This window comes from Triticum aestivum, chromosome 3A, assembly GCF_018294505.1.
Source record: "Triticum aestivum cultivar Chinese Spring chromosome 3A, IWGSC CS RefSeq v2.1, whole genome shotgun sequence".
Lineage (NCBI taxonomy): Eukaryota > Viridiplantae > Streptophyta > Magnoliopsida > Poales > Poaceae > Triticum > Triticum aestivum.
The window spans coordinates 410,269,221-410,341,309 of NC_057800.1; positions in this window are offsets into that span (position 1 = coordinate 410,269,221).

The following is a 72,089-nucleotide window of genomic DNA, read 5'->3' on the forward strand; positions in this document are numbered from 1 at the left end:
ACTGTGGGCGGAAAACACCCTCTCCTCGCCCGAAATAGTTACCAGCAAATATTTGGGAGATACGAGATTACCGTCCTATCCCCAACCGACGAGACGTCCAAATTTGAAATGGGGGATAAGTTCATAACTTTCCCATATTTCAGACAGGTGCGTCCCAAAAACATGGTTCCCCGTACCTCTCCCTCCATTTTCCCATTCATACACCGTCCGTGCTAGAACACCCCATTCCCACACCAGCCTCCGTCCGCCACCCCATCCATCGCCGCCGTCCTCCACCACATCCATCGCCACCGTCCTCCACCATGCTGGAGCGCCTACCAAGACCGCGCCGTCCATTGCTAGAGATGGACGTTTCTCATCCACGGCGACAGACCAATAGCCTTGCATTGCGTCCTTTGGCTTCATCGGCGTCGTCGTCCTCTTTGCCGGGGCCACTCACACGACCTTCTCTTCCACCGCAACGGGACTTATCCCCCGATGCACCCGTCTACCGTCGCAGATCTGCTTCAACGCCACCGACAGCCATCGCACCCCCGATGCCTACACGCCGCCGCAAGAGAGGTGGTACTTCATATCTCCTCAAGTTTCTGATCTCAACCAAAAAATAGATCTTAACTTGGTTACTCTACTTTCTTTTCAGCTCTTAGAATTTAGTTCTTAGTTCGAAGCAAACAATGGATGCTAAATATCATTTCTCTGATTTGCAGCTTCAAATCTGCCATGGCACAACCATAATACAGTTTAATTGATCATGCTTAGGGTTTAATTGATCATGTTGGTTCCGTGGTGGTTTCTTTAATAGAAATCAGAGGGGAAACCCTCTTTTGCTAAAAAAATATATGCTTAGAGTTTCCCCCTTTTATGATCACTATACGACCAGAATACATGCTTCGTGTCATAATAACACTGCTCCACCCATCAAGCTAAACAAGCTTAGTTGTCAAATACGAATATGATATTATTAAAATAGAGTTGTTTAATTGGTCAGCTAAATGTTCCTAAATTAGTTTTGAAAATGCATGTTCGCCGCTCGGGTGTGTATCTCTGTGTGTGGTCTGGTCAGCACGGTTGGGGAGGTGAACTTTGCATATGCATGGGTTTATAGGGAGACACTCTCCGAGTTGAAACCGCGATGCATTCCATAGATAATCTGACTACTTTTTATGTTTCCATGAATCTCAGATTTTGAACAGCATCATAATGATTATGAGCTTGCGCGCATGAAAAGAATAAAGCAGAACAATGCCATGGCTATCAAACTTGGCATTAAGGGACTGAAATCAAGTCTGGATGCAATGCAATGAAAACACTCTCCACCTACAGATTCATGCTCAGAATATGATCCTAACAGTGATTCTGAGCTAGAGGGAGACCTAAGTCAATGTAGCTCCCTAGTGGAGGAGTCAGAGGACTTATTCACCCATCAAGGTACTTGCTCTAACTTTCCAAGGTTACATTGCTCGCACATATCTTGCAACTGATGCTTTGCATTGCTTCTACTTTGTTGAACAGCCATTAGCTTAGTTTACACATCGTGTATGTGAATACGCCCTGCCTATCCATATTCAGTACATATTCCATCTGTCATCATACCATATTTATCCATTCAAATGTTGTTCTTGTGTATCAGACGTTCAAAAGGAAGAGGGCAATTGCTGATCATGGAGGAGCACAAGCAAAGTATTTGGAAAAGGTAGTGGCACCTGATAAATCAAATAGCCCATTAGGTGTAGTTACAATATCACCTGACCCACAAAATACCCCAACTCTAGCAGACTCTAACCCTACTACACTGGTCATTTCTGATGCCCCAACTCAGCAGACCCCAACTGCAGCAAACAGTATGATTATGCCAGTTGACATAGCACCAGTTGTACGACGCAAAACCCCCATTACAGCAAAGAGTACACATTATCCAGTTGCCAAATCCCTTTTCGAACCAGAGAGAGCCCCAATTGCGGCAAATAGGACCCCTGTTCCATTTCTTCCCAGTTTAGAAGACGAAGCTTATGTTGTTGTCAGGAACTTTGTGCGCATCTTTCCTTCATGGAAAGATTATACCGCAGACACAGAACAATTTCCAGTCTTCCTCTACAACTTACGTGTAAGTAATGTACTAATGTTATTCATGGTCATTACTGCATATGTTTCTGCTCAAGAAGACACAAGATTTCATTATTTTAAATAGGCGAGGCGCAAACTGGATTGTGATGACGAGCAAGGGTTGGTTGTGCTTTTCAAGCACTCGTTGATGAAGTATCGTTCCTACCTGAGGCAAGCGCACTTCGATGGCAAGCCTCTGAACGAAATTTCTGTAAAGTCTCCGGTGCTACATTTATCCGACGGTGACTAGAATAATCTTGTTACATATTGGTCTCGGCTGCAGCGTAAGGTACTATCTATGATATCACATCACAATTTGAACTACATTTCTGCATTTTCCTTAATGTCTCACTTGTATGAAAACTGTTAGTAGAAGAACATTCGTTCTCAAGGGACCACAGAATCTCGCAACTATACTGCACACTGCATTGCTCTTGTGAGTACCCTCTTGCCCTGTATGACCATACTTACTTTCATAGCTGTGTGATTATGTAGCATCACTACACATGTTAGCCTCGTAATCGTCCATTTGGTGGACATTATAAGATCCGTATGGACTCTTACATAAATTTAGAATCAACCCAATGCTTTTGAAGAGGTTTAGCTCTGCAGTCCTCTTGTAAGGACTGAACATGGTCTATCACTGTACTTACATTAATAGCTACTCCCTCCGTCCCATAATATAAGAACGTTTTGTACAGTACACCAGTGTTCAAAACACTCTTGTATTATGGGAAGAGGGATTAGTTCATTTTGTAGCATTCTGCATCTTATCTCCCTCACCCACCATTTACTAAAAAAGATCAGATCTATATTTAATCTTACCAACAAGTAGAATACACAGACAATGCCAGTGCAGAAGTGTAGCCCATTGCTCTTGTCAGTACATTTTGTCCTGTAATGCTTGTACTTCCAGGGATTGGTAGTTGATTATGTAGCATCAATCTGCATCTTATCTTCATTATCCTCTATCCCTTCCAGTATTATCATATCTATAATTACTCTCTACAAAATGTAGAGTACATGCAATGCTTATGAAGAAGATTCTGTGCTAAAATTCTTGAGTTATCCTTCCCTTGCCATGGAGAAGGGCATTATAAAGCCGGTGTTAACTGTTAATGTAAGTCAGTCCTTCTAAAGCCTTTATCCTCAACTACTGTTTAATTTGCTCATACTCCCTATCGTTTACTGCTGTTTAGTTTACGGTTTCTACCAAAATGCATGTTCATAAGAACCATAAGTTCTATGTTTTACTTGTAAAACCAAATTCCTTATTCATACCATGCACATTACTTAATACTCCCTATATGTATGCTTGTTTTTGTGGATCTATAATCCAGTGTGTGGTGAAGCAGCCCATGTTTGCACCTTATCATCTCCTGTTTTATCTTACTGATGTGGCTGATGATATGAACAACATGCCATGCACATTATCCAAAATAGATACAATGATTTTCTTTGCCCTTCATCTATGCTTGTTATGTTGACATGGTAATCCAGTAGTGTGGTGAAGCTCCCCGCATTATGAACAATGCCAAATTATGCTATTGATATTTTGAACATAATCGTTATTTTCTAATTTGAAATTGGATAGAATTGACAGACCAGTTATCATCTTTGTTTATACACGTGCAAAACATGTCATCTCTCTGCTTTGTTTCAGGGTGATATGCCTGATGGCATGCACAAGTCTGTTGAAGGCTGTGAGACAAACCCAACATATATTGCAACAAAGAAGGCAAAACATCTTGAAGATAGCGAGACAACCCCAAAGTCTTGTCTTGATGTAGTGTTCAAGTTACTTGAGACTAACAGTCAGACAAGCTCATAGAATTCGTTGTCTGAATCAGTTCGACTTCTTCAGTCCCAAGTTCTAGCAGAAAGGCATTCTGCAACTCAACTTCGACTTGAAGTCCTATCTCTAAGAAAGATTGCGGAGAACACCAATGAGAACCTCATCGCTAAACAGCTACACCTAGAAGCTATGACCGACATGCTAGGCCGGTCTCACAGCCTTGCTCAACAGCTTGCGCAGCAGTTCCCCCGCAAGGCTAACCTTTCTTGAACTGTCTTGGAAGTGGTCTCAGTTCAGTATTATTTTGTTACGCTGCAATGGTGCCCTGTTTTTGTAATTCGCTTCTTCGTTGCGCTTTATGATCACTGGTGGCGAACTTTGATGCCCAGTGGATGTAATATACCTTAAATCGTTTATTGTGTAGTGTAGGTTTATTCTTAGTTACTATGTCGTAATTTCTTTATTGTATAGAGTAGGTTAGTTCTTAATTCCTACTAGTTACGCAGCAGCCCGAAATGAACCCCGGCCCATGATTGTGCGAATCAAATCACGGGCTTTTAACAAGCCAAAATTGTATGGGTCCTTGTTTGGCCCAATCAGATATCGGCTGTGAGCAGGCCGGATGCAAACCGGGTCGTAGTTAGGCCCAACTATATGACAGGCTTTTAACAGGCCAAATTTAATATAGGGCCGAAATGTTAAACGGGCCCTTAACAGGCCAAAACTAATATCAGGCCGAATTACTAAGTGGGCCTTTAGCAAGTGGCCCCAAAAGCATAGTGTCCAGTTGACGGGCCGAATCTGATATGGGCCATAATTGAGCCCAAAGCCTCTTAAAGGGCCAGACCTGATCTGGACTGTAATTTGGCCCAGAACGTGGTAGGCTTTTAATAGGCCGGATCTCATATGGGCCACTATTAGGCCCAGAGCGTGGCAGGCCATTAATGGACCGGATCAAATATGGGCTGACATTTGGCCCAAAACATGGCAGCCAGTTAATGGGCCGGCCTACTAGGGTCCTCAAAATCTTGTGGGCCTACAGCTAGGCCGGCCCATTAATGTCGGTGAATTCTCGTGGGCCTTTAGCTGGGCCGGCCCATTATGACCCGCAAGAATCTTGTGGGCCTTTACCTCGGCCGACCCATTATGGCACAAAAAAATCTCGTGGGCCTTTACCTGGGCTGGCCCATTATGGCCCGCAAAATCTTGTGGTCCTTTAGCTGGGCCAGCCCATTATGGTCCACAAAATTTCGTGGGCCTTTAGCTGGGCCGGCCCATTATGGTCCGCAAAATCTTGTGGGCCTCTAGTTGGGCCGACCCATTTAAACATGTTGGGCCGTGTCACGTGTCGACGTATCATAGGCGCCTTCTATCCAGTGAGTGGATGACATTTGTCCCGAGGATGAGCCGACACGTGTTTCCTCTAGCCAATGATGATTTTACACGTGGAAAATCCCCATTGGTCGAGGCTGTTAACGGGTTATCGGATCCAAAACCCGACCCAATAGCTTAACGACATTCTGTTACGGTGGATGCCACGTGTCGGTCACGCTTGACGAAAGCACTTATGTGACGCGCGATTTATCATCATGGAAGTGGACACTTCCGTGATGATAATTTTGGTAATGTCTTGGAACACTTCTACGACAACACAGGTATGACTATCTTGATTCTGTCATAAATTTTTCATGGATGTACATGCATGACAAAAAAAGCGACCTACTGTGACAAACACGTATCATCACGGAAGTGTATTTTTTTGTAGTGCAAGGAGAGGATAGAGAATTCCTAGTAGTGGGGGCGAGCTATTACTAGTAGATATAAGTCTTTGTAGAGATTCCACTACATACGGAACAAAATGAATGAATCTACACTTAAAATGCACCTATATACATCCGCATGTGGTTCATGGTGAAATCTCTACAAAGACTTATATTTAGGAACGGAGGAAGTACTAGTATAGTACGTATAGTAATTTATCAGTGAGATAAATTTGTACAATTCTATGAAGCTTCCAGCTTCTATTACATGTATCTTGCGTCCAAGGTTGCCCATTGCAACATTTCATCAAATACAAAGGAGACTAACATGCATGCTATTGCATCTCAATGATTGACAGATCATAGCAAATATGTACTCCCTCCGTTCCAAAATAAGTTTCTCAACTTTGTGCAAACTATAGTACAAAGTTGTACTACTACTAAAGTTGACACTTATTTTGGAACAGATGCAGCTAAAGAAAAAAACGATCCATGCAGTCCCTAGCCCTTGAACCGTGAACCCTGACCAGGCTTCAATTTGCTGGCAACGTTCGAGCTTCCTAACAAATGATGTTTGCAACCTTTTAACCATCGGATCATTTTGTGCAGTTTCAGCAAAATCGAGATGAGCATCCAAGTGGCAAAGAAATTGAACAAGCGATTAGAATAAGATTACTGGGACTAGCTGATGAGTCATAAACTCATCACAAATACAATATGTAGAAGCCTGTAGAGGTATGTGCGGGGCAAAGATGTAGAGAAATATCCACAGGGAGTGATGTGGGCAGCTGGAGCAGTGGTGCAAGCTGGCTGTAAAGGGAGTTGTACCTGAGGGACATAGCTCAACCTTGAGGAGGGCAGCGGAGGCGGCAACTGCCCACATCGCGGCAGTGAGCAAGGGACAAAGGCAACCTCACCGGCTTTGTGAGAGAGAATGGCGGGGACCCCTGATCGGGACGTGCCGACAGTGGATTTTCAACGTCGGCGACGGCCACCGCATCTACACTAAGCATCCACCCCTTCCCCAAGCGGACGTGATCCGCCGGGATGTTAGAGATGTGGCCACAGTCGTTTTGTGCAAGAGAGTGTGAAGAGAGCAACCCCAGCAAGCAACCATGCAGGCTGGCCTGTCCTGACTATGTACTCCTTTTCTCTACATTTGAACCTATCATATTGCGTACGTGCCACTGAAGAAAAAAAACTTTATTTATAAATGACGCGGCACCTACTACTCGTTCTCCTATAACCTTGCGCTTGGCATCTCCAAAATATTGACCTTGCGATTGGCTCTTCGTCTCTTCGGGAAGTCGAGCAATAATGGTAGTGCAGTATATATCGTTTTGGCTATATGAGACCAAATGAATTTCTGCACGTCCACCACGTGGGCGAGGGTCGAGGGGCGAGGGATAATGCTACATACGGAGCAAAATGAGTGAATCTACACTCTAAAATACGTCTATATACATCAGTGTTTGGAGTATGTACTAGTAGTTCATATTGATATCTACTAAAGGACATACATATTCCAAACAATATGATATAATCTCTATAACCAAGGTAGTAGGGACGAGGAGTAAACGGAGGGAGTAGGAAATTTTTCTCCTCGTCCTGCGAGCCACCGCGCGCATGGGTGAGGGAGCGGGCGTAAGGCATAGTAAGCAAGCTTCACCTCATCCTGCGAGCCACCGCGCCTGTGGGCGGGGGAGACGGCGTACTAAGAAAGCTTCTCCTCGTTCCGCGAGTTGATGGGACACATCAAAAGTACTCCAGTGTATAGAGCCTTGCCTCTAAGGTAGGCCCCACATGGTTTACCTCTTTTTTTCACATAACACATCAAGTCGCAATTTGTTTGTTCACCCGTGGTAGACGATCCTCCCTCCACCAAGTGGACAACCAGTACACGTGCCAAATTACCACGTGGGCTGCCTTTTTTGTACGGAAATGAGCTCCAGCGTGTACCCGCACGGGTGTGGTTGGGAAAGAGACGGGAGTACGTGCATCGTGCATGCACCTCTTCTCTTCATGCACGTTCCCACCTACGTGGGTGTGTGTGAGAGATACAAACCGCGTTGGTGAGTGTTTTTTGTTTTGGGGTGGGGGTGGGGTGGGGGTTGATTTCATGAATTATTTGTGGGAATATGTGTCGATGACATCTCAAACAAAATTTTGCATGCAATGTGTGTGAAATGGAGGCCTATCCATATCATACATAGAGGGTTGGGCAATCCATGAGAAGAGAGGGAGGGGTCATAGCTATCGATAGAGTCGAAGAGAGGATCAAGTGGGTGGGTGCGAGATCGATGAAGAGAGCCATCGAAATTGTGTGTGTGTACAAGTCAAAGATATAGGGCGACTGGCCTACTGGAACGTTAGAGGGCACACGTCAAGTTTGTGTGTGGCAGGGAGACATGACTAGAGCGCTCGATGTATCGGTGTGTGTGGGGGGAGGGGGTGGTGGGAGGGGTAGGCAGAGGCCTAACTATAGAGGTAGAATGACTCATATATGTGTTGAGAAGGAGAGACCCAGCTATGTCTTGAGGGAGATAGGTCGACATCCATACATAACTGAAGGACGGGAAATATGATGGGAGAGAGATAGAGGAGAGAGAGAGAGGGAGGGAGAGGGAGGGAGAGGGGTAGAGTGCTGGATGGGTGATGGAGTTGCTTCTCGAAGATGGTGGGAGAGGCCTACTAGACAAACTGAGGGTGGAACTGCAATGTTATCAATAAGAGTGGGGATGTGTTTCTGTGTGTGCCTGTGCGTGATAGATCTGTCGGGACGCATCCATGGATGATGAAGGGGAACCATGTGTTTGGTAAGCAAACCTAACTAGATCGGTAGATCAATTGTTGTTTGTCGGAGGAAGGGAGAGACACAACTAATGAGGTAGATCGATTGACGTGTGGGTAAAAATGAGTTATAAGGACCTAGCTAGCTATATGTATAGCGAGAGATCGGGCGATGTACGTCCATTTGTTAGAGGCTAATAAGGCCCAGCGAGACGGATAGACAGAGAGAATGGAGCTAGGAGGTGGTGTGAGAGGCCCAACTACTAGCTAGATAGGGGGAGGAGTGTGCGGTTGTGAGAGAGCGATGAAAAGAGGGGTGAGAGTTTACACGTGTGTCTGACTGTATGAGAGATACGAGGCAAGGACACATAAAGGAGGAGATTGAAGGTGTGTTTGTATGTTGTAGGCAGGCATCACTGGAGAGGTTTATCGATCGGTGTGTGTCGGAAAGGAGTTGTGGAGACTCTGGGAGAATGACCTAAAGAAACAAATGAATGTGCCCGGTGGATAGAATGCTGAGGGAGGGGGAGGGCGAGGAGGGCGTGTGCATGCACGAGAGAAAGTTAGTGGTAGCTACAAATGTTAGAGGATTGTGTGGGTGTCAGAGACTAACAAAGATCATAATTTGATATGAAAGCGGATTCATATATTTGAATAGGAGATCATAGTGTTTTAAACATTGCATGCATGAATATAGCGGTTATACATGTGCTGTGCACATGTTATACCATAATGTGATAATGCATGGTGTTTGCAACTCACAGCTAAATGCCGAACAATCTAAACCATACTATACATCAAACAATCTCACATTTTATTTGAATTTGTGATAATGTGTGGCGTTTGCAGCTTACAACTAAACATCGAACAATCTAAACAATACTATATATCGAACATTCTCACATTTTATTTGAATTTCTGGTAATGTGTGGTGTTTGCAACTCACATCTAAATACTTGTAGGCGTATGGGGCGGGGCACATACATAATGTGATAAACACATTATACATATGAGACATGGTTTAGATTATGAAGATCTAGCTAGATCTAGAAATGTAATGTGATTTGAAATCAAAATAAAGTGGATTCAAAAAATCTAGTTCGAGTTCATATAGTACACATAGTTCATATGTAACTCGAGACTAGGTGTGCTGTGAAGCTAATACACAAACGATGGTTTAACTTGACAATAATGATGATTGTAGATCTTATTAAAATAGAGAAATGAATTCAAATGCTTTGACTTCACAACAATCATTACCATAGATCTTATTCAAATAGAGAAACAAATTCAAATTTAGTTCATATTGAAGCAGTAGTATATACGTTTGGAATGCACTAAAACGTTCATTTGAGTAGTAGGTTGTATGCATTATACACGTAGCAAAATATTTTAATTGAACATAACATGAATTCAAAGTTTTGAATGACATTTGTAGGGCGCATTGATTTGGTACAATACATGTTAGGCTTGTCCGTAAATTTCAACCCACGCCTTGTTAGCCCGAAATATTTAAGATATATCTTCGTCTCGTTGTTCTCCAACAACTCCCTCCATCTCAACCCACGCCTTGCTATTCCGAAATTACAACGCGCGCGAAAACTCCCACCTCCTGTGAAATCCCGACACGTGAAATGCCCGTGGTACCCCTGAACCGAAAGAACCGCCTCAAATTGGTGGGGGTACTTTCGTAACTTACCCCACATTTCGTAAAAACGCGTCTCTAAGCCATGGTTCCCCACTACCATCCCATCCGCCCACCCATTCATACACCGAGGCCGCGAAAACCCGCGACGAAACCCGACACCCTGCTCCGTCCGCCACCCAACCGGAGCCTCTTCCCCAACGACGTCGTCCACAACAACACCTCGACGTCCCTCACCCACCGTACCGGATGAGGATCCGTCGTCGATCTCATCGTCCCGCCGGTTGCGCCACCCCGTCCTCCACCTCCAAGGAGCTGCCCTGACGTTCCCCTTATCTTTCACGCCACCTCCATTCCCACACCGCCGTCTTCACCTTCACCACCGGAAGAGCATCATCATCACCGTTTCCTCGGATGAAGCTGCGGCCTAATCGGCGCCACCAAAGAGGTTGTACACTAATCGCCGCATTTTCTTCTTGATTCGATCTCACGGTGCTACCGGCGCTCGGTCCCGAGCCGACACAGCGCGGCTCCATCCACGGCGGCGTCGCTGGCCACTTCCTCCACGGCGTCGCTCCCTCGACGGCGGTGTCCACATCAGTAGGACATGCTGCTGCTTTAGCTCTCGCTCGCGATGCTACTCTGCTCTTGCCCTCGGTCCCCTGCCTGGTCTACCCTTGCTATTGCTCTTGCTCGCGCTGCTGCTCTCGCTCTTGCTCTTGCTTGCGATGCTGCTCTGATTTAGCTACACTTCACTCCGATGCCGCCGGGGTGAAGGAAGAACCAGCCACAGCGGGGAGGGGGGCTCGCTGGAGAGGTACCGCACTATCTATCTTAGGGTTCAGGATGGGGGCGGTGGTCGCCGGTAGTGGCGGGGCATTGACGGGGCAGTGGCGTGGGGATCGCCGGAGAAAAAGCTCGGCATGAGGGGAGGGGGCTAGAGGGATGGCCGGGGCGGCGGCGGACCGGTGGTGGGGAGTGTTTTCGGGGCGGGCGGGGCGGCGCACCGGAGGCGGCGGGGGGCTGCTGTTTGGCCGGCTCAGGGGGGTGGAGGTTGAAGATGAACCGCAAGCCCTTGATTTTGTATCCAACGGCTGCAAAATCGACTGACCAGAGATGAAAAAGCCAGTCGACCGACGTGTAGCCTCACCTTGCTAGTGCGTCCAGTTTCGATAGCAAAATTCAATTTCGACAGCAAAATTCAGTTTCGACAGTTAAGTTCAGTATCGACAGTTAAGTTTAGTTTCGACAGTTAAATTCAGTTTCGACAGTTAAGTTCAGAGATGAGTGCTGATGTATTTTACATCTAGCACTTTGTGGTTATGTATTTTACGTCATGTATTGGAGATGCTATTAGAATTCCACTCAGGTTAACGTTGTTTGTTGTCTCTCTTGTCCTGCTTTAGCCTCAGCGTCGTACAACTCACCGGAGCTGCTCCAACGACGAAACCCTCCATCACAGCGGAGCAGTACCTTGGGCTCCATCTCCAGACGCCTAAGATCTTCTTCCCCTCCTCCGACAGCCAAGTCAGCCGGAGCATCCTCACCGGCCAACCCAATCACGCTGAGATCGACATGGCTTCGCCAAAGAGGTTGTACACTTGTTGCATCTCTTTTTTACTCTACATGTTATATATATATATATTGTCCACTGAGCACACGAATTTGTTCCTTTAGTGTCTCCTTGAAAGAAAAAACGTAGGAATTTTAATTTTCACTTGTCCTCCTTTTCAAATTCCTATTCATGAAGCACAAGGCTAAGAGATAGTAGCATAATAGCATTATAACCGTACATTTTCTTGTGGTTTGACTTAATCTCACCATGCTTCTTTGCATCCTGTGATCTTCCAATTGTTGTGAATCAAACACCCAGATTGGCAGAAATCCTGTGTTTTTAAATTCTCTGTTTTGCACGTGCGTTCCTATCCTATTCCTGTCTATTTTCTATCCCTGCATTGTTGTAATCCTCCAATTCAAACGAGCCCTTACAGAATTACTTCTCTTACAGATAGTTGTCAAAGAAAACCTTGCGTGGTTTGTCCCGCTCCTGCTGCGCCGTCGTCCACCGCAGCTCAGCTGCTCCAACGATAGAAGGGTCCAACATAGCAGGGATCCGGCCTCCAGACCGTATTTCGCCGCCTCAGATATTCCTCCCCGTCGCTGGCAGCCATGAAAACTGCACTACCATCATCAACCGAGCAGATGACCTCGAGGACTATACGGGTCCGCAAGAGAGGTTGCACTCTTTCGTGTCTGCTTACATTATGCATCGCTTAATATTACATGCTACTTTATCGTCCTGTTCACCGATTAGACTTTGAGTCAGCTCCAAACTAATGGTCAAACTTTAGTTTTTAAATGGTTGCGGGGTACATATCGGGGCTGCTATCAATAGTATCTATCTTGTATCTGGTTAATCTCCGGTGTCTACTATGAGTTTCATGTTGGGTGGGAAACAAACAGTAAAGAAGCCATTATCTGTATTTTTTAACTGAAGCCATTATCTGCCTGCTATTATTGGTTTTGGGTCTATCCACAGGTTGCTACCATCACTCTGGATTTCTGCATGCACTCCTTACATAATCTCACTATGTTTTATTCCTATGCATGACAGTTATTGTAAACAATGGAACTGAACATGTAGAGCAAAAGAGACGAGCCTTGTGTGGCAATAAAATTTCATGCAGACGTCGCTCCATGGTAGGTGCAAAGGCAGCCCCCCTCCACGCATTTTGGATTGTAATCGAGAGGAAGATATCTATTCTGAGGGGGATTCAGAAGGAGAAGACAACTCCTATTTACCCCCTGAGGTCTTCGCTCTAACTTGGCATGCTGATGTTGGTTATATCATGCATATGGTGTCTTGCATTGCTTACTTTATACATCAAATATGTCATCTGCTTAGTTTAGACATCCTTTGTGCGAATGCCATCTGTTTAGTTTATTCATCGTTTGTGTGAATTATGCAACGCCATCTTGTTTAGCCAGGCATCCTATATGTGAATTTTGCAATGCAATCCTGCTTAGCCAGTCATCTTATATGTAAATTATATCAGGCCATCCTTTTTTTCGTTACATATTACATTTGTCAACAATGTTATTACATTCAACTGCTCTTCGTGTGCATCGACCATTTGACACGGTGATGGCAAATTCTAGAGTGAAAACAAGGTCTTCAGAGCAGACTATGCTATTTGACAAAGCGCATATCTCGCTGGTTACGGATAGCTCCTCAGAGGAGGATTCAGAGACAGATGACCAGTCCTATTCCCCCCGAGGTGTATGCTCTAACTTGGCAGGGTTATGTTGCTCATATCATGCGTATGGTGTCTCGCATTGCTATGTCATTTGATTAGTTTAGACATGCTTTGTGTGAATGCCACCTGTTCAGTGTCTAATTACCATATATGTGAATTATGCATTGCCATCTTGTTGCAAGACATTATATATGTGAATTATACATTGTCATCTTGTTGCAAGACATTATATATGTGAATTATGCAATGCCATGCTGTTTAGCCAATCATCATGTATGTGAATTATATCATGCTATCATTTTTTGTATTACGTGTTCCATTTGGCGACAACATTTGTATATTCAACTACTCTTCCTGTGCATCAGCCATTTGAAGCGGTGATGGAAGTATCTGGAATGAAAACAAGGTATTCAAAGCAGACAATGCTACCTGCTGAAGCAGACATCTTGCTGGTTACAGAGAGCTCCTCAGAGGAGGATTCAGAGACTGATGACCAGTCCTATTTTCCCCCTGAGGTCTATGCTCAAACTTGGCAGGGTTATATTACCCATGTCATGCATGTTGTCTTGCATTGCTTAGTTTTTTACATCATATATGGATTGCCATCTGCTTACTTGCTTACTATATAGATCATATATTTGAATTATATCATGCCATCATGTTTACATAGTACATACACAACATCTATCTGAATTATGGCATGGCAACCCATTTAACAAAGACATCATATAGTTATATCATCTCATCCTGTTTAGTGTTTGCAGTCATCATATTTTGAATTATGGCATTCTATCCGTGAATGTATGTTAATTATGGCATGCCAACTTATTTAATAAACACATTATATAGTTATGTCATGTCATCCTGTTTACATAGTCTCATATTTTGAACTATGTATTTCCATCTTTTTTAGTTAGCCATCATAATGTGAAATTGTGTCATGCTATCCTGTTTAGTTAGCCATCATATATGTGAAATTGTGTCATGCTATCCTGTTTGGTTAGACAACATAAATATGAATTATTTCATGCCCTCTTTTATTCCCACTATCCATTGCACCTGTCTATCATACAATGTCTATACTTTCAATTACTTTTCTTGTTTATCAGCCATTTAAATTGGAGAGTGTGATGGCAGTATCTAAGGGAGTAACAACATGGTCTTCAGAAAAGATAGTGCTACCAGTTGATGCAGATAGAACCACGGTTGTACATGCCCAAGGACCAGATCCACCACACATAACCCAGACTCTCGCAGATTGTACCCCTACCCAGTTGGACAGAGAACCGGCTACACCCCTTCTAACCCCAACCCCGGCAGATAGTAACCCAGTTCCAGTTGACACAACACCGTCTCCACCACAGAGCACCCAAACACGAGCAATTAGTAAGGGAACTGAAGTGCCCAAAGCACGAGGACCACCACTCCGAATCCCAACTCAACGCTTAAAGGAGAAGAAGATTTGTTCTCAGGTCAGGTTCTATAGCTACGGTTCATACTCCTTTGCTCTTGCATGACTGTATTTACTCATACCAACTATTTTCAAATTTAAAGGATGGAACTGAAACTCCAATGGTGCAACAGGTATGTTTTAAACCTGTTTCTTTAACTGGTTTGCTGTTGTAACCTGCTCTATGTTGATTTCAGTTTCAGTTGAATAAACAGTTATGTTCTCATGTCATGCACATTACAAGTGTTGTTATTGCTCTATAGTTACCCACACTTATATTCTGTCTATTCTGCTTTGTCTTGAACAAATATTATTTGAACTGTGTCTCTATCTTGATTTGGCAACAAAAACTAGAATGGTATAGACCATAAAGTGACCACGGTACATAGATATATGTTTGTTTCATGCTGTTATCCTGTCCACTTTACTACTGAACTCATTTACCAAAATGAGTTTCATATACAACATGGTAAACATGTGTTGTGTCTGCTTGTTTCTCTTTTAGAATGCGGACAAAATAATGGAGAACAGTACCGCGTTATCCAATGGTAAAGGAAGTAATGCAGATAAAGTTCAAGATAGTGAGACATCCCTGTTGGTCTCCAAGAAAGCTGATAAAAACTATCTTGACGACAGTGAGGGAACCCAAAAGTCCTGTCTTAATGTAGTGTTCGAGTTACTGGCCACTACTGCTGGCACAAGCTCTTCGAACTTGCTGCCTGAATCAGTTCGTCTTCTTGAGTCTCAACTTCAAGTTGAAAGACATCGATCAGATGTGCTGCGACAGGAAGCTGAAGGACTGAGGAAGTCCCTGCTGAATTCAGATGCATATTTTCTGGTGCAACAGCAAGCGCTGGAGGATTTAAGCGCCAAACAAGAGAAAGTTAATAAGCTTGCTAAGCATCTTGCCAGCATTATGGGTACCCAGGATATTGTTTCTTGAGATCTTCTGAAGTAGTTTCAGTTCTGGATTTGTTTTGCTGCGGCGTTTATTTGCGCTGGTCGCCAACTTTGACAACAAGTGTATATGATATGCTGCTTTGTTCCCTATATTTGCACTGGTGGCGAACTTTGATGCCCAGTGGATGTAATATGTGTAATAGCCGTGATAGCCTAGCGTTAGTTGCTTGCTTATTTATTTCCTTGTTGTCTTGTTTATTTGTTTGCTTGTAGTCATTGTAGTTCTTTTTCCGCGGTTAGCTAGTGGATGCAATAACCTATTTTTAAAAACTAGGCCACAATAACCATGGGCTAATATTTACTGTAGTGACACTGGGCCTCCTACTGGCCGTAGAAACAGTGGGCCTTCTATGGGCCGTAGAAATAATGGGCCTTCTACGGGCCGTAGAAACAATGGGCCTTCTGCGGGCCGTATTATCAATGGGCCTTATACGGGCCGTATAATCAATTGACCAAACATGGGACAAACAGACCGCATTATGGCCGTAAACGAGCTAGAGTTGGAATCGTCCGTTCATGGGCCGACCATAACGGGCCATCGTTAATAGGCCGTATTTGATGACGCTACGAAATTGGCCCAATGTATTAACGGACCACAAACGGGCCGACTATAACCACGGGCTGAATTTGGCCCACAAGCAAAAAATGACAGTAACGGGCCATAAGTAAATGAATGCTGGAAATGAGACAAAGAATAAATGGGCTCTGAGAAGGCCGAAAGATAACATTGGCTGGAAACGGCCCAACGGAATAACGGGCCGTTAATGGGTACAAAGTGATACACTATTCATTATGGGCCAGTTTCACCACGGGTCGTTAATGGGTGTAAAGTGATACACTGTTCATTACGGCACAGTTTCACCACGGGCCGTTAGTAGGCCAAGAGTTACATAGGGCCTCATATTGGCCGAAAAACGTCATGGGCCATACATGGGCCAGAAGTGAAAATGGGCTGGAATCATATTGGATGGCCCAGATGACGCTACTTGGCCTAATTCGGATAGGGTGTAACAGGCCTTGGGTTAGCGGCTGTAAATGGGCTATATTCGAATAGGCCGTTAACAGGCTTTCCATGGGCCGGCCCGCCAGCTTTTGACCAAGTCAAACGGGTCGGCCTTTTCACAGGAATGGGCCTCTGTTGGGCCATGCCACGTGTCGACGTATCGTAGGCGCCTTCCGTCCAATGAGTGGTTGACATTTGTCCCAACGATGAGCCGGCATGTGTTTCCTCTAGCCAATGATGATTTTACATGTGGAAAATCCCCATTGGCCGAGGCTGTTAACGGGTTATCGGATCCAAAACCCGACCCGATAGCTTAACAACGTTCCGTTATGGTGAATGCCACATGTCGGCCACCCTTGACGAAAGCACTTCTGTGACGCGCGATTTATCGTCATGGAAGTGGACACTTCCGTGATGATAATTTTGGTAATGTCATGGAACCCTTCTATGAAAGCACAGGTATGACTATCTTGATTCTGTCATAAATTTGTCATGGATGTACATGCATGACAAAAAAGTGACCTACTGTGACAAACACGTATCTTCACAGAAGTGTATTTTTTTGTAGTGTAATTAAGCTCGTGAGCGCTCATTAACAGATTATAATGTGTTACATTCTCCATGATGAGTGTGTAGGTGTTGTTTTTAATATGAAATATGCTAACTACACTAATAAATGCACTAGTGTGTTGCCTTCTTTGTAGATTAGATTGAATAGATGGGATTAGGTGCTACAAAAAGTTTGTCACGTAAGATGAAAATATGTATTGTGTTGTTACTAACGAGCTTAATGAGCTACTCGTGAAACTCATTAGCTCGTTCATTAAGCTTGTTAAGCTTAGCGAGCAGAAACCAATGATTGGCTTTGTTCCTTAAGAAGCGAGCTATGAGCTTAACGAGCTGAACTATCGAGCGCTCATTAAGCTCGTGAGCTACGAGCTTTTGGTCCAGCCCTACCAAAAAGTATGCATCTGAATTCTCCAAGGACCTCCGTGGTCCTTTGGCTTCCTGTCGCAGCATAGCTGATCGATATCTTTCATGTTGTAGTTGAGACTGAAGAAATTCAACTGATTCAGACAATGAGTTTGAATAGCTTGTGCTAGCGGTAGTGGCCAGTAACTCCAACACTACACCAAGACAGGACTTTGGGGTTGTCTCACTGTCTTCAAGATAGTTTTCCTTAGCTATTTTATCAGCTTTGTTGGAGACCAACAAGGATGTCTCACTATCCTGAAACTTATCTACATTACTTCCTTTATCATTGCTTAATAAGGTACTCTTCCCCAATATTCTGCCAGCATTCTAAAATAAGAAACAAGAGGACACATAACAGGTTTAGCATGTACTAGTATATGAAACTCATTTCGGTGAACCAGTTCATTGGTAAGGTGGACAAGATTAAACTACCAAGTCTTCTATTGCCAAGTAGTACATAATAAAAGCATCAAAAAAACATATATCTATGTCCTATGGTCACTGCATTGTCTTGCCAAATCAAAATAGAGACACTGTTCAAATCATATCAGTTCAAGACAAAGCAGCACTGAAAGAATACAAAGCGTGGGAAACTACACAGCACAACAAGATTTCAGATGGGTACCACAGGTCTACATGTAGAAAAACACTATTGGATCTGTTGTGATGCTAGTAATGTGCATGATATGAGAAGTCAACTGTATACACAATTGAAATTGAAATCAACAAAGCTATTTATAAGAGAAAACCTGTTAAAGAAACATGTGTAAACATACCTATTGTGCCATTGGAGTTTTGATTGGATCCTTCAATTTAAAAATAAGTTTGTATGAGTAAATACAGTGATACAAGAGCAAAATAGTATGCATGATTGCAATGGAATCTTAAATGAGAACGGTTGTTCTCCAGGTTTACGCACTTGTTCTACCCAAATAGAGTACAGTAAGACGCAGGCATATAGTACATAAAAATAAAAAATGAGCTCATAGACCTTACCACATTCTTGGTTCGAGACCAATACAGAACAAGGCGTTCCCAGTCATCGTCCAGTAAATGTGTCTTAGGAGAACATAAGGGAATTTGATGAGTTTCTTTGCCGGTGAAGTACGTTTTCTTCAGTTAATTCCTATACTGCCGTCAAGCATTCTTGAATATAGCAAAGGTATTAGCGCAGGTTACCTCATCCTGAGTTTACAAATCAGTCCTTCTCTATAGAGAAAAACAGGAAAATTTATTGTATTATAACCATCATGGAGGTAGAATGTATGGGACAAAGCAAAGTAATTCCCATGAATAAAATTACTTACACATAACTCCTGGACGAACACCTGCAACTGTCATTTTCCTTCATCTTTAGTATAATATTTCCATGATGGGAAGATACACACATAGGATTTAGCAACATCAAATGCGATAGATGCTAAACTACGAATGGCTGGTTGTGCTTCCTCCACAGGAATAGGTGTACTAACTGGTTGAATTGGGGTTCGCGGTGTTAGTACAGGCGCTTTGGGCACCGGAGCTGCCTTACTAACTGCTCTTATTTGGGAGCTTTGTGGTGGAGATGGTGTTGTGTCAATAGGAACTGTGTTACTATCTGCCGGGACTGAGTTATATTGGGTGAAGCTGGTTCTCTGTCCATCGCAGTAGGGGTACAATCTGCGAGAGTCTGGGTTATGTGTGGTAGGGCTGGTTCTCGTGAATGTACAACCAATAATTTTAGGGTGCTATCTCCACCAAGAGGTAGCATTGTTTTATTTGAAGACCGTGTTTTTACTCCGCTAGATACTGCCATCACCTACTCCAATTCAAATGGCTGATAAACAGGAAACATAGTTGAATGTACAGACCTTGTATGAGAGACATATGCAATAGATAGTGTGGAAAAAGAGGGCATAAAATAGTTGACATGTATATTGTTTAACTAAAAAGGATAGCATGATATAATTTTACATATATGATTTCTATCTAAACTGGATAGCATAGCATGACATAATTCAAAGATATGATGACTAACTAAACAAGATGGCATTAGATAATTATATGATGTCTTTAGTAAACAAGTTCGCATGACATAATTCACATACATGTTATCTAAGTAATCAGGATCACATGATTTAATTCACAATGTCATTTATATGCTAAGTAGAGGGCATTCACATATATGATGTCTGAACTAAGAACATGATGTTGAATATTGTGTATATGATGTCTAAACTATGTAATGCAAGACACCATATGCATGATATGAGTAGTATAACCATGCCACGTTATAGCATTCACCTCAGTGGGGGAATAGGACTGGACATCTGTCTCTGAACCCATCTCTGAGGAGCTATCGGGGCCCAGCAAGAGATCTACTTTGACAGGTAGCACTATCTGCTATGAAGACCTTGTTTTCGCTCCAGATTTTTCCATCACTCACTCAAATGGCTGATTCAAAGGAAGAGTAGTTTAATGTACAAACATTATCGACAAATAGAAATGTAATAAAGAAAATGATGGGCAAGATATCATTCTTAAAATATATGATGCGTGGTTAAATAGGATGGCATTGCATGTTTCACATATATTATGGCTGGCTAAAAGAGATGAGACTGCAAAATTCCCATATATGATATATAAACTAAACAGGTGGCATTACAGGACATGTCTAAACTAAGCATATGACATATATAATGTCGAAAGTAGGCACTTCAAGGTAACATATGCATGATATGACCAACATCATCATGCCAAGTTAGAGCAAACACCTTGCTGGGTAAATAGGAGTGGTTAGATGCGTCTGAATCCGCCTCAGAACAGATATCTTCCTATGGATTACAATCTGGAGAGGGAGGAGGGTTTTCCATTGAATCCACCATGGAGCGATGTCTACATGACATTGTATTGCCGCGCAAAACTCTTCTCTTTTTCTCTACATGTTCAGCACGACTGTGTACAATATCGGACATGCATACGAAAAAAATATAGTTAGATTATGTAAGGAGAGCATGCAGAAATCTAGAGTGATGGTAACAACCAGTGGATGGATCCAAAAATAATGATAACAAGCTATTGATAGCTTTAATTTAATAAAAAAGACAGATAATGATTGCCTTACTATTTTTCCCCACCCAAGGTGAACAAGATAGGCATACCCTAGGTGAACCAAATAATAGACAAAGATACTATTCATTGCTGCCTCGATATCTGCCCCACAAGTAATTTTAAAACTCAAGTTTGAAAATTAATTTGGACCTGACTTGGAGTCTAAGAGGTGAACAAGATGATAAAGTAGTAGGTAATATTAAGCAATGCATAACATAAGTAGAAAGAAAAGAGTGTGACCTCTCTTGTGGACCCGTGTACTCCTCAGGTTCATCTGCTGAGTCAATGATAGTGATGCAGTTGCGGTGGGTGCCGGCGGCAGGGAAGGAATCTGAGGCGGCGAAAGATGGTCAGGAGTCATGATGTCTGGTTTGGTGGATGCTTCTGTTGATGGAGCATCTCAGGTGAGGTGGACAACGTCACGACAGGAGCGGGACAAACCACACAAATTTTTCTTCAACACCTACGTGTAACTGAAATAATTCTGTAAGGGCTCCTTTGGCTTGCAGGATTCTAAAAACGCTGGGATAGGAAAAATATCGGAATAGGATAGGAATGCATGTGGGAAACAGAGCATTTGTAAACACAGGATTTTTGTTAACTTGGGTGTTTGGTTCATAAGAATTGGAAGAGCAGAGGAATGCAAAGAAACATGGTCAAAGTAAAGTGAAACCATATGAAAGCATGTACAGTTAGAATGTTATTCTGCCACTAATGCACTTGGTCTTGTTTTCATGCATAGGATTTTGAAAAGTAGGTCCAGGTGGACGTTTTGCTCATTACTTTCAACAAAATGCATGAATAATTGAATAGTAGAGTGCCATAGGAAAATTTCCTATTGCTATGTTTTCCTTCACTTTTCCTTTGAACCAAAATAGCCATAATGGATCGACATGAATGTAGAGTAATGAGTGATGCGACAAGTGTACAAGCTCTTTGCCGTAGCCTTGTCGACCTCAGCATCATTGGGTTGGTCGCTGCAGAAGTTGCGGTAGAGGTGGCTATCGTAGGTGTGAAGGAAGATTTGAGGAATCTGTAGACGGCGTCCAGGGCACTGCTCTGTTGTGATGGATGGTTCCATCATTGGAGCAGCTCTGGCGAGCCGTAAGACGTCGAGGCTGAAGCAGTACAAGACAAACATCATTTAATCTCAAGTGAGATTCTAATAACATCTCCAATAGATGATGTAAAATACATTACCAAAAAGTGATAGATATAAAATTTACATCACCAAAACACCTGACTACAACAGATGAGGTAAAAACTGTTGACTCTGAACTTAACTGTCGAAACTGAAATTTTCTGTGAAATCTGAATGTTACTGTCGAAACTAAACACGTTGATAGCAGATAGGCACTTCACATGTAGTTTAGGCCGCTCGAGCACTAGTAGTAGAGAAACAATGATCTAATTAGCAAGCGGTCGACGGGGATCATAGTAGCAGATAGCAGCCGGAGCAGCAGTGCCTGGAGGAGCAGCACGAACTAGAGCCAGAGCAGCAACTCGTGTAGCTGCAACAGCCTGTGTACGAGCATCAGCAGCGCGAGCAAGAGCAAGAGCAGAGCAGCAGCACGAGCGAGGGGGAGAGCAGAGAAACAACGCGACCGAGTGAGAGACGGAGCAGCAGCAGTAGCGCGAACAAGCAAGAGCGGGAGCAGCACGAGCGAGAGCCGGAGCAGCAGCAGTAGATCCGGCTGGGCCTCGCACTGGGGGAGAGCCGCCGTGGAGATGTCGCCCGCAGCGCCGGCTTCGAGGTAGCCGCTCCATGGGGGTACGGATGGACCATCGTCGGTGCCGGGAGGTCGAGCTAAGGAGAAGGTGCGATGAGATTAGTGTACAACCTCTTTGGTGGCGCCGACTAGGCCTTGGCTTCACCTGAGGAGTCGGTGAGGATGCTGTAGTTCAGGTGGAGCAGGTTAAGGTGGTGTTGTGGGGATGGATGAGCCGCAATAGACGAGGCAATCACCGGAGCAACTCCTTGGAGGTGGAGGATGGGGCGGCTGAACAGGCGGGACGATGAGATTAGCGATGGATCCTCATCCGGGGAGGTGGATGAGGGACGTCGGTTGTTGCGGTGGATGACATCATCGGGGAAGAGGCTCTGGCTGGGCAGCGGTGGGGTGGCGGACGGAGGGGGTGGGGTTTCACTACTGGAGTAGAGAGGTTATGGCGGCCTGGGATTTTGAATGGGGATTTTGAATGGCAAAAAGGAGGTGATGGGAGGGGGGAACCATGACTTAGGGACGCGCTTGTCCAAAATGTAGGCTGCATTACAAAAGTACCCCCACCGATTTGAACTAGCGGCCCTTTCGGCTCAGGGTTAGAAGGGGGATTTCGTGTGTCAGGATTTGGCAGCTGGAGGGAGATTTCGCGTGCGTTGTAATTTCGGAATAGCAAGGTGTGGGTTGTGATGGCGCGAGTTTTGGGAGCACGATGTCTGAATTTTTGGGATATAACAAGGGCAAGTTGAATTTTAGGGACAAGCCTAACGTGTAATATCGTACATACCAAATCAATTCGCACTTCCCTCAATGAAAAAAACGAAAAAATAAAACTATCCGCACCACACAAAGAGAGAGTCTTGTCTCGGTTTACTGTACAAATGCTATTCAAAGCTGTGAATCCATGTTATGTCCAATTAAATTTTTTCACTGGCTATATAATGCATGTAACCTACTCATACCAACATTTTAGTGCATTCCAAATGTCTATACTACCACTGCAAATCAAAATAAATTTGAATTCATTTCTCTATTTGAGTAGGAATCTACAATCATGATTGTTGCCAACTTAAGCCATCACTCGTGTATTATCTTAACAGCACACCACATGATTACTATAGAGATAGATATGAACTATGTGTACTATATGAACTCGAATTCAAAATTTCGAATACACTTGATGTTGATTCCAAATAATAGTACATTTGCTATACTAACTAGATCTTCATAATCTAAACCATGTTCCATACGTACACCGTGTTTATCACACAAAGTATAGTGCCCCACCCCCTACATTATGATAAGTATTTAGCCCTGAGATGCAAAAGCCAGACATTATCACAAATTATAATCAATGTTCTATATATTATATCTAGTATAACATGTTCATAACCACACCATGCGTATCACCATTATATATATTTATGCATGCATGCGTCGGTTTTAAAACACTATGATATCTTATTCAAATATTCGAGTCCACTTTTTTATAATGAATTATGATCTCTGGTCGTCTTTTACACCCACACAATCCTCTTCTTTTTGTAGCTAGCGCTAACTTTCTATCATGCATGGACACGCCCGTCCCCCTCTCACCCTCCCTCAGCGTCCCCTCCATCGCGCACATTCGTTATTTCTCTTGAGGTCGTTCACCCATGGGGTGTGTAGGCCTCCCGGCTCCTTCTTTCCAGCACACACCGATCGATATACCTCTCTAGCCAAGTGTGCCTACCACAAACACACACTTTCCCTCTTCTCTTCTCACCGTCCATGCCCCCTATGTCCAATATGGTTCCATGCAGGTGCACACTCCCGCCCCTCTTTTCATTGATCTCATACTCGCACACTCCTCCCCCCTCGACATGGTAGGGCTTTTGCACCACCTCCTAGCCGCACCCCTCTCCCCATGTTCGTCTCTCCGGACCTTATTTGCTTCTAATACATGCATGCACGTATACCTACCGATCTCCCTACATATAGCTAGGTTGACTATAATTCTTTTTCCCCATGCACCGATCGACTTACCTCACTAGTTATGTCTCTCCCTTTCTCCGACGCACGATGATTGATCTTCCTATGTAGTTATGCCTGCTTACCACAACCATATCGCCCCTCATCATCCTTGCATACCTCCCGACCCATCTTCACACGCACGTGCATGGACAGACAGACATCCCCTCTCTTATTGATATTGCACTCGTACCTTCCGTTTGTCTAGCAGGCCACTTGCACCATTTGTGAGAAGCAACTCCACCACCAACCCTTCGACACTCTTCTTTGTCTCTCTCCCAACCTTATTCCTCTGCAACACATATGCATGGATGCCGACCGATCTCCCTCAATACATAGCTAGGTCTCTCTCCTTCTCCACACATATACCAGTCAATCTACCTCCCCTCCCCCCACACAGACAACGATAGTCGAGCATTATAGATAGGCATCCATGCCACAGAGACAAACTACACCTCTGCCCTCTCACATTCCAGTAGGCTAGCCGCCCTGTATCTTTGACGTGGGCAAACATAAATTCGATGGCACTCTTTATCGACCGCGCACCCACACACTTCGTCCCTGTTTTTGATTCTATCGATATCTCACGCCGATGATCCCACCACTCTCTTCTCATGGATCGCTCCCTCTATACATGACATATCCATGACTCTGTTTCACACACATTGCATATGTTACCTTTTTTGTTTGAGATATCATCGACACATTGCCACTGTTTCACACAAACTCTCTCTCTCTCTCACCCACCCACCCACATACGTACCTGCACATAAAGAAGAGGTACACGCATGATGCGCGTACTCACGTCTCGTTCCCGGCCACACCCGCGCGGGTACACGGTGGAGTTCATTTCTGTATGAAAAGGCAACCCATGTGGTAATTTGACGCGTGTAGTGGTTGTTTACTCGAAGGAGGGTCATGTACCACGCATAGAAAGAACAATGGTTGACTTGACACATTAGTATTAAATAAAGTTATATTCCTCAATGGCACATATAGAATATAAAACGATTGTTGTCGGGAAAAAAGAAATCTGCTCCACTATATACAATGGAGCCTGCCTGTCGGGGTTTGTCTCTCGTCACACTATCTCACACAAGGCGGCGGTGGCCTCTCTCTCTCTCTCACCATTGGTCACTGATCCGGCTGCATCCCATCCGCCGGTAGAAAGGGAGGATGTGCATCGTTTCTCCGTTCTAGGGCGTTCAGGCAGCACGTCCCGATCTATGGTACCCGTCGTTCTCTCTAACCAAGCTCCGACACGGTAGGGCCTTCATCACTTGCCCGCTGCCGTAGTATGGGCAGATCCCGGCCGCCGGTGCCCTCCTAGTTACATTTCGACGACCCTCGGGTATAGCTTCCTCCGGACTTGCTCCACTACCCATCTTCCCATGTTGCTGAATGTGGAAAATCCTGCATGTGGATCTTCTTTAGTTCTTTGCATAAAACGTATCTCGTCCGGCATACTTTCCATCTTTCAATCTCATCCTCAAACCGCTTTTGATAAACCACATGCTACTATCTTTCCCTTATGACATGGAATATGCTTCTTTTTGTTGGCATGTGTGTCTTCAACTCCTATTATTGGGCAGTTATTGTTTCCTTTCTACCTCTTTTTGCAAACAGGGCTATCCATTTCACCTCGTTGCTATTGCGACCTTTTGGTGAACTACACAAATCAATTTCTTCTTAAGAGTGTTTTGTGCAGTTCCGCCAAAATGTCACACGGACAATGTTTTTACATTTTTGCGGGACTACAAAAAGGTAGATTGGTTTTGCTATCCTCCTCATTCAACTCCGTACCTAATATTCTCCAACAAGTAGCTAGTCCTAAAGAGAGATCGCAGAGGTGATCGGCTTCTATTTGTGTGTGTTATGTTTCATTATCTAGTTCAACTATTATTGTAATGACACTGACTAAATATCTTTGCAAACAGGGATGATCATCTCAATTTTAGTGGAACTACACAAAATGATCGGATTGTGATGTCTTCCATACACCTCTTTCATGGCTACAGAGCTGCGTGAAACTAGCTACCAACCAATGAATACTGTGCCCAGGAAATGGAGCCATGCCAACGAACAACATTGATCAATTATATATTTCTTTATTTGTACACCTTCTCACAACTTTGTTTTCAGTTGTGATGTGAATATTGGCGCTGATCTGCGAACCATTGAGATGCATTAGCAGCCATGGTAGTTTCATTTGTATTTGATGGAATGTTGTAACGAGACAATCTTGAGGCAAGAGGACACATGAATCCTAAGTTGAAACCTTTTTTTCCTATGGGCACCAAAGTTGAAACCTTCATAGCATCACAGTACAATTTCATTATGCAGGAAAATTATGCGTACATATAAACAAATCCTGAAAGATTGATAGCAATGCCAGAAACAATTCAACTTCGTTTCGCCGACATGTGGGACATCCTTCATCCGGCTCCACCTGCCATACAACAATATTGACTGCAGGGGAGATTCACCCTGGTCGTTGCACCGCCGTAATAATGACTAGTGGTCAGTCAAATCACAGAGCCCCACCTTCACCACAGTAAGTTGCTCGGATGAAGCAACCATCATTTCTCTCTCTGTTGAATCCGCTGGTACTCCAATATTCCCAGAGTAATAAGTTGCTCGGGCGAAGCAACCATCACTTCACCTTCCCCATGTAAGTACTACCTCCATTTTTATTCTAGAAACAACCACACGCGAATATTGGACGGTAGTAACACAACAACTGAATCAAAAATCGGAACCAACCAATGAACTACTACTAATGGTGAGAATTTGCTAGTATCATGTACTCCGTCTCTCCATGTATGTAGGGCTTAATGTGTTTTCCAAGACTAACTTTGGCCCTTTTTGGATCCATGGGTTAGAGTTTGTTTGAGCTAGTTGGGGCTCAAATAGCCCTAAAGTATCCAAACATGAGGGTTAGCTTGGAGCAAGTTGCACCTAACCCACCAAAAAAACTATCCCACCCAACTGGTGCTAATTGGAGCTAGTTCTCATGGGGCCCACTAAAGAATCACTTTTCTCTCTCCATCAAGTGCATTTATTGTCAATCTAACCCTGTCATCCAAACACCTCTTTGACTAGAGTTAGTTCAGGGTTAGTCATGAGTTAGTCTAACCTCTAGCTAAGTTAGAGTATCCAAACAGGAGTAGTATATGACATGCAAGTTGCTCAAAGCATACCGTCAATTTTGTACGTGAAAGGATCTTTGAATGATATAATTTTCAAATTATATAAATCTTATCAATAGTCAAAGGCAACCTCGAAGAATACATTATGCCCTATATATACGTATGGATGAAGGGAGTAGTACTAGTCGCAACGCATGCATGCGTGTGGAGTACTACGGTACTAAACAAGAATGTTTTACATGCATTGGTTAATTATATCTTAGTTATGGCACTTAACAATTTAATGCGCAAAACAAGAACGGTTGACAGGATTAGCAGAAAGCAAAGCGCCTTTTTAGTGGGGATCTTCATCATTCTATGAAGGTGCAAAACCAAGTGTTACTACTACACCAAACAAGTTCAAAACAAGAAACTGGACCCACTCATGGCACGACACGTCTGTCTCATTTGGTCCATGGGTCAAAGCGCTTCCTCTTCTTGGCATAACAATAGAGTATAGTAAAAAAATTAGAATGCTCCTAGCATGTCGCTAACATGTGAGAGCAAGTGATGAGTTAACCGACCTCATTAGACAGAAAAATTGCCAGCCCACTGCACTTTGAGAGAGACAAGGAGTGAGAAGCGATACGGGCTGGTAGATTAGTAGAGCTAGGTGTCACACAGAGGCCAAGAAATATGGTGATAGCGTGGGTTGGCCATGTATGATGTAACTACACTAGGTTGCCGTGTTTTGGACTCTCCCGGTCTACTATGGAGAAGATTGGGTAGATTTTATATCGCTGAATAAAAATATTAAAGAGTCCAGACGCTCCACCGCGATGTTTCTTGCTCCTTCTCGGTCGTCGAAAAGCGTTCTTCTAAGTTTTGCCGCCACGTGGGACATCCAGCATCCAGGTCCATGTGTCATGCAAGAAAATGGAGTTAAGTATAGTAGGAGAGACTCACCAACGGTCATGAATGTAGGTGGAGTACGTGCACGAATCACCCGAAAAAAAGGAATATGAGCACGAAGAGAAGAGGTGCAGGCACCGACGCAGGTACTCTTTGCCTCTTTCCCTAATACTCACGTGTGGGTACATGGTGGGCTCATTTCTGTACGAAGAGGCAGCTCACCTGATAATTTGGCGAGTGTAGTAATTGTTCATGGGAACCATGCCTAGACGAATCAAAGTTCGATCATGATGCAGTGGCGCATTTTTTACAAATTAAGTTATTTTATTCGATGGCACGTATGCAACATTATTTTCTCAATGGAACGTGAATGGTGCATGCACTGAATGACGGAGCACGGGATAGTAGCCATGGACATGGTCAGCCCTTTTTGGGGACTAATACACTACTACTCTTGATGTGTCCGGTTAACTGGCAAACGAGGAGAAGCTTTGATTACTACTAGTATGACCTCAACCTCACTCATGCGCGCGTGTAGTGGCTCGCATGACGAGGAGAAGCTTTTGCTTTACGATACTAGTGCGCTTAATACAGGCGGTGGACGTGCGGAAGTTCATTCGGTGTCAGATTGCCAGAAGTATCTATAGTGTAGTACCATCATCATTGTTCGACTTCCGGAAGAGGCGAAGAGCCAAGCGCACGGCCACCTACTCACAGTACAACCGGCCTTGTTTGCACGAATTTTTTAACGTAGTACAATCTGAGTGGATTGCTCGAGTGGTCATCACACATGAGCAATCGATTCGCACCCTTCCGCACTCCATTTTGTCTTGCGTTCCTTCCTCCGTCCAGCACGTTCGCAAGTGGGCCTCATGCTCATGTATGCCAATGTGGTAGTCAATTATTTTGCCAGAGTCAGCTATCACACCCTTTCCATGCCACATCAACGTACCCACTAGAAACAAGTTAGACTTGTTCGGTTCAACCGCCTCCCTAGGTGTTTGGACAGGAATTGTCCAGTGCGAGGTGGTTCTATAGGTGGACAGGCGGCAAAAAATAGGGGAAAACCCGTGAACCAGCTAGACGAGGGAGGGAAGCTTCTACATTCGCGGGGGACGTGGCATTGGCCATTGGGCGGCACCACGCGGTCATCCGCTGACCCCCAGCCATAGCTTAATTAGTGAAGGAATTTTTTTGTGAAGGCTTAAATATAGTAGAGTGCACTCATTTGGCCCCCCGAAAGTTACATATTTCCTCTTTGCCCCCCCTGAGATCCTTCGCTAGCTCCCCACTGGCGCTACTTTTTGATAATTTTTATTTTTTGAACACATGTTAATTGGCTTGAAAGAAGGTCTATCGTGTTACTTCACGACATCTTTCCAAAAAAAGAGATATGACTTATGTCAACCTATAAGGCATGTCTGTCAAATTAACCTTGAGGTACTTGTTCTCAAATTAACCTCCGGGCCTTGCAGGAGTGCTGCAATGTCTTAGCGCCAATTGCAAGATGAGCCAGCAAGGTAACAGTGAAGTTGCCAACATGTTCAAAGTGCACGCAACATTGAGTAGAAAGATTCATGCCCATGAAATTAATGTGTGCTTAGGGAGGCCTTTGCTCAAAGAGCAAGCGTATATAAGGTACAGTCGGCAGGCGATAAGGACGAGGAGCAAGAAGCGATACGGGCTGCTGGATATACTATAACCAGGTGTCCCACAGAGGTAACATTCAAAGTTATTCTCACAATATAGAATGGTATAGGAATGTGGAGAGATTTGGTTGGTTTTATATTGCTGAATAATATAAAATATTATTAGTGCAAACGCTCCACCGCGAGGTACCTTGCTCCTTCTTGGTCACCGGGAATCTATGTTCTTCCACTTCTTTTAAATATGAGCTTTGTTCATCCTTTTGCCAACACGCGGGACATCTAGCATCAAGGTGCATGTGTCATGCAAGAAAATGGAGATAAGCAGTGCGTAAGTGAGTCGTGCACTTCTATGGTACGTACTATGCAATATTTTTTCTCCTCGGTGGCACATGAATAGTGCATGTATTCAATGACGGAGCACGAGATGGTAGCCATGGACATGGTCGGCCCTTTTTGGAGAGAGTACTAAATAACTTCGATGTGTCCCGTCAACTCGCAGAATGACCAGGAGCATGCTTACTACGCCTTCTCCCTCGCCCACGCGTGCGCGGTGGCTCGCATCACGAGGAGAAACTTTTGCTTACAAGCGGTGGATGTGCAACAATTCATTTGGTGTCATATTTCCATAAGTACTATTATAGTACCATCATTATTTTTTGATTTCCGAAAGAGGCACAGAGCCAAGCGCAAGGTCATCTACTAACCTAGTACAGTATACTATAGCCAAAGCTGGTCCACCTTTTTAGAGCATGGTTAATTAATATAGGCGGCTCTTGGAGTGGCACATCATTTAGAGCAAGTACTCTCTTCATAGGAACTTAAAACGCAGGAATAGGAAAAATAAAGGATTGGAGTGGCATGTCCACTTGAATCCCATAGCATTAACATAGTGTTCCCCTAAAAAACCAAAGTGTTTGACACAGGAAAAACAAAGGAAGTGAAAACAAGTTGGAGTGGATGCTAGATTGCCAATTAACACATGATTTCATAGGAAAAAAATCCTATAGCAATCTATCCTATGAATCAAACGACCAATGTAGGCTTATGAGGTGGTCTCTCCAACCGTGTTCCTTGGCTCGCACCTAGCATCACGGTGGTCGAACTTGGAGTCATTCATCTGGCACACGTGGCATCTCAGATTTAGACACAAAGTGACGTACACCGTCAAGGTCCATTAGGCCTTGTTTGGTACTAGGGTTTTTGAGGGGATTGGTGGGGATAATCCCCATAGGGATTGGGCGAAACCACAACCTGCACCCAATCCCTTCAAATCCCCATTTATCCCCAATACACTAGGTAGGAGTAGTGTATTGGGTATTGAGAAAAATGCACTATAGTTTGGGGATTTGTGGGGAAATGTGGGGATGAAACATGTCAAATACACTAGAACCAAATGGTGTTTTGGGATATGTGGGGATTTAGGGGTTTGACCGGGATAATCACCACCAATTCCCTCAATTACACTAGCACCAAACAAGGCCTTAAGGATAATGTTGTCCTCAAAGCCGGACGTACATGGTCAAGGTCCACGGTCAAGGAGGTCAGGCGGACGCGACCTCTCACTGCGTCTGCCATTTGAAGTGGCGCGCTGACCGAGGGTGGCACCTGCTGTCGGTGTCAAAACCGGCGGATCTCGGGTAGGGGGTCCCGAACTGTGCGTCTAGGATCAATGGTAATAGGAGACGGGGGACACGATGTTTACCCAGGTTCGGGGCCTCTCTATGGAGGTAATACCCTACGTCCTGCTTGATTGATCTTGATGAATATGAGTGTTACAAGAGTTGATCTACCACGAGTTCGTAATGGCTAAACCCTAGAAGCCTAGCCCGTATGACTATGGTAATGAGTATATCCTTTCACGACTAACCCCTCCGGTTTATATAGACACCGGGGGGGATCTAGGGTTACATAGAGTCGGTTACATAAGAAGGAATCTTAATAGTCGGTCGCCAAGCTTGCCTTCCACGCCAAGGAGAGTCCAATCCGGACACAGGTACAATCTTCGGCCATCATGTCTTCACCGCCCATCAGTCCGGCCCATGGATAACAGGTTGGACGCCCGAGGACCCCTTAGTCCAGGACTCCCTCAGTAGCCCCTGAAGCTGGCTTCAATGACGAGGAGTCCGGCGCGTAGATTGTCTTCGGCATTGCAAGGTGGGTTCCCTTCTATCTGAACTTCAAGAGACTCTTCGAATGCTATGATAGTATCCCGACCTGTCACACATAACCGCAGAGAGAATATATTTTTACACAAATCTAATCTGCTGACAGCTTTTTACAATATGACATCATGTCTATCCGGTCATAATTTCGAACCATTTTTCGTCTGCCGCTCCATGTTTCGAGACACGGTTTCCATTGGCACATTTTGTCGAAGCAGAGATCATGTCCCCTTATTGCGGGATTCTCATCAATATGGGCGTGGGTGACCCAACCGTGTCATTTGCACGACCCTTGGGAATAGGCGAGTTTAAGGCGAGTGGGGAGACGCTTGATATTCATGGCCTTTATAAGGGGATAAGGATTCCCTTTCTTCACCCACACCCCAGCTCCTCCTCAGTCCTTCCGTCCCTGAGCTCCAGCGCCAAAGCTTTTAGTTTTTCCCTTGCTTGAGAAAGCAGTCCAAAGATGTCCGAATCCGGAGCTGGGGGTAAGTGGATGGCCTCCTCCGTCAAGAAGAGGGATATCAAGGCGCTCCGGGAGGCTGCATATTTGGCCAAGGAGATCGCTCACCGACTCCTGGCCAAGGGACAGATCGTTCCTACTCCAGAGCCCCATGAGAGGGTTGTGTTTCTTACACATTTCGTCCACGGGCTGGGCTTCCCTCTTCACCCCTTCGTCTGTGGACTGATGTTTTACTATGTGTTAGAGTTCTATGACCTAGCCCCCAACTTCATCCTCAACATCACAACATTCATTGTCGTGTGCAAGGCCTTTCTCCGCATCCCGCCTCATTTCAGCCTATGGCTGAAGACCTTCAATGTGAAGCCGAAGGTGGTGAGCGGCCAACAAGCAGAGTGCGGAGGCTCCATGGTGGGCAAGATGCCCAATGTTACCTGGCCCGAAGGCTCATTCGCGGAGACGGTGAAAGGGTGGCAATCGGGGTGGTTCTATATCACCGAGCCGCGTAATGACAACTGGGTGGCGGCCCCCCGAATTTAGATCTGGAATCCCGATGCGGCTCACCTCCTGGCAAGAGAGGGGCCTAACCTGGGGTCCCTCGGACGAGCTGACTAGGCTCCAGACGTGCGTCCAGAACATGATAGATAGGGAGATCAAGCTTGTCAACGTGGTCCAGGTCATGCTCATTCGTCGGGTCCTTCCGTGCCAACGCCGGACTTGCTATCTATGGGATGATCCAACCAAGCATCAGAAGCTACTAGAGCTCTTCGGCACAACGCACGAAGAAATCTAGAAAGTGCTCTTCAAGGCCGGCGAGACGCCACCGCCCATGACCGAAGATCACGGGTTTAGCTTAAAACACCAGGCTAACCCGGTGAGTTCTTTTAACGTTTTCAAGGCGTACCCTTTACTAGCATATTTTGAGAAAAATCCTAAGCTTTCCTACCGGGTTTTCAGGCCTGGATCAAGATGGGTGAGGGGATTAACTGCTCGGCTCCACTGCCCGAAGACCAAGAATCCCCATTACTGATGAAAATGCTTTTTTCAGCACCTTATGAGGTGCCAGAGAAGACGGACAAGAAAGCGGCCAAAGGGGGCAAGAAGGACCCTCGCCAAAAAGGTACTCCAGACATGATGTCCGAAGAGGAGACTTCCTCTTCGTCCGCTGATGATGACGACGAAGAGGAAGAAGAAAGAGACTCCCCACCTGAAGTGGGGAGGAAGAAGAGAGCGACCTCCACAAATCCGGAGGCGAAAGCGCCTAAGAGGGTTAGAGGCTCCCTCGCGGATAACTCTGTGTGGGGTGTTGATAGCAGTCCGGAGCGACCTCGCTGGACCAAGCCTCGGGCCGCCTCGTAAGTACCAGGATCCGAAAACGTCTGGCCTTCCTGGTCAGTAATATCGATATACCTTAAACCTTGTTATTGCAGTCCAACACATGATGTCTCTCCGCGATCCTCGACAGAGGGGTCGCTAGATTCAAAGGAGATGGCTAGCATGTCTCCACCACCTGCTCATTCTGTCTCTCCCAAGGGTGATGACGAGGTGGTGCCGCAAAAGACCTTCCCCGACCAGGGGGGCTTCCGGAGATCATCGGGGTGGTGCCCCAGGACGATTCCTTAGTCGCCGGACAAATGGGGGGAAAAGCCCCTATGGGGACTAGTGACGGGGGACGAGTTCCCTTCGGACTTGAGCCGGATACCATTCCGGAGATCTATGCGGCTCCGGAGTCCAGCGAACGGCATGCTCCAAAGGAGGGAATGTGCATGTTCCGCTGGTGACCTCTATCCAACTAGAGGCACCGGATAACCTATTGGAGGCGCTACGAGGCGCCTCTATTGTGGATGAACACCGCGCCCTTATGGGCACGGTAATAGAGAAGGTCCAGTTCATAAAAAGCGGAGTGATCGAAGCCTGCACTAGCCTTCTATCAGGCTTTGAGGTAAGTAATGCGTTTGTAGGAAGAATATCACAGTATAGACAGTAGCCCCTGATGCTCTGTTTGGTGTTCGGAAAGAAAATGCCGAACAGAGGATCGAGAAGAAATATTGCAGGAGTCTAACATAAGTTGTCTCTGTGAATAAGCAGGTATCGCTGTAGGCTGCCACCGCTCATGCTGCAGAGGTCTCCGGACTGAAGCGGAAACTGGAGTAGACCAAGGAAGAGCTCGGCCTCGTAAAGAAGCAGCTGGAGGTTATCCAAGGTATGTAGTGACCTGCGGGTACCTTTAAGAAAAAAAATGAATAGTCCGTCTAGACTGAGTTGTCATGAACTTTATTAGGGGCCACGACCGAGGTGGAAGCCCTGAAGAAGGCGTTGGCCGAGGCCGAGGACAAAGCGGCCAAGGAACGCACCGCGTGCGAGAAGCACGAGGCCCAGGTTGGAGAGGCGCAGCAACAGCTCTAGGGCGCGATCGAGAGATTTGAGTCCTTGGAGCGTGATTTTAAGGTGCAAGAGTTCGAACTGGCGAAGGCCCGCCAGAGCGCACATGATGCACGAGCCGAAGCCCAGAACGCCCTCCCGGAAATTCAGGTGGCCAAGGAGATTGCGGCGGGTAAGTCTTTCACCCTGCAAAGCAAGTATGTAGAAGAAATGTTCCTTGTACTTATCCGAATTTGGGTTTTCTAGGGGCGTTTACGGATCTGCCGCGCAGTATATCAGATGTTGCCGAGCATTATAGAGCCAAAGAAGGGATGTATACGAAGAAGCTATTCTGGTCCCAATATCTGGACCCAAACATCCATTGCCCTTCAGCGACCAGCTAAAGCAGTTGTCGAGCTGCATAGGTCGCCAGAGCTAGCCATGAAGGATCTGATAGTCCGGATGTGGCCTGCCGAGCCTAGACCTAGCAGATACTTCGTACTTGTTAAGCAACTTGTAAGTGCCTGTCCGTGGCTCGAAGCCGTGAAGCGGTCGGTTTGTATTGAAGGTGCATCTATGGCATTTGCCCGCGTCAAGATGCATTGGGCAAAGCTGGATGCCAAGAAGCTGATGACCGAGGGGCCGCCGGAGGTCAAGGAGCATTGTCGACCCGAGCTCTATTTTGATGGCGTCCTGGAGGGGTCCCGCCTTGTGGCGGAGCAATGTTTGAAGGATGTTATATTTCCATGAGAACATTTGTATTATCCTGTCCTGTGATATGGAACAATGATGTTATGTATTGTAATGCTTGCGATTTACATTTTACCTCTTGTGCGGCCGTTTATGAAATCTGAGGGTTGACCAGTCATCGGCTTCTGCCCCCACGTAGATAGTACGGGGGTGTTCGGGATAAATCTAAACACTCTTTACTCCACATTTTCGTCCTTAAAGGAGGTGTTTAGCGCAACGGACAAGGCAATCAGACTATGCGGCCTTTACCGTCCTCATTTAGCCATAGGAGTTTGACAATTAAGATAGTTGGCAAAGCCCCTGGTATTCGGAAGGCCGAAATAGGGGCTATATACATGCCTAATTGGAGGAACCGATTCTTCGCAAGAAGCGGAAAAAATCTCTAACGATTTGGAACCTCTCGAGCAGCTGACCAGCTCTTGCCGCATCATGACAGTCAGTTTTCGACTTTCTCTACTGAGGTGCTCGTCCGGAAGAACCGGAATACAATCGCAGTAGTTCTCCCTTTACTACCCTAGCTGATATAGAGGAACGTAAGGTAGTAAACATAGGAGCCGGGCAACCCAACTATTGACCAAAGACATGATTCGGAGCCAATGCATATAATGCTATAAGTTTGGGGTGCCGAACTATACTGGAAAAGTGTTCGAACTTTTATTGCCGTAATGCGGGGTGTAATGAAGCCCTGGCGTAGTATACCATGGTGTACGTGTGCAATAAGTAATTTATACAAAGGTGAGGGAACAGGAAAATTAAGTAATAAGGTGACGCCACCATTTATTCACCATTGTGATGTAATTAGTACGTCGAGGTGTACTTTGTGCAAGTAATGCGATAAGCAAGTAAAGCTATTTAACATGCCACAACTAAGGGCGAGCTGCATGCGGGTATGTAAAACAAATATCGCAATCGTTTAATAGAGACGACCTGGGGATTCCATTGTATGCCAGAGATCCTTGCCTCCTTGGTGTGTTCTGCAAACGGGTCGTCCACATAGACCTCAAAAAGAGAAAAAACGTAATAAAAAGAAAAAATAAAGGCGTGCGAATCCCAGGGTCGGTCAAGCCGTACAGTGGATCACGAGCGAGTTATGCCTCCGTCAGTACCCATGGGGTTTTGAGTGCGTGGTTTTGTATGCGCCGTACAGATGCCATTTCCTCATCGGGGCTGGGATGGAGGCCGAATATACTAATTCAGCTCTTGATGAACCGAGTTGTCCTATTGCAGTGTAGTCCGGACCTTCTTAACGATGTCCAAGGGCTCGGCGGCCGGATTATGGTGCCGCTTGAGAAGGCTGCTCTGTACTTCTACCGCTAGGGCTGTGGTATGCTCCTCAGTACGGAGGGAATATACAATGTTTCCATTTACTGTAATGACGCCATGTGGACCGGGCATCTTGAGCTTGAGATAAGCATAATGTGGCACCGCATTGAATCTAGCAAACGCGGTTCATCCGAGCAGTGCATGGTAGCCGCTGCGGAAGGGGACGATATCGAAGATTAGCTCTTCGCTTCGGAAGTTATCCGGGGAACCGAAGACCACCTCCAGCGTGATCGAGCCTGTACAATGGACCTCTACACCTGGTATAACTCCTTTAAAGGTAGTTATCATGGGCTTGATTCGTGAGGGATTAATGCCCATTTTGTGTACTGTATCCAGATAGAGAAGGTTGAGGCTGCTACCACCGTGCATCAGGACTCGTGTCATGTGAAATTCGTCGATGATTGGGTCGAGTACCAATGCGGCCGAACCGCCATGACGGATGCTAGTTGGATGATCAAGACGATCAAAGGTGATCAGGAATGACGACCATGGGTTGAATTTTGGGGTGACTTGCTGTACCGCATAAACGTCCCTGAGTGCGCGCTTGCGCTCCCTTTTAGGGATGTGTGTAGCATATATCATGTTCACCGTTTTGACTTGAGGCGGGAATTTCTTCTGCCCCCCAGTGTTCGGCTGCCAGGGCTCCTGGTTATCGTCCTCGCTCTGTGATTCCCCTTCCCTATTTCCGCTATTTGCCTTGCTAGCTTGCTTAAAGACCCGACAATCTCTGTTAATATGGTTGGCCGATTTGTCTGGGGTGCCATGTATCTGGCACGAACGATCGAGTATGTGGTCCAAGCTGGATGGTCCTCCGCAGTTCCTTTTGTAGGGCTTCTTTCCCTGGCCGGACTTGGAGCCACTGAATCCGGCGTGAACTGTAGTGTCATCGGTGTTATTGCCATTACTTCGGCATTTGTGTATGTTGCGCCAGAGCTTGCTAGTGCTGTTTTTGGCCTCGAAGGGGCCTGCTTCGTTGGCTGTGTTTGTACTGCGAGCCAGCCAACTATCCTCTCCCGCACAAAAGCGGGTCATAAGTGCCGTGAGGGCTTCCATGGACCTCAGCTCTTCTTGGCCGAGGTGGCGGGTGAGCCATTCGTCACGGATGCCATGCTTAAAGGCCGCTAGGGATTTGGCATCCGGACAGTCAAAGATCTGGTTCTTTTTGGTTAGGAACCTAGTCCAGAATTTTCTGGCTGATTCTCCAGGTTGTTGAACTATGTAGCTTAGGTCATCGGCATCGGGTGGCCGGACATATGTACCTTGGAAGTTGTCAGGGAAGGCTTCTTCCAAGTCCTCCCAGCTGCAGATGGAATTTTCGGGCAGGCTATTTACCCAGTGTCGAGCTGGCCCTTTGAGCTTTAGTGGGAGGTATTTGATGGCGTGGAGGTCGAATCCATGGGCCATGTGGATGTGGAGAATAAAGTACTCAATCCATATTGCGGGATCGGTTGTTCCTTCGTATGATTCAATATTGACGGGCTTGAACCCCTCGGGGAATTCGTGATCCAGCACCTCGTCTATGAAATAGAGAGGGTGTGCGGTGCCTCTATATCCGGCCGCGTCACGACGCACCTCCGATGAAGTCCGTCTGCGGTTATCTGCCCGGGTGTGACTAGGTTTGTCACGTCCGAATAGGTAGCCGTCATCCAAGAGTCGGGAAGCATCCTCGCAATCCGTAGATTGATCTGGTGTGTCCTCCTCTACTGTCCAGATCTTACCGAAGATCGCATGTATGGTACCGAGCTGTTCTGTCCCTGTTTTTGCAAGGTGGTGGGGCGGACTGTTGTTCGGCCCGAGTTGCCGTTTTATCCCGACGGCTGGGTGCTCGGTCCACCGCACTATCCCGACCATGTGGTGGTCGGTCCGCATTGCGTGCGGGAGGTATGGGATCTGGTGCCTCCTCATCGAACTAAGGTAGCAGTCTACGCTTTGGGTAAATCTTGACTAGGCGCTCGAGGCCATATTCTTCGGCTGCCAGGAAATCAGTCCACCTGTCAATGAGCAGGTTTTGATCGGCCTGGAGCTGCTGGTGCTTCTTCTTTAGGCTTATGGAGGTAGCGATTAGCTGGCGCTTGAAGCGTTCCTGCTCTAGGGGTGCCTCAGGCACGATGAAATCCTCGCTGTCGAGGCTCTCCTCATCTTCGGAGACTGGATGATAACTATCATCATCCGGGTCATTGGGCATGGCCTATTTATCAGGGTCATCTTCCCATTGTCTTGTTCCTCCTGTTCCAGCTCCAACAAGGTCTTCATTGTTTTCGGCGTCGCCCTGAGTACTATTTTCTCCGGTGCTAGTGTTGCCATCTTTGGGGTAACGAGGCTTAGAACGGCGTTTAGGGCGCTGGCGCTTGGACTGTGTCTCAGAAGGTTTATCCGCAACTGGATCCCCTTTGTCATCGTTGCTAGCTTTTTTAGGTGTGTCGACCATGTACACAACGTACGAAGAGGTGGCTGTCCAACATCCAGTAAATGATGGGTCTTGGCCTTGCTCCTTATCAGCATCGTCGTCCATGCCGTCGATGTCTTCGGAGTCATAATCCAGCACGTCAGTTAAGTCCTCGACAGTGGCTATGAAGTGGGTGGCGGGTTGGAAGCAAAATTCCCCGTTATCAGCCTCTAGCTCGAACTGAACATAGTCCGGCAGTGAGTCCTTCTCCAAGGACAAGTTCTTTAAAGAGTTTAGCACATCACCCAAAGGTGAGTGCTGGAAGATGTCTGCGGTGCTGAATTCGAAGATCGATAACCGATCCAGCTCTGTGCCTGCAGGAGTGCGTAGTTCGGAACTTATAGTCGGAAGCGAGTCCGGAATTCTGTTGACGCAAACATTGCATGGTGCTTGGTCCTTGTGCGGCTCCGATGATGCAGATTTTGTGGTTTCGGATGGTGCGCTCTGCCCTAGGTCTAAGGATGTAGCAGTTATGGGAACCATCTCCTGCATATTGTCCGATGACAGATTTAAGTCATGTCCATCGGAGCGAGGGGGAGCGATCACCGCGATCTTGAATCCATTGAAGGCCAAGTATCCACGGATGTCCGCGACGTAGTTCGAGCTTCCGAATCTGACCTGATGGCTAGGGGCGTAGCTATCAATCTGCTCCAGATGGCCAAGTGAGTTGGCCCGCAGTACGAAGCCCTCGAGCACAAAAATCTATCCGGGGAGGAAGGTTTCTCCTTGCACAGCGTCACTATAGACGATTAAAGAGGCCATTAAACCTTTCGTCGACGGCACAATGGAACGCTCAATGAAAGCACCAATGTCGGTGTCAAAACTAGCGGATCTCGGGTAGGGGGTCCCGAACTATGCGTCTAGGATCGATGGTAATAGGAGACGGGGGACACGATGTTTACCCAGGTTCGGGCCTTCTCTATGGAGGTAATACCCTACATCCTGCTTGACTGATCTTGATGAATATGAGTGTTACAAGAGTTGATCTACCACGAGATCGTAATGGCTAAACCCTAGAAGCCTAGCCTGTATGACTATGGTAATGAGTATATCCTTTCCGGACTAACCCCTCCGGTTTATATAGACACCGGGGGGCGGGGGATCTAGGGTTACATAGAGTCGGTTACATAAGAAGGAATCTTCATAGTCGGTCGCCAAGCTTGCCTTCCACACCAAGGAGAGTCCAATCCGGACACAGGTACAGTCTTCGGCCTTCATGTCTTCACAGCCCATTAGGCCAGCCCATGGATAACAGGCTGGACGCCCGAGGACCCCTTAGTCCAGGACTCCCTCACCTGCTGCACTCCCAGTTGTACCCGCCTCCTCGCCACATTCAAAAACATACATTTAAACCCACGCGAAATGTGAGAAACCCACTCCGGCCACACACGTTCATTCAGGAGCAGGACGCCGGCCAAGCTTCTTCTTCCACCGTTTTCTCCACACTTTCGGCGGCATCCGATGAGCAGTAAGAGAAGTTCTCTAGCATAAAAGCCGTCTGGGTGGTCCGCCGAGCCCGACAATTATGAGTGAGGCAGCTCGCTACTCCACCTACCTCACCTAGCCTGTCAGAGGCAGTTGCTGCACTAAGCCAATGCGTGGTTCCGCAGCTGGCCGCTCATATACAGCTCGAGGAAGAGTGTCGACTTGCTCCACGCCGGCTTGTCCGGGAGAACGGAGGCACGGGCATTGTCGCTGCCCTCGACCCCATCACGTCGTACATCGCCTCCAGTGCCTGCAACTGCACCATTCGCAGTCGACGCGCACGTAGCCGCGCCATGTAGGCATAGAAAGAAGCCGGCATGGATGTCGACGAGGTGACATGTCTACATGGTTATGTGGATGTCGACGAGGTGACGGAAAACACGTCACCGCCCACCGCCATCATCGAGGAGAAGTAGAACACGGGAGGCCGCCACCGATTGTATCCCATGGAGGCCACCGGCGAGGCGACGCCGGCGAAAACAACCGGTGTCTTGCACGATTCTTCTTCAGCCGAGTGCTGAGGAGGACAAAGAGATCGAGCGGCGACCATTTAGATTAGGTATATTAATTCTACTAGGCTGGTTGTAATGAGAGTATAATAATATTATCATGCATGCCAACTAGGCAAATTTGATGAGGTGGCGTAGAATTAAATGAAGAAGGTTAGTCTTAGGCCTTGTTCGGTTCAACCTCCTCGCAAGGGGTTTGGAGAGGAATGGAGGGGATTTGGCTTGTACATGATTTAATACCCCACAAGCCCTATTAATCCCCATTAAAACCCCTTGAACCGCACATTCCCTTAAGGTTAAAATTGACCAGGATTACAGGGGACAGGGCACAAACTTCAAGGATTTAAAGGCGAGGGTTTGTTTCCGACTAGCTCTACAACCTCAAGGTTTATAAATCTGACTTCACTCTCCCCTCATGCACACGTGCGGGTACACTCACGGCGGAGCGCATTTGCACACGAAAAGGAAGGTAACGTGACAATTTGAGATATCTATTCATCCACTTAATGTGGGGCCTGGGACCAAATGTCAGCCATACCAAGTGTGACCTGAACGCGATAGTGCGGTTATTGATTGAGTTTCTTTTTACTGGTATGTTACATGAAAAAGTATGGTTGCACGTTTATTCAATTTAAAATGATTGCTAAGGAGGGGAAAACAATTACTACTACACTACTTCGGGACTTGTTTGCTAGGGTTGCTCTCTTCTTATCACTCTCTCACCCTCTCTAGATCTAAGCAAGACCGTGGTTGAAAGTGCATTATATCGACTAGAGGGGGTGAATAGGTGATTTTTACAAAGTCGTCACCGAGGAATTTCACGGTGAGGAAATTCCTAAGAAACGAACTACTTAGCAGCGGAATAAGTACTCAGATGCAAGCATAACAGAGTAGTAGCACAGTCATCATGATGAAATGAAAACAAGCACATAGTACAGGTAGCATAAACACAGGATAAGCAGGCTAAAGACAAACTGACTGAAGAAATAGCAACGAGGAAATTGAGAAAGTCTTTAGTCAAAGTCTTCAAACAGTAATGATCAAGAACTTCTACACAAAAATGTGGAAATAGAACCAGTAGCTTGGTGAAGACGACGATTTGGTAGACCAGTTCCAACTGATGTGACAATCGTATGTCTGGTTGGAGCGGCTAGGTATTTAAACCTGAGGACACATAGTCCCGGACACACAGTCCTCACCGTATTCTCCTTGAGCTAAGGTCACACAGACCTTACCAAATCACTCGTGGTAAGTCTTCAGGTGACTTCCAAACCTTCACAGACTCGGTCACTCGGCGATCCACAATTCCTCTTGGATGCTCTAGACCATGATGCCTAATCGTCTGGAGGATGCACAGTCCTGGAACGTAACAAGAGTTGGTTACACACACGAACAATCTCTTCAGTGATGCTCAATTACTTTGGGTTTGTAGGTGTTTGGTTTGGGTTTTGGGTTTTTCCTCACTTGATGATTTTCGCTCAAAATCCTCGGAGGATGGGATGCTCTCAATGACAAGTGTCAGTTTCTCGCGGAGCAGCCAACCAGCTAGTGGTTGAAGGGGGCGGCTATTTATAGCCTACGGAGCAGCCCGACATGATAAGGTATAAATGCCCTTCAATAATATGACTGTTAGGTGGGTAGATATTTTGGGACAGCTGGCACGTAGAACAACAACGGTCGGAAATTTGGCTATCAAATTCCTCAGGGCTATCATGTTCCTCACTTGTAGACAATCCGCACTGGCAAATTCCTAACTCCTCAGTCAGAATAAATTCCTCTGAGACCAGAAGATCTTCGTCTCTGTCACTGAAGAAATTGACTGAACTGTACGAGATTTCCAATGGCTTCACTCGAAGGGATTGGTAGGTGTAGGATTTTGAGATGAGCATCACTTGGAAACTTTTCCTTAGTTTTACCTCGACCCCCTTTAACAGTACGGTGTTTCCTATGACTCAAGAAAGAGAAAAAAAAACTATGAAAACAGAAGTCTTCACGCTTCATATTCCTCGCATGAATATCAAGTCTTCAGGATCACACCAATTTTTTCACTTTCAAAGTATTTAGAAAGCCAAAGTCTTCAATTGAAGACATTCATTTTTAGGGGTCGACTTTCACTGTAAATGTCAAACTCCTCATAGACTTATAGACCTGTTTACACTCACAAACACATTAGTCACTTAACCTATAAGTCTTCAATACACCAAAATCACTAAGGGGCACTAGATGCACTTACAATCTCCCCCTTTTTGGTGATTGATGACAATATAGGTTAATTTTTCAACGAGGATAAACATATGAAGTGTAAATACTGATATTGAGGAATTTGGTTGCAAGATATAGAAGAACTCCCCCTGAAGATGTGCACATGTGAGGAATTTTCCTTGAAGATCAAATGCACATTGTAGAGTAGAATCATGGAGATCTCCCCCTATATATTGTAATTCATACACGCATTTGACATATGATATGAAGAATTTGAAATGCATGATGAAATATGGTGACTGATGTAATTCAGCATGCGTGCATTAACATACATGAGGAAATAGCATGCAGAAAAACATAGCAAAGTACCAGACCACCATCAGACTTAAGTTTACATCTCGATCCAACAAATACTTCCGAAGAACAAGAGTTGTAAATTAGCAAAAAAATGCCCATATATAGACCTGCTTGAAGACTAACTCAAATTTCTCCCCCTTTGTCATCGAATGACCAAAAGGGACGAAAAATGAGGACTAATGCTCCTAAAGAATATCACAAAGTTGATGGAGGAGCGCCAATGTTGTTGGGGTCGTCCGTTGGAGTAGGGCCTACCGCAGTGTCCTTCAAGTCTTCATGCTCATCAGTCTCGCACGATGAAGAATATGAACTGGCCACATGCTGAGGAACTTTGACCTTCTTGAATTTCTTCGAAGGTGGTTGTGCCCAGTCAAAGTCCTGTTGAAATTCAATCTTCTTGAGATCTTTGGCACTGTAGAGGTTAGACAGAATGGCCTAGGTGCGGTCAAAGACTTCATGCAAATAATAGTGATTCTTCTTCACAGTGTTTTGAGTGACTGTCATGTTCTGAAGAATAGCACCAAATTGACGCTTGACCCACTTGTGGTTGCGATCAACCTTCTGATGAAGACTGGGGAGAAGCACACGATCAGCTATCACCCTGGGAGTAGTGTCTTGCGGATTTTGCTTTGAGGCATTTGTGGAAGTGTCATTAGTGGCAGAGTCATCATTGGTGGAATACGAGGCAGCTTTGTGAAACTGTCCATCCAATGGACGAGTGCCTTCATCAATAACAGCAGCCTTGCCCTTCTCATCAGCTGAGGAAATAGTCCGTTTGAGGACTTCAATTGGGGGCAAGTAGCTGACATGATTTTGCAAATCAGCCTTATAAGGAATGGAAGACCTTGTTCTGATGAATCTGATGATCCAGGGAGCGTAAGGCTTCAATTCAAAAGGTGATAGAGCAACATTGGCCAGAGTCCTCGTGAAGAAATCATGGTAGTTGATGGGAATACCATGGATGATGTTGAAAAGAAGATTCTTCATGATACCAACAACTTCTTCATCATCAGAGTTGTGGCCCTTAATTGGACTGGGGGTTTTGGTCAATATCATGTATATGGTCCTTGGCACATAGATCAGTTCCTTGACGAGGAATTGGGTCCTTGGAGCTTGGCGAGGCTTCAAAGGCTTCATTAGCACTTGCATAAAATGATTTGACAGCTCAGGTTTATCATAGATGCACCTTGCACCTTCAGTGGGAGGACTGACTGGGACGGCATGAAGCAATTCAGAGGTCGGTGCTTTGTGGCGAGTATTGTCAGTCATCCAGTCCAATACCCATGAGTTGACGTGTTCAACATTGCCAGTGATGTGCAATGTGGCATATAACTGAAAAATGAGTTCTCCATTCCAGTCACAGATGTTGGTGCAAAGGTTGAGCAGTCTAGCATCATGAAGAACACCGAGGACTGGGGTGAAGCAGGGTAGCAACTCTATGTCCACATGAGGAATTTTCTCATGGTCAAAGATCTTGTCCTTATCGAATAGCAGTGAAGAATATAAGTTCATTTGGCTTGCTGTCCAGAAGCGCTCGCGTCGAAGTATTGCAGAGTCATATGGAGTATAATCCGTGAAGAATATGTGCTCAACAATGAAGTCATCAGCTTTGAACTTTTGCTTCTTGGAGTGAGGATTCTGAGGCTTGGGGCTGAAGATTTGTAGTAGTTTCCATCATAGCCTCTTGAATGACAAAATATGGAGCCACAGGCTGAGGAATTTCAGTGGGAATCTCTTCACCAACCTTGGCCTCCATCTTAACAACAACATTTTCATCAGCGCTAGTGGCTGGAACTTCTTCAGGTATAGTGAGGAGAGATGCTTGAAGTTCTTCAGATCCCGTGTGAATTTCTTCGGTCTGAACAAGGGGCTGAGGAATCTGTTGCAAAGGTGTAAACTTTGGTGAATTGGGGTGATGACTTTCCCAGTAGTCATCATTTGGAATAGGAGTGGTGCACCCAATGTCCACGTTTTCATCTTCCTCATCTACTTCTTCAACACCGACCTCTTCAACAGTGAACTGAGGCATAGGTGATGAAACCAGTGGGGTTGAAGGGATGTTATCCACTTCAATTTCTTCATCCAACTGCTCTGACGAAGCAGCGGAAGGATCTTCTTCATCTGATTCATTGGGAATCATATATTCTTCACCAAAAGGAACAATCTCCTTTGATGGCATGCTTGACAGAGGAAAAACATCTATAGGATTTTCATAGGAGCTTGTCAAAGTCTTCGCCTTCTTTGGAGCGGAAGACTTTGAGGAAGCAAATGCTTTCCTTTTCTTCACAGCTTCTCACTCTGTAGCCTTGGTTTTCTTCACTTCTAATGCAGAAGGAAGGTTGATGCTTGTAGTTGGTGCAGGAGGAGCAGAGGAATTGGTTCAGTTTCTTCAGGCACAACTGATGCAGTTGTCCTGGCTTGGTCAATCTCTTCAGGCGCTGTAGCAGAAGCTTCAACAGGCCTGGCTTGTTCTTCAGGCGCAACACTAGAGGTTGCCCTAGTAGTTTATTCAGCAGCTGGAATTTCTTCATCAGCCCTGGTGCTTTCAGTTTCTTCAGCATCCCAATTTTCATCAGTGGTGCTGGCATGCTCTTCAGTAGGCCGAGCAGATGCTTCAGCCTGAGGAATTTCTTGTTGCGCTAGGGCTGCAACATTGGAGGTGAATCCTTTCACCATCTTGACGAATCTGACTCTGGCTCCCAGCCAATCTGCACGATATGCGTCAAATTCATCAGTAAGTCCTTTGATCTCAGCTTGCATGGCCACAAGTTCATCAGTCGTCATTGTGACTACATGCTTCTTCAGAAAATGCTCCTTCTTGTACCACTACAAAAAAATACACTTCCGTGATGATACGTGTTTGTCACAGTAGGTCACCTTTTAGGTCATGCATGTACATCCATGACAATTTTATGACAGAATCAAGATAGTCATACCTGTGCTGTCGTAGAAGTGTTCCATGACATTACAAAAATTATCATCACAGAAGTGTCCACTTCCATGACGATAAATGTCGCGTCATGGAAGTGCTTTCGTCAAGGGTGACTGACACGTGGCATCCACCGTAACGGGTCGCCGTTAAGCTATCGGGTCCGGTTTTGGATCCGATAACCCGCTAACAGCCCGGACCAATGAGGATTTTTCACGTGTAAAATTCTCATTGGCCGGAGGAAACACGTGTTGGTTCACCGTTGGGACAGATGTCATCAATTCATTGGACAGGAGGCGCCTATGATACGTCGACATGTGGCACGGCCCAACAGAGGCCCATATAGGTTAAAAAGGTCGGCCAAGTCAAAGGCACGTAGTACTTACTCAGGTACTTGTGGGCCAGCCCAATAACAGCGTGTTTACTAAAGGCCCATTTACGGCCCGAAGCCAGATCTGGCCCGTTAATTGTTCGCCAAATATTTAGGCGCAATTACAGCCCACTGACTTTTGGCCTGTTAGAGGCCCGATGTAGACATGGGCCCATTTCAGCCCGGTGTGTCTTTTGGCCTGGGAATGACCCGTGCTGCCCATGGGCCATATATGGTCCGACGCGACATCCGGCCCAGTAACGGCCCGTGATAAAGGTGGCAACAGTTCAGCCCAACGTGAATTTGTGCCTGTTAAAGGCATGTCGTATAATTCGACCTGTTGATGCCTGTACTAAGCTTTTGGCCTATTAAAGACCCATGATATCAGTGGGCCAACTAATGGCCCGTCATATAACTGGGCTGAAAAAGGCCCAGTCTACATTTCAGCCCGCTGAAGGCCCATCGATGACTAGTGAAAATTGAGGCCCAACTTGCATTTCGGCCTGCTAAAGGCCCATGGTTTCTTCTGGGCCATAACAGGCCAGCAGAATATTCAGCCTGTTAATGGCCCAACGTTACATGGGACAAACTAAGCGCTGGGTCCACAAAAGGCCCAACTAAAATTTGGGACGAATATAGGCCGGAGTAAGTTGTGGGTGAGGGAGTCCTGGACTAAGGGGTCCTAGGACAGCCAGACTGTTGAACTATGAAGATACAAGATTGAAGACTTCGTCCCGTGTCCAGGTGGGACTCTCCTTTGCGTGGAAGGCAAGCTTGGCAATTCGGATATGTAGATATCCTCCCTTGTAACCGACTCTGTGTAACCCTAGCCCCCTCCGGTGTCTATATAAACCGGAGGGTTTAGTCTGTAGGACACAACAATCATAATCATAGGCTAGCTTCTACGGTTTAGCCTCTATGACCTCATGGTAGATCAACTCTTGTAATACTCATATCAAGAAGATCAATCAAGCAGGAAGTAGGGTATTACCTCCATCGAGAGAGCCCAAACCTGGGTAAACATTGTGTCCCCCGCCTCCTATTACCATCCGCCTTAGACGCACAGTTCGGGAACCCCTACCTGAGATCCGCCGGTTTTGACACCGACATTGGTGCTTTCATTGAGAGTTCCACTGTGCCGCCACGATAAGGTTTGATGGCTCGTCTTGTTGTCAAGGACAACATTACCTCGGGGGGAGCTCTGGCTATAGGCCAAACTCTCCGACTAGGCGGCTCCATCATGACCGCCCGTTCGGTCATTGCGCCGACTATGACTTCTCGAGTCATCAAAAACAGCCTCCATGTCGGCTCGGGATTCGCCAAGCAGATGGATCCAATAGAGCTCTCTTCCTTGAACGAGCTCTTGGATCGCATCGTCGCCCTGGGAGTCGCAACGGACTATGATCGGATCGGGCTTAAACCCGACCAAAGGGAGATTGACTCTCCGCCGGTCACCCATCAAATAGCGGTGGTGGAGGAGCAATGCAGCAATTCTTCCTCTATTTCGAAGAAAAACTATGTCCGGATTCCCGAGCTCTCCGAGCCGGATACCCGTCCATGGGAGAACATGGCCCAAGCTTCGAACCTAGAATCAGACAGCGGGCCAGAACTATTGGGCAGCATCCCGGAGTCCAAACTGCCAAGCTCGGAAACTCCTTCGCCCCTGGATCTCAGATCGGGTCAGGGTTCGGACCTAAATCTGCCCACCCACCCAGACTCAAGTGATCTTTCCCACATTAGACACGAGCCCCAAGAGACAGTACATCACTATTAGGCCAGATTCCTCCTTGTAATGAGCAAGGTCAAGGACTGTCGCGAGGAAGATGCAATTTCATTCTTTTGCAAAAATTGCACGGACAAGGGATCCTCAATGCCATAAGTCACTGTGACATAGCACACTTTGCTGACTTGGAGGCCATAGTACGGAAGTACTGTGCGATGGAAAGCGCCTGGAAAACCCAAACAAAATTCTGGGATCCCCCGACTCTTACTAAACCCCCCGTCCGAACTAAAAGGGTGTACTCTTGTAAGTAACCCGATCCAATTACAAAGAAACAAAAGCCCACTACAGGGCATAGAACTGTATTGGAGGGATGTCTCAATGGGCCATGCAAAATTCATAGTACATCAGATACCATGCCAACACACAGCCTTAGAGCATGTTGGATACTCCAGCAGGTGGCCAAGAGCGGCGAGGATATCCTCATCAATAATACAATAGAGCACCATCCCGTGGAAAATAACAATACAATATTGACAGTCTTCAAGACCTTCGCCTCAAATAATAGGCGCAAGCGAACACTCCGCAACCTTGTCTAAGTCTGCCATGTTGCAGCAATAAATCCATGGAACGACGTGGCCATAACCTTCAATGCCAGTGACAAACCTCAATTTCGAACAGCCCGAGCACCAGCTGCTTTGGTCCTCAGTCCAATTGTGGACGGCTTCCGGCTTACTAAAGTGCTCATGGACGATGGCAACGGATTAAACCTCATCTACGAGGAAACTCTTAGCTAAATGGAAATAGACAAGAGCCGCATTGAGCAAAGTAGCACGACCTTCAGAGGAATCATCCCTAGCCAGGAGGCACGATGTGTGGGAAAAATCACACTAGATGTGGTATTCGACACGCCAGAGAATTATAGGTCCGAAGAAATCACATTCCAAGTGGCCCCATTCAGTAGCGGATGCCACACCCTTTTAGGGCGGGATGCATTCACGATCTTCCAAGCTATACCCCATTACGGGTACATGAAGCTCAAAATGCCTGGGCCCAATGGAATCATCACTCTGGCTAGTGATCCGGACATAGCACTCCGCGCCGAAAATAAAACCGCCGCACTAGCCCTAGAGGCGTTATCCGAAGCCCTTGCGTCCGAAGAACTAACTGCGATGCGCTCCACGACGGACAGGGACGATGTGATACTCGACAAAAGACCCAAGTCCACCTCTTTTAAACCAGCGGACGAAATAGTCAAATTCCAGGTCCACCCAACGGACCCTACAAAAACAACATCCATCGCGGCACAGCTGAACCCCACAACAGACGCCGCACTGCGGGAGTTCTTGCGCGAGAATTGGAACATCTTCGCCTGGCATCCTTCAGACATGCCAGGAATCCCATGCAGGCTGGCCGAGCATAGCCTTAACATTCTAAAGGGGTTCAAGCCGATCAAGGAGACTCTTCGGTGTTTCTCTGAGCCTAAGCGACAAGCCATGGGAGAAGAGCTAGCCAAGTTACTCGAGGCCGGATTCATTAGAGAAATAAAACATCCGGACTGGCTAGCAAACCTGGTGATGGTACCAAAGAAGGACAAATCCTGGCACCTATGTGTCAATTTCAAAGACCTTAACAAGGCTTGCCCCAAGGATCCCTCCCCCTCCCCCACATTGATCAAATTATCGACGCTACCGCAGTACACGACTCATTGTCCTTCCTCAACGCATACTCCGGATAGCATCAAAGTAAGATGGCGGAGCCCGATCAAGCCGCAACGGCATTCATCACTCCATACGGCCCCTTCTGTTTTAACACCATGCCTTTCGGGCTCAAAAACGCCGGTGCAACCTATCAACGCATGATTCAGACATGCCTGGAAACACAAATCAGCAAAACAGTGGAGGCATACGTAGACGATGTGGTCATTAAATAAAGACACGTCGAATCCTTAATAGATGACTTGAGGCTCACGTTCGACAATCTCCGAATAAATGACATCAAGCTCAATCCGGAAAAATGTGTTTTCGGCGTGCCCGTCGGAAAGCTCTTGGGCTTCATCGTCTCCAATAGAGGAATTGAAGCAAATCTGGATAAAATCCGAGCTTTGTCACAGTTGGCTATCCCAACAGACCTCAAGCAAATCCAGAAGTTAACTGGATGTGTGGCTGCCTTAAGCCGCTTTATCTCCCGATTAGGAGAAAAGGCACTACCTCTTTATCGCCTTCTTCGACACACCGAACACTTCGAGTGGACGGATGCGGCCACGGCCGGATTGGAAGAAATAAAAGCCGTATTGGCCACCAACCCAATCTTGGCCGCGCCAAATGTCGGTGCACCAATGCTGTTATATATAGCGGCAACACACCAAGTTGTAAGCGCAGTGCTCATCATCGAACGAGAGACGAACGAACATAAGTTCCCGCTTCAAAAGCTGGTATACTACGTATCCACCATCCTCACTCCATGCAAATCATGGTACCCACATTATCAAAAGATAGCATACGCGGTCTTCATGGCATCCCGGAAACTACGACACTACTTTCAAGTGTGTTCAATTACGGTGGCCTCCGAAGTACCACTTAACGACATAATAAATAACCGCGATGCCACGGGCCGGATTGCTAAATGGGCTATCGAGCTCCTCCCGTTCGACATAACATATAAACCATGGCGAGCCATTAAGTCGCAAGTACTGGCTGATTTTGTCGCCGAATGGACGGAAGCCGAACTACCTAAAGAGTATGGAGCGTACTCCAATTGGATCATGCACTTTGACAGCTCTAAGATGCTCGCTGGTTTGGAGGCAGGCGTCGTCCTGACATCCCTCACCGGAGATACAGTCCAATACGTACTCCTAATATTATACACAGACTCCAACAATGCAACAGAATATGAGGCCCTGTTGCATGGTCTCCGGATGAAAGTCTCCATGGGCATTCAAGGCCTAGAGGTGCGGGGGGATTCGAACCTCGCAATATCTCAAATAAACGGGGACTTTGACACCAAGGAACCAAAAATGGCGGCTTACCGCAATGCCGTCCTCAAAATGTCAGCTCCGTTCGAGGGCCTCAAATTCCACCATGTGGTCCGAGAAAACAATCAAGCGGCAGATATCCTCGCACGCATTGGCACTAAGCGCGACCCTGTCCCACCTAATATCTTCTTGGAAAGGCTGTTTAAGCCATCCGTGGTGTGGGAAGGGGAGACTGGCAAAAATAGTCCGGATCCGGCCACAACACCAGACCCCGAACACTCTGACGTAATCGGAGGCTCTGCCACCGAAATAACAACTTCGGCCCATGTGATTATGGCTGTCATCACCTTGTGGACAGAGCCCTTCTTGGCTTACCTAACTAGGCAAGAACTCCCTGATGACCCAAACGAGGCATGTTGCATTGTGCGGCGGTCTAAAGCCTACAAGGTCCACGAGGGAGAGCTTTATAAGGAAAGCGCTACCGGAGTACTTCAAATGTGCATCTCCGAAGAGGAAGGACGACAACTTTTGGCAGAAATTCATGTTGGACTTGGCGGCCACCACGCCGCAGCTCGGGCCCTTGTAGCAAGGCCTTCTGTACAGGTTTTTACTGGCCGACGGCCCGAGCAGATGCACAGGACCTCGTTCAACGTTGCGTCGGTTGCCAGCTTTTTGCAAACCAAAGCCATATGCCACCTACTGCTCTCGAAGCAATCCCCATTACTTGGCCCTTTGCAGTCTGGGGGCTTGATATGGTCGGACCCCTTAAAGGGGGAAGCCATAAGAAAAAATACCTATTGGTCATGGTGGATAAATTCACCAAATGGATAGAAGCCAAACCAGTTAAAACGGCCGAGTCCGGACCAGTGATAGACTTCATATCCGGGGTTGTACACCATTACAGCGTCCCCCACAACATCTTCGCTGATAACGGCTCGAACTTTACAGCCGACGATGTAAAAACTTGGTAAATCAACATGGGCATTAAGCTCGATTATGCCTCTGTCTGTCACCCACAAACTAACAGTCAAGTCGAGCGAGCAAATGGTCTTATCATGAGCAGCATTAAACCCAGATTAGTGCGATCCTTCAAGGAATCAGATATGCACTGGGTGGAGGAGCTTGACTCCGTACTATGGGGGCTGCGGACCATGCCGAATCGCACTATTGGATACACACCGTTCTTTATGGTGTACGGCGCAGAGGCGGTACTGCCCTGCGACATCATTCATGACTCACCTCGAGTGTGCATGTATGAAGAGAAAGAAGCCGAGCTTGGTCGGCAGGAAAGTTTGGACGCCCTGGAGGAGGAGCGTGATGTGGCAAAAGCCCGCTCTGCATTCTATAAGCAATAGGCTCGGTGGTATCAAAGCAAAGAAGTACATGCCAAAACTTATAACGTTGGCGAACTCGTTCTACGCCTACCGGAGAAGAAAAGGACAAGCTCAAGCTCAAATGGGAAGGTCCCTTCGTTATTGACAAAGTTCTAACCGGTGGAGCATACCGTCTGCGGGATGCATCGGACAATCGACTCGAGCCAAACCCGTGGAACGCAGCCAGACTCCAAAGGTTCTACGCCTAGTGCCGGACTCTGTGTTCGTCTCCTTACCTCCGTCAATTTTTTATATATCCGTTATCTATCTTTTCTTTCTTTCTTTCTTTCTTCCCTTTTTCTTCACGGCCTTAAAAGGCTAAAATGTGTCTTGACTACACAATCTTGACACGCTAGGCGTGCTCATTATACCTGGGGGCTTCTTATACAGAAGCTTAATATAACTATGTTCCAGGCTCTATGCCCCCCGCACATGTGTTACTTTTCCACATGTACCTTTTCTTCGCCATTATATGCATCGATATGACTTAAGTTTTGGCCAACCTGGGTTGCCTGGCTCTTGTTTTATGCCCTACATTCTCGTTAATTCGGCTAGGGCATAAGGGGAGCACCTCTGCGATAGCTACTGCCGGGTCAGCCGGATGTGTACCTTAGACTGGGTGAATCCGAAAGCTAGCATTCTTAAGGGAATATTTGGTCGGTGAACAAAAGATGACTTTTATTTATGGTAATACATGCCCCCAGATGTTTATATCCCATGTCTCTTCTCGCAGTTCGGACATGCACATTAATGCATGCGTACCCAGGGAAAGGAACCCTTAATGGAACTATTCTCCCTGGAAGATGTTTCTTACTATCCATGTAATATAACATAGCTAGTTGGGTACTTGTCTGTTCAAGCACTTATGACCCCTACGCCTGGTTTCCACGCATACCCCAGTTTTTACATAACTGAGTAGGTATTCGGATACACTCCGGACTGTCGGGTGCGGAGGTTAAGGCGAAAAGGTCCGCTATGACAAATGATTTACAATCCGGCTAGGGACAATATATGTCACTTGAAGTACACAATCACTTAGACTGACTAAATTCTTCTTCTATACCATCCAACAGGCTGTCTAGCCTACAACCCTGTTGGGAATACCTTGCGGCTAATTTCACCTGGTCATACACCAAACTGACAGGGATCTCTTTCCCATCAGACCCGACAGGTCCGACCTCGGCCATGTGGTTCTGGTCAGCCTTGGTATACCGCGTCTTCACCATGGCCGAGGCTTCCCTTGCACCTTGTCGGCAGGCTGATATCTTCCATAATCGAAAGCGCTGCCGTGCTCCCTTGAGCATCTCTACAAGCTCCCCCATGCCTCCTAGCAGGGAGGCGGATGTCCACAAGGCTTGGGCAATGCCCTGCATCACCTGCCGAACTTGTTCGTGCAGCTGTGAGAGCTCTGGTAGAAGATCACCCGCAGACCCAGGCATCTCCTCTGCGGGATGACCCGTCAACATACCTACAGATATAACTCTGTTAGCCGATTTCTTCACCGAACTCTATAAAAGTTCGTTCAAGCACTTACTAAAAATGTCACGTCGAAGCCTCTTATTCTCCTTTACGGAGTCAGCAAGCTGGGCCCGAACATCTTTCAATTCAACGCCCAACCGGGTATTGGCATCTTGGAGATTGTTTTTCTCCCGCCTAACCTGCGTAAGCATGCGCTCGCCAGCCTTTAACTGTCGTTGAGCATGTTGCTCATCCCCTCGCATGACCTCCGGATTCACTCTGGGATCATCTGCAGAATCTATTGTTAGATTTGCATGCATGCCGAATACTAACTGGTACATGTCATTCTTTTAGATAGAAACAAGTTTTACCAGATGGGGACTTCTCGGACTCCTTCATTGCAGCAACTGCGGCCCGTAGTTGGGCTTTGCACTCCTCCAGCTCTTGAGACAAGTGGGTATTCTTCTCCATAAGAACCTACGCAAACAATGATACTTAAATCAATTGTGCCAACTATTTCAAGTCTCAGGGGCTACTGGTATACATAATTATTAGATTTTTTTACTCGTATATCCTTCACATACTGGTCCGTGGCTCGTGCAAGACCATTTTGAGCAGCTCGGATGTACGCGTCTCCTGAGTTGAAGGCATCGAACGCCTCTTGAGAGAAACTAGCATCGCGGAGTACGGCTCGACGACGCCTGTGATTCATGGCACTCTCCACTTCGGAATTGGTAGAGGACAGCCTATCCGCATCCTCTGTAGGAGGAACATCCGGTGTTGGCCCCACATTAGCATCTACCTCTAAGTCCGGCTCTGGAGCCCGGCTGGTGGAGGCTTGGCCAGCAGGCTCTTCGGATATGGTCAGGCGCGTTTTTCCTGCGAGGAACCATGGACGTTATTATATTTTAAAAGACGACAACCATGGAGCGGGGTTCTTTTTCATACTCTGCGATGGCGTCTCAGTCCTAACCGCCTTCCTTTTAAGCCTACCCGGCTTCGGTGCCCCTTGTTGGTGAGTCACTGCGAGTTCAGCATGGCATCCCGAGGGCCTTCCCTGTAAGACACCATATGTGTGCGGTAGGTGAAGTGCGAAAAATAGGGATCCTTGTCGGAAGTTGGCACTCCGGTTTTACTTACATGCGATGCAAGGAGCAGTCCAGGATAATCGGCTACGATGGCCACCAAGGCACCATCACAGCTTAACTGATAGAACGTCCTATCGATGAGCTCCATAAATGTGTCTGGATCTTCTTCGAGTCCAGGGTCGAGGGCCCGGTCTGGGTCCACTGGTTGTGGAGACGGGTTGTGGACCTCCTTCACAGCTTTTCGCAGTTCCTGCTATGAAATAGCAAGGTAAATACTTATGACGAAGAATGCGGGAAGGTCTGGAGTAGAAAGTAGCAGCTCACCCAGTTTGGGGGGTTGTAGATGGAGAATCCATCCCATGGCTTAATGCGGATGAACTCCTCTTCCTCTCCTTTGTATAAATCGGACAATATTTTCGCTAGAGTAGCGATGGAGTCCGGTCCCTTACGACTGCAGCGGGTGGCATCGTATTCTCCATTAAAGTGCCACATGGGTTGTCCCCGATATTGAAGTGGCTGCACCCCCCGCATTATACATGTTGACATGACCTCGATTATTGTCAATCCTGATTTGTACAGGACCTCTCTGTTATCTTCCTCCTGGGGGCTCCGAGGGCGCCAGCTGCGGCGTTTCTTCAAAGGGGCGTTATTGAACTCAGGAAGGCCCAGCCGAATAGGGTCCGGAAATGGGACGTCCTCCATATAAAACCACTCCGAAGGCCAGTCTTCGGATGTCTTCTTTGAAGTACCGAACAGGTATCTGGTCCCGGCGATGCGCCATATCTTGGCTCCGCCCACTTGATATATTGACCCCTCCTGTGTATGGGGTACGGGGCAGAATAACCTCTTCCATAGCTCGAAATGAGCTTCACAGCCCAAAAACAGCTCGCAAAGGGAAATGTAGCCAGCGATGTGTAATATGGAGACGGGAGTAAAGTTATGCAGCTGGAGGCCATAGAACTCCAGGAGCTCGCGGAGGAAGGGATGGATTGGAAATCCAAGCCCCCTAAATAAGTAAGGGACAAGGCATACCCGCTCCCCCATGAATGGGTTGGGAAAGCTCTCCGCTTGCTCCCCGCCGTTGTAGGTGGCAAGTCCGGCTTGAACGGGGACCATATACGTTGGGGCGATTAACCCCTGGGTCTGTAACTCTACTAATTGGCTGTGGGGGCTGGAACACTTCTTCCAATCGATTGGCTTAGGGCTACGGGAGCGAGAGGAGGAGCTGCGTTGGCCGGCCATGATGGGATGGACTTTTTCCGGGCGCGCTCCGATGGATACTTGCTGTGGGAGGATGGTGTGATCTGGATCTGAGGATCCCCGTCTCTTTAAATAGACAATTTATTCACATGGTTAGGGTGGCAAGTGTAAAATGCCCCGACTTCTCGCATTCGCTCAACACGTGGAGGATAGCCATTATTAGGCGCAGAAGCCAAGGAGTGCAACATTCATGAGAAGGCGAACACTATTTGACAGGTATTCGGAACTTGGAGAAGAACCCGCCTTGCAATGCTGAAGACAATCTGCCCGCCGGACTCATCGTCATTGAAGCCTAGTTCAGGGGATACTGAGGGAGTTCTGGATTAAGGGGTCCTCGGACAGCCAGACTATATACTTTGTCCGGACTGTTGGACTATGAAGATACAAGATTGAAGACTTCGTCCCGTGTCTGGGTGGGACTCTCCTTTGCGTGGAAGGCAAGCTTGGCAATTCGGATATGTAGATATCCTCCCTTGTAACCGACTATGTGTAACCCTAGCCCCCTCCGGTGTCTATATAAACCGAAGGGTTTAGTCCATAGGACACAACAATCATAATCATAGGCTAGCTTCTAGGGTTTAGCCTCTACGATCTCATAGTAGATCAACTCTTGTAGTACTCATATCACCAAGATCAATCAAGCATGAAGTAGGGTATTACCTCCATCGAGAGGGTCAGAACTTGGGTAAACATTGTGTCCTCCGCCTCGTGTTACCATCCGCCTTAGACGCAAAGTTCGGGACCCCCTACCCAAGATCCGCCAGTTTTGACACCGACAGTGGGCCTGGTGCAAAGTGTGAAGGCCCCAATGGCCATTCGGGCCCAAGAAAGATCCAGACCGGCCCAATTGTGGCCTGCTAAAAACCAGGCCCGCTAGAGGCGAATGTTTCGTCCCGGTCGACTACATCAGATTTTTTTCAGATAGCAAATGATGGTAGTAACTTGTAGGAATAAAGAACAAACCTAGTCTATACAATAAAGAAATTATGGCATAGTAACTTAGAATAAACCTACACTATACAATAAAGGATTTATGGTATATTACTCCCTCCATTCCTTTATATAAGGTGTATTTGTTTTTTGATAACATTCCACAATGTAAGGTGCATTTGTTCTAATTCCTTGTAATTCCCTTTTTAACCTTGCAGAAAAAGGAAAGTATCTCTCCCCTGATTGCATGTATCTCTCCTTATAGAGAAAAAAAGGAAAGTATCTCTCTCCTGATTGTGTGTATCTCATCATTTCTTAGCCTAAACGATTTACTTGCCGCTAATCAAAGAATTCGATAAGGGTAATTTTGTCCTCAATTATCTATAGTTATCTGCCTTGGTCACCGCGACAAAAATAATACACCTTACATAAAGGAACCGAGGGAGTACATCCACTGGGCATCGAAGTTCGCCACCAATGATCATAAAGTGCAACGAAGAAGCATATTACAAAAACTGGGCACCATAGCAGCGTAAGAAAATAATACTTAACCGAGACCACTTCCAAGACAGTTCAAGAAAGGTTAGGCTTGCACGGGAACTACTGCGCAAGCTGCCGAGCAAGGTTGTGAGACCGGCCTAGCATGTCGGTCGTAGCTTCCAGGTGTAGGTGTTTAGCAATGAGGTTCTCATTGGTGTTCTCTGCTATATTTCTTAGAGATAGGACTTCAAGTCGAAGTTGAGTTGCAGAATGCCTGTCTTCTAGAACTTGGGACTGAAGAAGTCGAACTGATTTAGACAGCGAATTCTGTGACCTTGTCTGACTACTAGTCTCAAGTAATTTGAACACTGCATCAACACAGGACTTTGGGGTTGTTTCTCTATCTTCAAGATGTTTTGCCTTCTTTGCTGCAATATATGTTGGGTTTGTCTCACAGCCTTCAACAGACTTGTTCATGCCATTAGGCATATCACCCTAAAACAAGCAGAGAGATGCCATATTTTGCACTTATATAAACAAAGATGATAACTGTGTTGTCAATTCCATCCAATTTGAAATTAGAAAATAAGGAGTAAGTTCAAAATATCAATAGCATAATTTGGCATTGTTCATAATGCGGGGAGCTTCCCCACAGTACTGGATTACATGTCAACATAACAAGCATAGATGAAGGACAAAGACAATCATTGTATCTATTTTGGTTAATGTGCATGGCATGTTCTTCATATCATCAGCCACACCAGTAAGATAAAACAAGAGATGACAAGGTGAAAATGTGGGCTGCTTTACCACACACTGGATTATAGATCCACAAAAAAAGCATACATATAGGGGGTATTGAGTAATGTGCGTGGTATGAATAAGGAATTTGGTTTTACAAATAAAACTTGGAACTTACGGTTCTTGCGAACATGCATTTTGATAGAAACAACAAACTAAACAGCAGTAAACGATAGGGAGTATGAGCAAATTAAACAGCAGTTGAGGATAAATGCTTTAGAAGGACTGACTTACATTAGTAGTTAACACAGGCTTTATAATGCCCTTCTCCATGTCAAGGGAAGGATAACTCAAGAATTTCAGCACATAATCTTCTTCATAAGCATTGCCTGTACTCTACATTCTGTAGAGAGTAATTATAGATATTATAATACTGGAAGGGATAGAGGATAATGAAGATAAGATGCAGATTGATGCTACATAATCAACTACCAATCCATGGAAATACAAGAGTTATAGGACAAAATGTACTGACAAGAGCAATGGGCTACACTTCTGCACTGGCATTATCTGTGCATTCAACTTTTTGGTAAGATTAAATATAGATCTAGTATATTTTTAGTAAATGGTGGGTGAGGGAGATAAGATGCAGAATGCTAAACAATGAACCAATCCCTCTTCCCATAATACAAGAGTGTTTTGAGCACTTGTGTACTATACAAAACATTCTTATATTATGGGACAGAGGGAGTAGTTGTTAATGTAAGTACAGTGATAGACGACGTTCAGTCCTTACAAGACGACTGCAGAACTAAACCTCTTCAAAAGCATTGGGTTGATTCTAAGTTTATGTAAGAGTCCCTACGGTTCTTATAATGTCCACCAATGGACGATAACGAGGCTAACATGTGCAGTGATGCTACATAATCAAACAACTATGAAAGTAAGTATGGTCATACAAGGCAAGAGGTACTCGCAAGATCAATGCAGTGTGCCGTATAGTTGCGACATTCTATGGTCCCTTGAGGATGAGTGTTCTTTTGCTAACAGCTTTCGTACAAGTGAGACATTAAGGCAAATGCAGAAATGTAGTTCAAATTGTTATGTGATATCATAGACAGTACCTTACGCTGCAGACGACACCAATGTGTAACAAGATTATTCTAGTCACTATCTGATAAATGTAGCACCAGAGACTTTACCGAAATTTTGTTTAGAGGCTTGACATTGAAGTGCGCTTGCCTCAGGTAGGAATGATACTTCATCAACGAGTGCTTGAAAAGCGCAACCAACCCTTGCTCGTCTTGAGAATCCAGCTTGGTCCTCACCTATTTAAAAGAATGAAATCTTGTGTCTTCTGTCAGAAGAAACATATACAATAATTACCATGAATAACATTAGTACATTACTTACGCGTAAGTTGCGGAGGAAGACTGGAAATTGTTCTGTGTCTGCGGTATTATCTTTCCATGAAGGAAAGATGCGCACAAAGTTCCTGACAACAATATAAGCTTCGTCTTCTAAACTGGGAAGAAATGGAACAGGGGTCCTATTTGCTGCAATTGGGGCTCTCTCTGGTTCGAAAAGGGATTTGGCAACTGGATTTGGTGTACTCTTTGCTGGAATGGGGGTTTTGCGTCGTAGAGCTGGTGCTATGTCAATTGGCATCATCATACTATTTGCTGCAGTTGGGGTCTGCTGAGTTGGGGCATCAGAAATGACCAGTGTAGTAGGGCTAGAGTCTGCTAGAGTTGGGATGTTTTTTGGGTCACGTGATATTGCAACTACACCTAATGGGCTATTTGATTTATCAGGTGTCACTACCTTTTCCAAATACTTTGCTTGTGCTCCTCCGCGATCAGCAATTGCCCTCTTCCTTTTGAACGTCTGATACACAAGAACAATATTTGAATGGATAAGTATGGTATGATGACAGATGGAATATGTACTGAAAATGGATAGGTAGAGTGTATTCACATGCACGATGTGTAAACTAAGCTAATGGTAGTGCAACAAAGTAGAAGCAATGCAAAGCATCAGTTGCAAGACATGTGCGACCAATATAACCTTGGAAAGCTAGAGCAAGCACCTTGATGGGTGAATAATATAGGGCATCTACCTCTGACTCCTCCACTAGGGAGCTACATTGACTTAGGTCTCCCTCTAGCTCAGAATCATTGTTAGGATCATATTCTGAGCATGAATCTGTAGGTGGAGAGCGTTTGCCTTGCATTGCATCCAGACTTGATTTCAGTCCCTTAATGCCAAGTTTGACAGCCATGACATTGTTCTGCTTTATTCTTTTCATGCGCGCAAGCTCATAATCATTATGATGCTGTTCAGAATCTGAGATTCATGAAAACATAAAAAGTAGTCAAATTATCTATGGAATGCATTGCGGATTCAACTCGAAGAGTGTCTCCCTATAAACCCCTGCATATGCAAAGTTCACCCCAACCGTGCTGACTAGACCACACAGAAATACAAACCTCTTATGTCTCTATAACAGGCAGACACACATTTCAAAACTGAAGTAGGAACATTAAAATCATATGAAATTCGTATTTGAACAAATAAACTAAGGAATTATGAGTGGCATAATGTTTAGCTTCAAGGGTGGAGTGCTGGTAGTGCGGGGCATAGCAAGTAGGCAGATTGTATTCCATGTAAAAGATTGTAGTCGATGTAAAAGCTAGAAATGACACTTTGTTTCTATACAATGAAGTGTTCGTTGCCCACACATGATGGAAGAGATCACACAGAGAAATACTATTCACTCATGTCTATAGTTCTAGTATTTTGAAATAGGGTGGTCCACCCTAAAAAATATTGACAACAAATATACAAGGCAAGCATAGATGTAGTGAATCAATCATTTACTTGTGAGCTTACTAGGACAAGTATGCAGAATTGTAACTGCAGTAAGAGATCATCCAAAATCTAAATCAAGAACTTTGTCTAGCACTTATTGTTTGCACCTAATTGGCGTGAATAATTGGATATCATATCGAATGAGTAAGAAAGACAAGTAAAATTGTCAACAAACCTGGCCTGCAATAGTAATCTGGGTCAATGTCACTGCGACCAACAATCCAAAATGACTCTTTAGCATCCATTGTTTGCTTCGAACTAAGAACTAAATTCTAAGAGCTGAAAAGAAAGTACAGTAACCAAGTTACGATCTATTTTCTGGTTGAGATCAAAAAGTTGAGGAGATATGAAGTACCACCTCTCTTGCAGCGCCGTGTAGGCATCGGGGGTGCGATGGCTATCCGTGGTGTTGAAGTAGATTTGCGAGCATAGACGGGTGCATCAAGGGATAAGTCCCGTTGCGGTGGAAGAGAAGGTCGTGTGAGCGGCCCCGGTAAAGAGGACGACGACACCGATGAAGCGAGAGGACACGATGCAAGGCTCTTGGTCCATCGCCGTGCATGAGAAACGTCCATCTCTAGCAGTGGACGACGCGGTCTTGGTAGGCGCTCCAGCATGGTGGAGGACGGTGGCGATGGATGGGGTGGAGGACGGCGGCGATGGGTGGGGTGGCGGACGGAGGAGGCTGGTGTGGGCATGGTGTTCTAGCACGGACGGTGTATGAATGGGAAAAATGGAGGGAGAGGTACGGGGTACCATGTTTTTGCGACGCGCCTGTCTGAAATATGGGAAAGTTACGAACTTAGCCCCCGTTTAAAATTTGTGCGTCCCGTCGGTTGGGGATAGGATGGTAATCTCGCATCTCGCCAATATTTGCCCAGAGCGATTTCTGGCGAGGAGAGGGTGTTTTGGCGCCCATGGTTGGCGCCCACGGTGTATGAACGGGGCTGACAGGTAGGGCGGTTGTGTCACGTCTGAGTGAAGTTACAAACCTGCCCCTATTGAAAATATTTGCCTACATCGATTTCGGCCGCGGCGAGTTTGTTTTGCTTCCCACCGTGTATCAATGGGGAAATGGAGGGAGAAATAGAGGTCTTTCAGACAAGCTTGAATCAAATGTGTTTTGCCACCCATGTTTGGCGCCCACCATGTCGGAATGGGCTCATAGGTGGTCGTGTCACGTCTAATTGAAGTTACTAACCTACCCCTATTGAGAGAAGTGGAAATTACTGTCTACCCCTTAGTTGCCAAATGTGTTTTGCCACCCATGTTTGGCGCCCACCATGTCGACAGTAATTTCCATCTCCCAAAATTCGTAAACACTTGGCAACTAAATTCGAATCCATTTTGTATTCCTATACGAATCTTTATAAATCATTCTAAGTGCTTTCATATATCTTCAAAAGCACGAGAACGATGTATTCAACTGTCATATATGAATATGATTTACAAATGCCGATACTCGAATTCAGAAGCTAAAATCCAATTTAAGGTGAATTCTAATATTTGGAACCCTTTATGTCAAACTCAAATGTCACATGCAGCATAATGTGTACTCCCATTTAGATATGTACACAAGCGATGTATCAAGCTTCAAATACGAGTCAATCAACTAAGAATGTACAAACTAACAAACATATAAACACTTATAGATATGGATCAATAATATCAACTAATATACATAAGCCAGACCGCTGTATTTTTTTCCTAGAAGAGCATCTTTTTTTAGCGAAGCTAGTGCAGCATCTTGGCCCTTTCCGATGCGTGCCACTTACGGTCCATCTATACTACTATTATTGTTGAATGCACATTCAGCCCGATTGGCATATATGTAGGTCTGGCACAACAATCAAAATGAAATGTCTCCGAGTCTTATCAATTAATACAGACTTGTGCTCAAATAAAATTACAAACCAAGAAAAAAACAATTATTACATGATCTCTAAAACAAATGGTTTGATGGATTAGATGAACAAACAACACAAAGGTTATTCAACGATGGAAAGAACATTTCCCCTATGATTTACCAAGTGGGAATTTAATTTCCTTTTTTCCTTCAGGACCTTAACAATGCGGTCAGTCTCAGCTTGCTTCATTTTGAAATCCACCAAATATTTAATGGTTGTCTTGAGTACTTCTTGTGATTGGGTTGTTTGCTTCCTCAACATGTCAACTTCATATCTAAGTGAAGAAGCAGGATCTCTTTCTACCACTAGTTTAGCCTCTAGAGCATCAGCAGTTGGCAATTCATAATGCACGATTGGGCCGGTGCCATTGCTGTGGGATGATACAACGTCCATGGGGACCTCGCTCTTTGATCTTGGAATAACCTGTTTTTCCATTAAAGTTCCGATTGGATTTCGAAAAGTTGAAGTTAGCAAAACATCTCAACTGGGACTTGTAACAGCAAACCAGTTAAACAAACAAGGAATTAAAGAGTTTCAACTGGATGCTGAGAATTAGTTATTAACATCATTGTAATCGGTTGTTGCAGCAGCAAAGTAGTTAAACAAACAATTTTTCCAAAAGGTACCTATTATGGCATTGGAGTTTCTCTTGGATCCTGAAAAGTTGAGTAGCCAGTAACATGATTAGAGCAACCAGTTGCAGTAGCAAAGCAGTTAAACAAATAGGTTTTGCAGAAGGAACCTGTTGTGGCATTGGAGTTTCTCTTGGATCCTGAAAAGTTGAGTAGTCAGTAACTTGATTAGAGCAACAAGTTACAGCAGCAAACCTGTTACACAAATATATTTTTGAAAATGTACCTGCTATGCAATTGGACTTCCAATTGGATCCTAAAAACTTGAAGTTGGTAAGACGATTACAGCAACAAGTTACAACAGCAAACCAGGTAAACAAGGAAGTTTCTGAAAACATACCTGTTGTGCCAACAGAGTTTCAGTTGGATCCTGCAAACTTGAATATTAGCAATCAATAAATAAAGTTTTGCAAGAGCCATAAGCAACTAACATCAAACTAGTAAAACTAACCAGTTTTGGCAACGTATTTAATTACACATGAACTAGTAAAAGTAACAAGTTCTTGGCAACGTATTAAAGCCATAGTTTAAAAAGGCGTGCCTAAGCGAGAGCTTAAGCACGCCTAGGCTCTAGGCGTTGGCAAAATGCATGCGCATAACTACGCTTAATCTGTGCATAATTGCGCATAAGCATACACTTTGGTCAGTAAAGCGCAAGGCGGTGGAAAAACGCACAATTGACGCCTAGCACTTTTTTGAACTATGATTAAAGTAACAAGTCGGTACTGTTTACCAGCAACACAGACATCTGTAAATTTCTTTGACATAAGCAAAATGATTACAACACATATATAAGTTAAAAAGACGGTGTCCCTCATATAAACCTGATAGTTGTCTATCTATGAACATGCAAACATTACTAGTGCAACAAGTGATAACAGCAAACCATTTAAACAAACAAGGTATCAGAATGTAAATTACACGTGAATTCTGCTGCACCCTAGAAGTACATATGACCAGCTATCTACGTGCTTAAGTAGCTATTTAAGTTCAGACAAATAGGTAATTCTTAACAGTAAGTATCAAACACATAGATAGGTGCAGTCTATAATAGGATTAACAGGCTATGGCATTATGTAATCAGTCGCAAACAAATTAAGCCAAGCAATGTAATTGAACAATTTTGCAATAAATGGCTAACTAAAATTCCGAGAAGCAGGTAACTAAACTTACGCTAGCTCTTTGTATAGGCACACTGCAACTTCTTTTTCGCTTACAAGGTTCTATAAAGGAGTCCATGGCATCAATTGCTTGGATACGCAGTCCCAATACTTCTTTTTTCCCACACTGCACTGGTAAATCGAATGGTGAATCTGGTAAGATGGTGCATCCTTGATATGTTATATGTAGCGACCCGACCCGAATGGATCAAGTCTCTGTGCTTAAATGTCATCCCTGGATCGGTATGATGACACACACAGTACTCGAGGATTTATAACATAGGTAAATTACATGTATAAAGTAACGTAAATACTATTACCTCAATCCAAATAGCGGAAGTAACAAGGTTGTGGATTCCCATCAACACCAACGGCAAAGTTGAGTGTAGAAATCGTAACCCTAACGTATCACTTACTCGTCGTAAGAATCCTGCAACATGAGACATTGTAGCCACAAAGGGTTAGTACATTGAATGTACTGGCAAATTCACACTGTAGAGCAATGATGAATAATGGCTATCACTACATGCATATATGGCCGGTGGAAAAGCTCTATGGTTATAAGGTTTTTGCGAAAAGCCAATTTTTCCCTACTTCAAAGGAATAAATTTTATTTAACTATCATGGTGGTTGTTAAACATTGAGAGTGTAGACACCCACTCAATCCCAATTAAGCATCAACATTAAAACCCCAACAAAATTAATTTAAAGTAACATGATGAGATTCATATGATAATCCAAGTACTAGATACTCAAGATGTCCATAACCGGGGACACGACTAACCATGATTAGTTTATACACTCTGCAGAGGTTTGCGCACTTTTCCCCAAAAGACTCGATCTCCTCCATTGGGATTCTCGCACTACATGGTGTTTGAGAAACGGATGACCGAGACATAGTCTTTCAGAAGCGCTCACACCTTACGAACGGGTAGACCGTTACACCTACTTTCCCCTACATGTACTAGTCTACCACTTTAAGAGTTCGCACAACTTAGTCAACTATGCTAGAGCCCATAGTAGCTTGTGGCTGCACACAGAAGTTTCTAGGATGAATAATCTCATGATCCCTTTGAGCCTGGGTGGCGGTCCATAAAAAACAGGCAATCATTGGAATACCTAGGTGCCTAGACAGGCAATCGCTAGAATACCCAGGTGCCTCAATCCACCCAGATGTGTATTTAAGTTGCCACGTTAAGTAAACCATTAATCAATAATCCAACATTTGTCATGGATTTCACTCACCCAAACCACGTCTACGAGCATAGCAAAGCAATGCAAACAATACGTAGAAGTAACTCCCAAGGGTTTGATAATAAACAGGTGAATAGGTACTACCTCAACTACTTCCCAACACACAATTTAATTCAGATCCTAACCATGCAATTGTTTGGGGATTGATCTAATGCAATAAAAACTAGGTAGTAAGAGGTATGATCAAAGTGTGAACTTGCCTGCAATGTTTATGAATATGATTCACACTAAAAACTCTTGATAGTTCTACTCATCACACTCCGGTCAATCTATCATAAGCAAGCAATAGTAACCACACATAAGCAATCACTCAAAGATCGGAGAGAACAAAGAAAACAGTTCGGAAAACGTCAAAACCAAGAAAATAACTCTTGCAACATAAAACAAGTTAATTTGGCCTTATCAGAAAGTTTAGGTCAAGAGATTCAAATAGCAAAAAGAATCAACTCAAACGGAGCCACGAAACTCAAGTTATGATCAAACGAAGTTTGAATTCAAATCTGGTCTAATTCAAATTTTAAACTTTCAAAAACATGTTTGAGTTTGATTACTGGATAAAGGGGATCATAACGAAGAAGTGGGCGTTGGTTTCGTTGGATTTGGATAAACGAGTAAACAGATGTGGTCGTTTGAAACAGAGGGACTAATCTATAAATAAAATCATCACAGATAGGCCCCTGACGCAAAATAACAGAAAAAGAAAAATATTAAAAAGCAAACGTTCATTTTCCTCTTCTAAACAGCGGACGTTCGCTGAATAGTAAACCTAAAAAAACACATCTAGTGTTTTCTAGAAAACCGGACTAAACCGAAAATAAACCGGTTCGAACCGAGGCAACGGTTTTACCGGTCGGGGCGGTTTTCTTTGAAAACCGGTGGTGGCAGTTTGGATCGGGGCGGCGGCTCCGGCGAGCTCGGCGAGATGCGGCTACGATAGCTAGGCAAAGAGCGGCGGCAGCGCAGGCGGGCGGTGGTGGTGGCGCGGCGCGTGCGGCGCGGGGCGGCGGCTGCGGCGCAGCGGCAGCTGTGGAGCTACGCGGCGGTGGCGATCTGCGGCGTGGTGGCGCAAAGCGCGAGGTGGCAGCGGCGCGAGAAGAGGAGGGGGCGCAGCTATTTATGGAGGGAGGGCGGCACGGTGGCGTGCGGGAGGGGGCAGAGAGAGGCGGCAGCGTCGCGGTGTCCGCGAAGGTCACGGCGGCGGCGGCGCTGTCGTGCGGGCACTGGAGTCGGGGATGAAGGCGGTGGCGGCAGGGCTTAGCCTAGCGCTGGGCTGGGCCGGCCCAGTCGGCGAGGAGAATAAGTTTTTTACAAACATTTTTTCTAGAGATCTAAAAATAATAAAAACAAAATAACTAAAAATATTACATAGGCATATAATATAACCAAATATTCAGAAAAAGATTTTCTACAACATGAACATTTTCCTAGCATTAAATAAAATTCACACAAATTCAGATAATTCAAAGAGTGCTCCTGCTCTAGTAAATTCCAATAAAAATCATTTTCAAAATACCAAAATTAATTCAAATTTATTTCTCTCCAATTTTCTGATGTAGGGAATCATGTTACCCTATTTTCCATGTATTTTTATTTTGGAGAAAAATAATTTGAATAAAATTCAAATAACTCCAAATTGGAAATAAATTCAAAGGGGCTTTGAATTTAATTTCTTTGAAACTCCCAACTCATATTTCATTTGTTTTGAAGAAGTCATTTTATCTTCGCTCTTGAAAATCATTGAGTTGCATAAAGTTTCTGGATTGGAAATATTTTCCAAATGGAATTCAAATATTTTCAAAACCCTTTCATTTATTCAAATATCTTCTCTCGAGGGTTTTGTATTTGAAAAGGATTTGAATTCACGGAGATCAAAATGCAAAAGGTGAAAGTTTGGGAAAGTCCTTTTATTCCCTCTCATTTAACTTTCAAAAAGTTTCGAATTTCACTCAATCAATCACACAACAATCAAATAATCAATCAATCTATTTATTTATTATAACATTCCAAAATTTAGAATTTTGGGATGTTACAAACCTACCACCCTTAAAATGAATCTCGTCCTCCAGATTCGGAGAGGCTAGCAAGAAAAAGGTTAGGGTTTGGGGTCTTCTCAAAATCCATCGATCATCACAGGGGTCTGGGGTGCTACCACCCATAGAAGCATGGTTACGGTTCCATCGAAACTCATATACTTCATCTGTATTGTTAACCGTGTCGGTCTTCTTAGATCTTCAGGATAATTCCTTATCCGGGCTCTTCCGGTAGTGGCATAACCTTTACCAAAATTCTTCTGTCCTTTCATCTTGGTAAGGTTCTTTGATGACTGGGTCTTCTTAGCTGACGGGTCTGGCGCCAATACTAAACAACTATCGACATCTCATGGCGGTCATCCATTTATGGTTTCTCCTGCAGGAAATGGGTCTGGGTTGATCCTCACCGTATAACCTACGGTTGGCAGAAGCTGCCTTGTAAAAGGGAAAAATTGTTGTACCATTCTAAGGTTTAAACAAGGTTTAATGTTGTCGTCTCTCTACTATAGGTAAGTCACTCAGATTTACCATCCCATATAGCAAGGCGAATAATAAGAGTAAGTCGGTATGGTGATCAATCCATCCCGCACCCAAATCATTACCATGTATATGGTTTAGAGAATCACGCATTCTAACACTCGGTCATCCTCACAAGCATTGAAAAATTTCTCTTGTCGACGAACCATGTTCGGATATATCCATAGATTCTGCAAGCCAAACAAACATCTATGTACTTCACAACCCTCTGGTTTTGCGTAACTCCTATAAAATCGTCTGTGGGTAGGTCGCAATATCTTCCAGGGTTTTTCCTTCAGCAAGAGTGTGCTTGCTCCTTGGCAGGTCCTGGGGCCTGTGGGTTATGGCCCATCTCATTACTTGTAATCCTTGAGCTCATCCTAGGGGCAACTGATTATTTTCCAAACATCCAGCTTCCTGGCATTATTAAATCCTTCCTATTGTACAGTCTCCCTTCCTTCTATTGGCACCAAACTAGGACATGATTACTCAGACTCATCATGGAGTTTCCATTGATCCATATTTCCGACATCATACCTCCTTTATAACCAATAGTAGTTTATCTCTTCATCCTCGTGGGATATCCCACATACCGAGATAAAAACTTATACTTATGAAGTCCATATTCCACTTCGCGGAGCATCATTATCCTTTCCAGGGTCAAGCGTCCTTACAGGGGAATATAGGCCATCTCTGCATGGCACTTCTTCAACTGGGAAACGTAAAACACATCATGAACTCCTGACAGTCCATCGCGTGACTCCAACTTGTTGGCCACTTCTCCCATACGCTCCAAAACTTGGTATGGTCTTACAAATCTCAGGGCTAACTTTACCTTAACTACAAATCGTTTAACTCCTCGCAAAGGGGACGAAGACATGCTCTGTCTCCAATCTCATAGACTACCTCCTTGAGTTTTTGAGCTTGCATATCTCCTCTGCCTACTGAGCTACCTTCAGTATATCTCGAATCAAGCTAACATTCTCTTCTCGCTCCTTTATCACATTTGGTCCAAACAACTGACGGTCTCCAACTTCATCCCACATACTCTTGGGGTATCACGCACATCGAGACAAAACTCGTATTCATTTTGTCCGAAATCCACTCAGTGGGGTATCCTTATCTTTTCCAGGGGTCAATGGTTCTTACAGGGTACTACCACCCTTAAAATGCACAAATCTTCCATAGACCATATTTATCATATCCAAAATGGTCAAAATCCTTCTTCATAGAGTAACAACTCATAAAATCCATATTAGTACCAACGATGCTAACTTTATTAATTTCTCAAGGTATTACAATCTCCTGCACTTCCATTACATGCCTCAATTCAACATCTCATTATAAAAGAAAATGTTCTCGCTTCTACTACTCCATTTCTTTTGTTGCAAACTCAACTATCTAGCACATGTTTCCTTCTCCTAGGGGCATTGTCTAGCAAAGTGCCCTGCTCCATTACAACTAAAACATATTACTTCTGACAAGTATCGAGGTTTCCTTTTTGGGCAACTGCTGAGGTAGTGCCCTGACTCCTTGCACCTATAACAGGTGATATGACTCAGGTCCCTCCAGGGCTCCAATCGGTTTCTCTTCCTGGACTTTTCCATTCCAATCAGGGCTTCTATTTCCTGTGGGTCATATTCTACTTCCTTTGTCGGGAATTCTACTAGATACCCATTCAAACAATTTTGGGAGATGTGCCTTTCTTCTCCACATGAATAGCAAGACTTAGTGTAGGGTTTACTCGGATCTTCTTTAGGTGTGTCCTCCATCTCTTCCTTCACCACAGCTTCTTCTAAAATTTCCATGAGGGCTCCTTTCTTTACTTCTTTCTTCTGTTGTACGGTTCTTCGTACCATGGGGTAAATGTGACACTGAGCAGGATAGTGGGTAGTCCCTTCACACAAGAAACAAGTAATCTGCCTAGTTGGGCATTCTTCAGCTGGGTGACTTCCTTCACAATTAGGGCATTCATCCTTGTGTTCTTTGTGGGTGTGTCCCATTTCTCCCCAAATCTTGCATGCACAAGGTTTCTTCATATCCTTCCCATAGGGCTTCAACTTCTGGGACACAAGATGGGATCTTTGTAGAGT